Genomic DNA, 72,089 nt, shown 5'->3' on the forward strand with positions numbered 1-72,089 from the left:
TTGTCGGAATAAGAGCTATTAGTCTAAGAGAAAGGCATACGATACGCCATTTCTGGGCTTAGAGAAAAGGGGCATGCCTCCACCTTAGAAGAGGGAAAGTGCTTAGACCGTTAATGCCCCATCTAGTGAGATAAAAGGACTTAGAGCCTTTCTTTATCCCATGGTCTTTCATCAGCTTCACTCGTTGATTGCCACAGATAAGCGCTTGTACTATGCATATGATTGATTGATGATTAACTTCACTAATTCTACTTAGGCGTAATTGGCTTTATTGTGTCAGTCGACATAATAACCGAATACACTACAAGAAATCATTTAATAGAAACTAATTTTTAGTGACAAAAAATAATTAGTTGCTATAGTGACTAAATTAGAGACCATTTTAGAGACTAAAAAAATTTTGGTTTCTAAATTAGTTTCTATTTTTGTTAAATGGTTTCTAAATTGATATCTAATTAGCAACAAATTTAGAAACTAAATAATTAGTAGTTAAAACCTTGGTTGCTAATTAGATATCAATTTAGAAACCATTTACCAATAATAGAAACTAATTTAGAAACCAATTTTTTTTTAGTTTCTAAAATGGTCTCTAATTTAGTTACTATAACAACTAATTATTTTTTTTGTCTCTAAAATTAGTTTCTATTTCATGTTTTTCTTGTAGTAATATCGAGTCATGGTCTGGGTCGTGGGTCGTGCGAACTTTACCCATACAAATTCGTTATAATTGATATTAGTTAAGAATTCAAATATTAACGCATGTTTCTACTAGAAAACAAGATCTTAATGAGAAATTCATTTTTATGCTACGTGGGAAAAGTCTATACAATTTATGGAGTTTTATATGGAAAAAGTAGAAGATACATCGTGTCATGTATGAGGATCATGTTGCTCTTGGTTGCTATGTTACAAGAAAACTGAAATGTAAGGAAGTTCCTTTCTCTGTAAAATCACAAACATGCTTTGGCTACAATCCATGTTCCCACAATGAAAATACATTGGTAGGTTCACATAATTAGGTGACAGAAAGATGTACTCAAAAGAAAACAACTAAAATGTTTTAACATTTTTCTTTGAGTATATTTTTTTATTTGTATTATAGGATCTTTCGTCCTTCAAGATGGGCTGAGAATATTCTAGTGTAAGAAACATCAACATTGAAACAAGAAGTGAAATGAAGTTGAGGTTGCTAAAACAAAATTTAATGAAAGGAGCTAAGGGTGCAAAAACATAATTGAATGAATACACAGCAGAAGTTGAGTTAAGCAATTAGTGGTTCTTTTACTCTGCTGAAGCTACTAATGATCATATATTTGACAAAACTACAACAAGTTTTGGGACAAGTGAGAAATTTGAGCATGCAAGCCGGGTGTAGAAGACGCAAAGTTTGTGTTGTTAGATAATGACTATAACAAATATAATAGTTATGTAGTCATAGTCTTAACTTTTCATTTCTAAAGGAAAATTTACGTTATTTTTATTCTAGTGGTTGAATCAATTTTGTTAAGTTGGTTGAAAGTTGGAAAATTTACATAAATACTGTAATTTTACATCATCATTATCAAGTTCATAAAATATTCGACAAATAAGAAAGTAATACACTGCTGCAGAAACATAAAACAAGTGCGGCTATTTCAAATTTATAAATGCGGCTTTATAGTCGTATTTGATCAACACGCACTTGTAAATCAAGAAATACAAATGCGGCTATATAGTCGCATTTATAAATACCATTTACAAGTGTGCTTATTTGTTTTAGCCGCACTTGTATATGCCAAATCATTTTAAAAAAATTAAAATTTTTAAAACATCGTCAATCTTGTGTGAAGGCAACGTTGATGAAGAGTTACGGAAACACCAACAATGGTGACGGCAGCAGAAGCGGCAGCGAACAGGGAAGCAGCGACGGAGCAAACCAAAAAACCCACAAGAACCCACAAAGACAATGAAAGAGTACTGAGCAATGCAAGAAACAAACAATGTAAGAAAAACGAATGCCAACCGACGAAAAAGTGTTTCGAGACCACCAATGCAAGGAAAAAAACATATATAAAAAAAATGAAAACATCTATGCATATATTTGTGAAGATGAAAAGGAAGAAAGAGAGCTCAAGAAACTTATATTGACACAAATGGAATGCAGATGCAACAGAAGGAGACGAACTCAAAGTGTGAACGCGAAACGAAGGCAAAGACGAGAAAGAAAGTATGAAATTGTGTGTGACGCGCTTCAAAATTTAGGGTAAAAATGGATTTACGAATGTGGCTAAAGGTAAAACCGCATTCGTAAATCAAAATAATTTCAAAAATACCACCACATTTTTTACGAAAGCGGATAGCACAAAAAGCGCACTAAATAAAAAAAAGTATCTATTTCTTTTTTTTTCTCTTTGCACTAGTGATATTTGAGAAACAAAACTTCATTCTTCTGAAGTAGTACTGAGTTAGACAACTTTCCTTCTGAATAAATGTAATTGCATTTAATATATTTTATTAAATGTGCTTGTAGAAGTTTGCCTCTGGGTTTCTGGTGCAGACTGGTGTAATGAGGAGCAGTATCCTCTTGTTTTTAGCTAGCAGATTTTTGTGCTGTTTGCCTAAAGATGGGCTTGGTATGTAGGAGTGCTGATATAGCAATTTTGTTTCTGATGAATTTTAGTTTTGTATAAGGGTTGATAAGTGATCCTTTTTTATTCATTTAATTTTTTGCTGATAAAAAAAATTATGCTTCCAGAAAATATATTAAAAATTTGTAATTGTTGAGGAGTAAAATATTAAAATGTGAAACCAGTTATACCTGTGATGCATGTTCTTAGAAAGTGTAACCTGAATCGAATACATAGGAAATACGTTCCAATGAGTACAGGTATTATTTGAAGCATTAAACGAGGTATGATGATTCGGTAGTGTGATGTGTCCCGTGACCACCATCAATTCTAATATACGTATCAACTGTTTAAGACACAGGCAGCAGATTCACAACAAACTCAGTTACCAAAACCCAATGCTGTCGGCTGCGTTGGCATCAGACATCATCATCATAATAATAAACTAGGTAAAATGGGTTTGTTAATTAAGATTTGTTTTCACTTGCGTATAATAATTTAGTTATATTCTAACTCACCTACAAATTTTAATGTACCTATCCTGTAGTAAGGATCATATTGTGGATGGTTACCTTTTAATAAAATTAGGATATACTCTAATAATAAAAAAATAGATATTAAGTTTAATTAAACTTTATATATATATATATATTCACAAATATAACTATATTCATTACAACAAAAAAATTAAAATTAGTTGCAAAAGAAAGTGAGGGTGATGCAAAAGAAAGTGAAGGTGATGCTAGGAATCTTAAATAGTGTTCACTAAGTCTTCATTATTAAAAAATAAAAAAATAAACCATGGGTAAACGTGAGTTATGTGGCCATAAACTAAAAAAAATTGTGAGTCAAATGGTCACAACTGAAACTATAAATAATAAATAATAATAAAAAATTTAAATTTTGTAGGTTAAGCCCACACAAACATAATATATATATATTTTTTAAATTAAATTTAAATATGTAATAAAATTATGAAGGTTAAGCTCACGCTTGTTTAAAAATTGCGTGGTCAATCCGTTGACTAAGCTCACCATCTTTGAATAAACAATATAAAATATAATTTTGTGTGGGTAAGGTTAAGTCTACGTTTGTTTAAAAATTATATGACCAACATGTAGGCTAAGCTCACGCTTCTTTAAATAAATAATATAAAATATAATTTCGTGTGGGAAGTATGTAGGCTAGGCCTACGCAAAAAAACACACTACTTGTGTTCCACACACCCACCACTATTTTTATGTTGAGCATATTAGCTTCCAAATTTAAATGATAAAAAAGTGTCCATTTATTATATCTAGTGTCTCTTTTTTACCCATGCTAATAAACATATTTTTTTTTAGTGATTTATTTATTTTTCCTTTATGAGGTTTATTATATGGTCTTGGAATTACAACAACTTTTAAATATGATTAGAAGAAAAGGGTAAACTATTGGAAATAAGATGCAATATATTATTTTATAATAAGATACAATTAACTGTGAATATTTAAATGAGCTTCAAGATTAACATGAAATATTAATTTACTCTATTTGCTTCCATTTTCATGCATATCTACATTGGACCTAAGAAAAAAAGAAGGAAGGTTTATTGGCCATGGATCAGCCCCTGGAATCTGCTATGGCTCATGTATTTCCTTCTGAATGGATGGACCCACAAGTTGCTGGCTACACCGTTTTTGACCCTTTCAGAAGACCATGGAATTATTTAATACATATCTGAGCTCTGTGTGTGTGTGTGAAGTGAAGCTCTGTTATGTAGAGTTGATAGGTTTTTGCATTAATTGCCTTGAATCACACAATGAGGAAACAAAAACCTTGTGTGTTGTTGTTTCTTTATTAAATTTAGTAGACAACGTGTGCAGTGTAGGCCATTTGGTCCCCAATGATGAGCATCAAGCTGCGTATCTATCACAGAATACTACTAATCATACATTCATGCATCAAATTTTCAAAACTAATATATTATTTCAAGGATCATTTTCTATCTTATTAAATATATTATATATTACTAAAATATATATATAGTTATAAAATAGAACTTCAGTATTATCTTTAATATTGTATATAAGTTTTAGTCTCATTTTGTAATCTATATTTTTTTCTTAAATTAATGTTTTTAAATATATATATTACCATCTTTTTCTATTTGATTTCTTTTGTTTGAATTAGGACTATTACAATGGACAAAAGTCGTGAATTATTTAAGGTATACTTTGAGATCACAAGTATTAATCAGGTTTGATATATAGTAGAGATAGATTTTAAAAGAGTATAAAGGTTATATTCAATATATAAATTAGAATTTAATTTATTAATTTTTTATTTCATAAACTTTATTTTCTCCCTAAATTTTTTCTTCTCATAATTTTTAAGATTTTGATTCTATTGATTTTTTGTTTACGAGTATCGAATGGTGGTAAAAGGAGTTAATATATTTAATTCATTTCAACCGAAGTGTGGTGCGAGCGTAGTATATTGTTAGTTGTTGAAATAAAAATTTGTATAGTTAATTGATGCATTTGAATTGGTATATAGTTGAGGTATTTTAGTATTGAAATGTTGATGTGTTGGTCTGAAGTGAAGGAATCAATTTTTGAAAGTAAACCATTGAGAAATGAGTCTTTGAATTTTATGGTTGAGGTTGAAAATGAAGTTAAGAAATTTGTAGAGATTAAATATATTGTTTCTTTTTTCCTTTTTGAATTTAAACTTTTAGGAATTATTTGGAGTTAGACATATCCTTTTGAATAAAAATAGTTTTTATGTTTTATCTTTATTAATACTTTATTTTATTGTTTTATTTTGGATATTCTAATTATTTTTTATTTTTTAAGTATTTATTAAATAATTAATTATTTTTATAATTAATTGAGAACTTTTTAAAAAAAAATAAAATCCTATAGTTCTCAATTTCAAATTTTAAATATGAAGTAGATTTGTCAAATGTGAAACGAAAGAATTTATTCAACGTGTAAACAGTTTATTTAGATGTGTAACCGTTCTTGCTACGTGAAGTTATTTTTTTTTCATATTTTCATCTTTTAAAAATTATAGTTTTCTATCACTTCTTATCATTTATTTTAGTTGTTATCCCTTCATATCACTTAAGTTAATCTTAAATTATAATGCTTAGTTAATAAAATATTATAATTAATATAATTATAAGCATGTGCCAAAAGAAAGATAAATAATTTAAAATTTACTTTAATAAAATAAATCTTATAACATATTTATTTAGCTTAAAAAATTAATAATTAATAATTAATAATTTATAATTAATATATATATATATATATATATATATATTGATATATAACTATATTTATAAATATTAAAAATCTTGAAAAACGTACCTTAAATATTATAAATAATTTTAAACTTTCATTAATAACTATATTTATAAATATTAATATTTATATAATACGTTAATATAATTATTTTTACAGAATAAATTTGATTTTAAAATAAATATTTTCTTTTATTTCCTCTCTTTCCATTAAGTTTATCATAAAAATAAACATGTATATTGATGTTTTATATGTCGAAAAGATTAAGAAATAATTTATATTGTTTTCATGGCTTGAATAGCATATATATATATATATATTTATTTCTAATAATTTTCTCAAGTAATACATTTCACCTAATCAAAAGTGAGAACAAGATTATTATTATTTTTTACTTGATTTTTCTCGAATAAAAATGAGAGAAAGGTCAAACTCTTGGCGTTTAGGCAAAAATTCTTCACTCAAATGAAATCATATATGATAATTATAATTAAGGGATTTGTGTTTATATTATTGTGAAAAATGGTGTGAGTTATATTTGTGATGTATATATATAGATATATTCTTGTAAACAAAATGTTGAAATACATGGTTGGATGCATATGGATATGTATTGTATAATATACATAGTAATTTATAATGTTTTCATATATATATATATATAAATATTTAATTTCTTACTAGAAATAAGAAAAGTTTAAAAAGAAGAAGTTAGGGCAAACAGCCTACACCTTTTCGCAAACAAGATAAACCAAAGTCTTGGAATTGCATCCAAGGTCTTTGTATGAAACCTCCTCACTTTCCCTTTATGCATTTTTCCCTTGTGCTATATTTTTTCACTTCATTAGATGCTTTCTTTAAACCCATGTTAAAAGTGTCAAAAAAGTAGGTGAAAACTCACCCATTGAATTGATTTACTACCTCGGTTTGGAATAGGGAAAGGTTGAACAATAATTTTGTTAGAACTTTTTTATAAAAATGAATTATTAATCTATTTAACCACCAAATATTTTTTAAGATTCACCATAAGTAAGTTGAATTAGGTTAACCCATTTAGTAAATAAATACATTGAAGTTCAAGATTGGATTAACTATTTCCACAGCTCAACTTATATATATATAATTAAAAGTTCTTTCTCATTTAATTCCTGGTCTTAAACATCACAATCTAATTAATCATTGTCACAATCCTGAGTGAAATTCAAAGTCACTGTACAGCCACTAGATTACTTCAGAAACTCAATGAAAAGGTTGGTTAAAACATCTACTTGAATAGTGTTACTAAATTCACTTTAGAGGCTTTCTTTTTCAATGACGGTGCAGCCAATTGTGAGACTTAAATGAACATGGTCAAGATGGAATGATCATAATTTACTTTTCTTTTCTCTTTGTTGAAGTAATTCCTTAAAGAATTTGGAGCACATTTTGTGGGGACAATAGGTCATAGATGTTGAATATGGCATTGGCGTGGAGAAAACCCTATGCAACCTAAACCAGAAAAAGAAAGAAAAAGGGGAAATAGAAGACTTTAATCTGAGATTGTTCGTGAAAAATGGAAATAGTAAAGAAATTGAGAGGGAAAGCAGCACTTTTTTGTAGTTGTAATTACTAATTCAACATGATGCGTATGATTAAGTGGTTGCTTTGGTTTTTAAATAGTAATATGCATTATTGCGGATTAAATTCTTATATGTGAGTACTATTTGACAGTGAGAATATTATGATGTATCACGTAGAAAATGATGGAATTATGGCGTATGATATGTTTGTTAACTTCTATAATAACTATCTTTAAAGGTGATACCATGGTGTGTTTAATCTTTTAAAATAAAAATCTCTCCATCTCGTTTTGAAAGGTCGGTTTTAATTTTTTTAAATATTTAAATAGTTCTGAATAAAACATATCCTCATGATTTTAAATATTCTAAGTTGCATCTCTGCGATTCCATATACCACTTTCATTATTCTCCAACAACACCATTTGGGAAAACATACTAATAATTTGAGCGTATGTGAAAGAGTTGACTAAAAAAATTGTTCTATTTAATGTTCTTTTGGGAGAATTTTTTTTTTTTTAGTTTTGTATTCCATTTTTGCACCTGTTTTTTTTTCTGGGTTGTGTGGCTTTAAAAAAAATGAAAATGAAAATAAAATAAATAAACGAAAACACAACCACCTAAAAATACTACAAAATTGATTTCAATCATCAACGTTCACTACCAGCCATCACACACAACCACCATAAGCAACAACCACCACTTGAAAATGAATAAGAAGATACCACACTCTCCACCATGCTCACAATGATATTGTTGGAAACAAAAAAATATGGAGATGTAGAGATAAGATATGGAAGTGCAAGGAGAATTTGCCAACAAATTTTCATAGTTTTACAATTATAAAGTATAATAGGTTTGCAATGTGAATATATCATTATTAAACTTTACTTGTAGTACCATGGGACAAATAAGATAAATAATAAAGAATACTAAATTTAGTTAAAAATATATGTATAAGTTATTATAATATTAAATATTTAATAAAATATAAAAAATAGAAATACTTAAACAATAATTATTATAATAAAATTTGTTCTTACTGGAAATGAGTTAGGAGACTTCCAAGGTGGATAAAAAATGTCTTTTATGTGAACCGAATTCTATTGTGTTGACTGAACATAAAGAGAGAAAGGAGGATTACCTAAGACTTTCTGACGCTTTGTAAGAATATATGATATTTGAGAGCATAAGATATATGAGAGTATGAAGATTTGAGTCACATTGAGTTTAATACTATCCAACAATTATCACTTATTTATATGTCTTCTTGAATTCAGACTATTAAAAATACATTAAATACTAATTATGAGATATAAATAAATTTTATAATAATAACATATAACTACTAGTAATTTATAAACAAATTATCATCTCTCCTCGAACATCAACACCAACTTCTTCATGATGCATCACGTCTTTATCTCGAAGATGAACCATTATTACCACTTCTCCTGCATGATTAATTATCTGAATCGGAACATGACTTAGTCGTTGTCTTTAACATTCTCTATGCCTAAAGACTAAAACTTCTAGGCTTTTGAAATGCTCTTTTTGTTCCATCCAAATGTTGTTTATTCAAATTAATGTCCATTGCAAAGCTCAATCCTATGCAAAAGTTGGTCCTCTCAACACCTTATTTCAAATGCGTCAATTCCCTAATACAACCAAAACAAAATTAACATATACATTCTATAAATGAATGACTACAAAATCATAACAAAAGGATCACCAAATTAAAGTTGTGTATATCGTATCATTCAAATAAAAAAGACAAACAAAAGCACCATCATATCCATATTATGATATGTTCATTAGGCACAATAGAATTTAGGGCCACCATTCACCCTAATCAACTATTCACTCTTATCTTGGAGAACTTCTTCGATTAGCAAAATGTTTAATGCACTTATCCTTTTGTGTTCATCTAATATGACATGTTCTTTCCATACTTCTTCCTTAGTCAATTTTTCAAGTGCAACTTGTTTTGTTCTTGTTTGGGAGTTGGTCGAGAGCTTCCAATGGTTACCATGTAAGTTTATTTACTTCAAATTCCTACCTTCCTTGAAAGGAGACAAATAAAAAGTAATACTTTTCTTCTCTTTATTTATTTTTTCTTCCTTACGTGTTAATCTTGTATTCATTAAACTATCTTGTATTTACCGTGTTTTGTATTATTATTTTACTGATCTCTAATACCAAACATTTATCTTTTTAGAACTTGGACCAATAACTTGTGATACTTTAAGCATTATTATTAGAACTATGGTTTCTAAATCAATCCTAGTGTCTGATCTAGGATTCTTAATAAATTACATTTCTTTGATGTCAATTTGTATTCTTTGTTTGTATCTTATAATGAATTAATTTTTATTTATTCATTTAAATAAAAAAGTTGAAAGTACTATTTGTAATAAGATGCAATTTTTTAGTTTACTCATTATAGTAATAGGATATTTATGAAAGCAGTTACATTTATTTCTTTTATATATGGTGATGATTATTTTTTAAATTCGTTGATTTTAAGGGTTTTTGACCATGATGGTTTTTTTTTTTTACTAAAATGGGGTCTGTAACAACACTTTTTCTTTTTAAAAAAAAAGCAGAAACAGAGACCCCACGCACAGTTTCTTTCTTCTTCTTTTTCTTCCTTATCTCCATTTCTCTCTCTCTCCAATTCTCTTCTCTCCCTCTCTCTTAATTTCGCTCCCAATCTTCATCTATTTTAGAATCTAATCATACCACGCTGTAGCTGAGGAGTTCATGAACATTTCTATCCGATCAGATTTTCAAACAGAGTAAGTTCATTTTTACTCTAAATATCCTTTGTTCTCTGTTTTTCCTTAGGATTTAGTCATCAATCTTGGTGGGGTCAGTTGAGAAGTTTAATCCTCTCAACTTATTCTATTATATACTGAAATTTTGTTCTGTTTGGATAATTTACATTAGGCCCGTAAATCTTGAAGCTTATCCAAACGGTGGGGAATAAAATTCTAAAAGTTGTTTGGAAAGCAAGCAATTGAGGTAAGGGAAGCTAAATTTAATTTTTAATAGCACCCTAGGATAGAAGATCTGAATGCGGAAGGGACGTGGTCCCAATATTCAATTTTTTTCTTGCAGGGATGTTGTGTGTTATATATATTGGGTTGTTTGTTTATATATTATTTAAATTTGTGGAAATATTAGGTTTTGATGATTTAGTATTAAAGTATTATTTTTTTTATGTCAAATAGACTTTTGAATATTGTGGATAACTTTTTGAAATGATATTGTATGACAGAATGGTATGGAATTGAATTCATACATTCGGGATAATGTATGGATTGATGTTTGCTGTGTATTAAGTATTGATGCCTATGTGGTAACAGAGATCTCTGAGCTTCACTGATGATCTAAGTCACATAGACTAAGATATCAGGTGGTGAGAAGCTGATGGGGGAGTTCATGCACACCGTGACATATGAGATGCACGGCTTGGGTTGTATTGAACTTATCCTGATCCTTTCTGTTGGATTCGTTGGGAATATTTGGATCAGGTGTTAGTCTCTGTTAGGACTTACTTAATACGGGTCTTCCGGAAGACGTTGTTTGTTGAATATCTTGGATGCGTAGATCCATGTGAGATCTATGTGAGATGTTGGGATTTTTAGAAGATTGTATAATTTGAGAAATTGATCATGTAACTTGGTTTTCTCTTTTGATTTAACTGCATATATTATAAAATTCTATTTTTACTAGCTTACCCTTGCTTTTCTTGCTGTGTTTGAACTGCGACGACTGTACTACGTACACGAGCAGATGATCTTACAGGTGTCTGAGGATCAGAAGAGTTTTAAGGCGTTGATTTTGAAACTTATATTGTAAATATTTGTATTTCTATATGTCCTAAGCACGTATTAGGAATATTTTGAAAAACTGTAAGCTTGTATACAAATATGTAGAACCGGTATTGTAAAAGTTATATGTAAATTATGGGGTGTTACAGGGTCCGTTTAAAAAATATTACAAATTTAGGCAAGTCGTGCCAATTCGGCACGACTTCATATGCACAAATCGTCCCAATTAGACACAACTCTGCCATGTCATACTGAAGTCGTGCCAAGTTGGATGACTTCTGCCTGGTCATACTGAAGTTGTGCCAACTTGACACGACTTCTGCCCTGTCATACTGATGTTTTGCCAACTTGGCATGACTTCTGCCACGTCATAATTTTTTTTAAAAATTTATTGTTTATATATTGGGTAATAAGTTATGTAATGTTAAAAATTAATTTGATACATAATTTTCTAAGAGTGTTAGTTTTAAGGAACAAAAAATTGGATAATCGTGTATGGATCATGTTTGAATTGAATGAATAAATACATAGATAAAGAAAATGAATGTTCTAAGAGTGTTATGAATGAATAAATACATAGATAAAGAAAATGAGAAAATTAATAATCAAACTTGAATTGAATTTTATAATTAAGTTTGTCTATGCGAACAATTGCTTCTATTGTGACCTTCCGTTCTACAATATGAACATTTTTTTGGCTTATTTGAATTGAATCATCCATTTCGTTACGAATGCGTTGAGTGTTAGGTCTTCTTGATTGATGTCGACGCATGATGGGGTCAGGTAAGAAATTTGGTCACGTGTAAGTAGACCAATAATCCTGATTTCGAACTGGATTAAATTGAACATCATAAGCCTTTAAAATATTGTGCAAACTGTATACTGGGGCCACAAATGTCGTTATAACATTACATAACTTACTACCCAATATATAAACAATAAAATAAAAAATAATAATGACGTGGCAGAAGTCGTGCCAAGTTGGCACGACTTCAGTATGACCGGGCAGAACTCGTGCCAACTTGGCACGACTTCAATATGACATGACAGAGTCGTGTCTAACTGAGACAATTTGTGCATATGAAGCCGTGCCGAATTGGCACGACTTGCCTAAATTTGTAATTTTTTTTTAAACGGACCCCATTTTAGTAAAAAGTAAAAAAAATAACTCCATCATGGTCAAAAACCCTGATTTTTATCTATAACAATATTTTAAGGGATTTTTTTTACACATTTTGTTTTCCAAATCGTTTATAATATTTAAATATAATTAATTTAACAATTATTTATTTTAAAATAAAAATTTGAATTTTAAGGAATTTAGAGAAGTTTGAATTTAAAAAAAAAAACTTCTTACCACTTTACTTTTTAAATAAATATTTTTTAAATTTAAATAATTCTTTAAGCTAATTTTTGTTTTGATCTTTTATTTTTTTATTGTTACAAAATTACAAGTTTATATGTAAATTAGTGTTTTTGTTTATTTATATATATATATATATTAAAATTTATAATAATATTTATAAATTTATAATATATTAATTCAATAAAATTATAATTATTATAAACTTATAATGAAATATAATAATAAAGAGAACACAACAAATTTTAAAAAATACAAATATACATGCAGAAAAACACAGGCTGTCTTTTATAAAAAAAATTGTTTTCCTTTTTGTTTCATGTAAATTCATTTCTTTTTATTTTATCCTACTTAATTTATGTTAATCTTTTCGATGTATATATATATATATATATATATATATATTTTGTAGTTCAATTTATGTGATATTTTAGCCCTTTTGAAAAATATTTAGAATCTGACACTAAATTATTTACATATTAAATGGATAAAGAATGAATATTTTACACTGATTAAAACAATATAAAATTATAACCATAATTTCTTTTATGGAAATCAAAATTCGATGAAAAGAATTAAGGACCAAATATAAAGTACAACTATATTTCAGATTAAAAAATATGTACATTTTAGATATACAAATATATCCAACTAAATTGATCATTAAAAAATAATTGATGAAACTTCACTGGTGTTGCATATAACAAACACAATAAGGAGAAAGTCATGCAATGCACATTACAAAATGTAAACAATGAACAAATGAAGACATTTTAGATGTTGTGAACAACTTCGTGTTTGTTTAAATATATTGACAATACTATATGTAAATACTGTATGTAGTTTATATTATATACAAATTGTTTGATTAATTAATTCCCTTTTGATAAAAGATATCATGTAAACCATATGGGAAACTCATTTAAACAAAATCATTTAAAATAAAAAAAATGAAAGGTAAAATAAAATAGCATGAATTCTTATAGATTGTTTATATATTGGAGTATATAACATCATTAATTCCATAATTCTTTCTCGAAGAAGAAGAGAAAAAGAATAAAACGTTTGTTGTGGCTACATCTACAATATTGTTCGGATGGATTTGCAATAATAATTTCATATTGATATAAATAATAATTTCATATTGATATAATGATTCAAGTATTGTTAAGTATGAAGCTATGACCAATTGGATTAGGCTGACTAGACACCATGTTTTAGTAAGTGTGCCTCCCTCTATAATATCTCTATTTAAGAGACCTTTGTAGATGTATTGTAACAAACAGAATGAAAACCTAATTAGTTGTCTGTGGACGTAGGTCGTAGATTGGCGACCAAATCACATTAAACCTCGTGTTGTTTATATTTTTTGCAGTTGATTCGTGATTGTGTGTTGTTAATTTTCCTATCAAATATCCAGTGAAGACTTTAGAAAAAACAATACTATAAATAAATGATAATAGTTTATCAAATGATAACAATTTATTATCAAATTATTGTCCAACAACAAAGCACTTGAAAATAAAGCCGACAAAATATCAACTCTATCATTTTCAATGTGGGGGAATTTCTAACTAAAGAAAAGCAACCTAATTTACCAAAGAAGCAACAAAACCACAACATTGATAAGCTCCTCAATTTCTGAATCGCGGCCTAGTGCTCTCAACCCTCTTTGAACGAGGTTTGGAAGGAATTTCATAATTGGGTTCATCAAATTTCAACTTCTCACTGTTGTGGACATTTGAATTGCCATAAATTGTGATAACACTTTCATTCGTGACCTCTCCTTTACAAACAGGACATTCCTTTACCTTTAAATAAGCATATGGCAGTTTAAGAAAGCAAGGCCAACAAAACAAGTGACCACAACAAGTCAAAACAGGATCCTTTGCCCTGTTCAAGCAGACATTACAATGAAACAACTTTGCAGCAAAACCCTCTCCTTCATTGGTTTTCACCCCCAATGCTTTAGCAACCAAATAACTAGCCCTTCTTTTTTCCTTTCTCCCATCTTCTATCATCTCTCCTTCAACATCATCAACACCAACCTCTTCATCTTGAAGATGAGCAATTGTTACCACTTCTCCTGCAGGGTTAACTATTTGAATGGGAGCATGAGTCAGTGGTTGCCTCTCATGTTGCCTAGCCCTAAAAGCTACAGCTTCTAGGCTTCTGAAACGCTCTTCTATCCCATCCAAATGATACTGTTGATTCAAATCAACATCCATTGCAAACTTCAATCATATGCTCAGGTTCATCCCCTCAATAATACCTTATTTCAAATGCATCAATTTCCTAACGCAGTCAAAACCACAGACTGCGAAAGCATAAACAAAATCATCACCAAATTATTGTTTCATACATCATACAATTCAATTAATGATAATCAACAACACAAACAAAAACACTCTTAAACCTACATTATGATCCTTTTGTAAGGCACACTATAATCTATGGCCACCATTCACCTTAATCAATCATTTCAAACCTAAAATTCATATATTTTTTTTATCAACAATAAAAAATAATAAATATGAACCAATTCAGGAGTGATCCAACCTTTATACATGAAAGACAACCTTTAACCTCCCATTCTTATCTAAATCTGAAAAAAAAAACCTAAAGTTTTCACTCATACACCTAAAAAGGTACATCATGATATTATTCCATTGCAAATCAAAGGATCAGACACCAATCAGATAAGGAAAAATATGCAAAATGTGACTTAGATGTAATTCAAGATCAAACCTTAAGTTAAACCAAATATTTCAACAATCACTCCCAATTTTCTTTTGTTTCACTATGTTAAATTTTAAAAAGGTATCAATATATATAGATACATCTTCTCTTTTCCATCTCATCCCTTATTTTGTTTCTGATTCACTTTTCCTTCCACTCGTATAATTTTAAAGAGCCACTCATTTTTCTTTTCTCCCTTATAAAACCCTAAAATTCAAACATCAAATAAAAAAACAAAAAAATAATCGATTATTGATTAAGAATCCATTAAAGTAAACAATGCAGGGACAAAATTAATGAAAGAAAAAATTGATTGGAGAAAAAAAGTAGAGAAATTACCTAAATATTGTTGATAAATGTTAGTATGCGATGAACAATTGGGGTGGTTGTGATTGCTCTAAACTTGTGTAATGCTTAAAAAGCAAAAGATGGTGTTGTGATGGGAGAACAATGTATACGAAAGGGTTCGTCGTGAAGTTAAAAACAAAAGGCTTCTAATGTGGATGTACGCAAATAATAGTTTTTATAATTAGTGATGCTAATGAGGGTGGAATTGACTCACACACACGTACTAATCTTTATACTTACCCTAATACAATCGAATACACGTACTAATCTTTGTACTTATTTGTATTTCATTGCAATCTACCTCAATGTGAAAAAACTAACATGAATATTAATATTTTATATTTATATAAATTTCAACATAATCTATAATCTACACATGCTACTGTCATACGAGGAACACAAGTAGTGGTCTTTTATTTATGAGGATCGGTTATTTAGATATTTGAAAACTATATATACATATTATATATATAGAGATAAATGTACCAAAAAATATCATAGATTCATAGATATACTTAATCAAAACATTTAATTTCTTTCAAAAAAAATCACAAAAAACTTAATAAAGAGAACCTACCGTCACATAGAGACAATCAATTTGCCTATAAATAAAGTCAAGAACGACAATAGAAAAGAGAAGAAGAAAAATGAGAAACACGAAAAAGAAGTTCAGTCACCAGAGAAGAGGAGTTCACCGCATAAGGGCCACGAGAAGAAGATCCTTGAAGAAGAAAATTTTATTTTGTAAAGTAACTGCTCAAGCAAATTTTAATATTTGAACCACCCCTAACCTAATCTGAGGCTCAAATTTCTATCTAACACCATTTACACTTTTATTTATAAGGCTGAAACACCTTTTAGAAAAGCGAAACCATCTTTCAAGACAAACTAACCCACCTTTTAAAAATTACTAAACCATTTTTTTATTTTATTATATATTTTTTAAAAAACTGTATTTTAAAATAAAAAATGTTTATGTTATTTTTACTTTTTTATAGATAATTATTTAAGTTTTTTTTATTTTATTTTTTATATAAAATTATTTCAGTACTCTTTTGATTTTATTATATAATATTTTTTAAATAATTATATTTTAAAATAAAATAAAAAATTATGTTATTTTTACTTTTTTATAAATAATTATTTAAGTTTCTGTTTATTTTATTTTATTATATTTTTTAAACTATATTTTAAAATAAAAACTGTTTATGTTTTTTTTTTTACTTTTTTATAAATAATTATTTAAGTTTCTGTTTCTTTTATTTTATTATATTTAATAAAAACTGTATTTTTAAATAAAAACTGTTTATGTTATTTTTACTTTTTTTTATAAATAATTATTTAAGTTTTTTTTCTTTTATTATATTTAAAAAAACTGTATTTTAAAATAAAATCTGTTTATGTTATTTTTACTTTTTTATAAATAATTATTTAAGTTTCTGTTTCTTTTATTTTATTATATTTATAAAAAAAAACTGTATTTTTACTTTTTTATAAATAATTATCTAAGTTTCTATTTTATTATTTTTTATATAAAATTATTTTAGTGCTTATTTAATTTTGTTATATAAGATTTTTTTAAATAAATTCTTATATTTGTTTATTTATGTTACTTGTTTGACTTTGCTGGTAGAGAGAGACGATAAGTCAAACAAAGTTAAAAAATAAAACCGTTCTTACATAGAATCATCGTGAGAGTGTTCTCCCTCATAGACTTCTAGTCAAGTGTAAATATTGTTTACATACTTGTTGGGGTGGTGTTGCGAGAATGCATCATCATGCTGGTACAAGGAAAAATGTCATTGCATCTACATCAGTTCCAGATGATGTCAAAGACATGTTTATGAAGTTATTAGAAGATAAAGAAAAAGTCAAATAAGCAAATCGTTAAAATGGTTTTGAAGAAGTGGATATCCAAGATTAGAAGGGGACATTGGAGTCATTTTCCTGTAAAGGAAAACAAAAAATGATGAATGAAGTGTTTAAAGATAGAAAGTTGGTGATTACGAACATCTGCAAATGCATATATGGTAATGCTTTACCATTTAATTTGGTAAGAAGTTCCTTATTTGTTCAAATGTTAAAATATGTTGTTGAATATGGAAAGGGTATAAAGCCTCCTACTTATCATGAAGTTAGGGTGTCTTATTTGAAAAAGTCAGTTGACAATATCTAAGCTAGTTTGGAGAAATATAAATTTGAATGGGAAAAATGTAGGTGTACTTTGATGTGTGATGGTTGGACAGATGGAAAAGGAATGTCTCTTACCAATTTTTTGGTGAATAGTCCAGGTGGAACAGTTTTCTTAAAATTTAATGATATTAGTAATGTGATCAAGGATGTCAAATAAACGTTTGAACTATTAGATTTTGTAGTAGAAGAAATTGCGAAGGATAATGTTGTGCAAGTTGTGACTGATGGTGCTTCTAATTTTGTGGCAGTGGGAAAAATGTTAGGAGAAAAGAAAACAAAATTATTTTGGTCTCCTTGTGCAGCTCATTGCCTTGATTTAATTCTTGAAGACATTGGTAAGATCCCAGTATTTTATAATACCATTGCAAATGCCAAAAAGATCACATCTTTCATTTATAGGAACACATGGGTCCTAAACTTATATAGAAAGTATTCCAAAGAAAAAGAATTAGCTCGACCAACAGTCACGAGATTCGCAACTGCTTTTCTTACCCTACAATCCATAACACAATAGAAAAATGCTATTTGAGGTATAAGTGTTTCACAAGAATGAACAACAAGTAATCATGCTAGTAAAAATGAAGGTAAACAAGTGGTGAACATTTGTTTAAGTGATGATATGTTCTGGAAATCCATCCAATATTGTTTGAAGTTTGTAACTCCACTTGTGAAACTATTAAGGCATGTAGATGGAGACGCAAAACCTGTTATGCCATATATATATGAAGCTATGGATAGAGTTAAAGTACAAATAGCCTCAAATTTCAAGAATGAAGACTCTCGATACAAAAAGGTGTGGGAAATAATTGATACTCGTTGGAATTTGCAATTACATAAACCTCTCCATGCTACTACTTACTATCGTAATCTTAAGTAAGTAACTATTATTGTTCTCGTCGGTTGACTTCAGAGGCAGGCAGTGGCTACTCCTATTTCTGGTGGTTTGTGTGCTCCCTTAAGGTGATAGAGAGTGGCTTCGTTGAAACAGAGGGGGTCCTACTTGTTGATTGCACTCCGACGATCAAGTCAGTACTAGGCTAAAGAACAATGAATAAGTAAAACAGTTTCAGTCTTAGAAACGGTGTACCTTTACCAAGGATCTCAACTCCCTTTTATAGGCTATTTTTAGGTTAACTTCCCTATCCCACGAGGGCCTTTCCATAAGTGGAATTAAGGTTACTAGGAAGACATCTTATTGCGTGTTGCACAATCTTAGTGCAACCGCTGCACAAGACTTTCCTCTTCTGGAGTGCAAAATCTTAACAGTATGGCCGTCAAGGTACCAACTCATGCACCAGCGCTGCGGGGCCATCTTTTTTATAGGTGTCCTAATTATTCACGTGCCATGCATGCAGCTTTCCATGGAAACCCTAGTGCTCATGGGTCTTGGCGCCTCCAGGGAATACTTACTTGTGTTAGACATGAATTTACTATACACACCACATCCATGAACCCTCCCGTGATTTAGGTCTTTCTGATATCTAGATGTCAGCTTATTACTATCTTTGGGCCCTACTTACGTGGCCCATCGTCGCGACCAGACCACTGACGTCCGATGTCAATATCTGATGCCGATGTTTGTGGTCTGGCTAGTACAATTATTAATTTATTATTACCTTAATCATTATTGCAAATTAATAATAATTTTTGTTTCAATAATTTTTGTTTCTTTTGATCATATTTCATTATGACAAAAATTTCAATGCGGATAGTGAAGTTTATATGGTTTATACGAGACCATTGAAATAATGATCCTAGATAGAAGGATTAGATTTTAACTTGATCAACAACTTGACAAATTCAAAAGAGCACTAGGATTGTTTGGAAGAAGCATGACAATAGATACCATGGATAAGAAGCATCCTGGTAAAGCATTTAATTGATCCTAAATAGTTTCATAAAAAGCATAACAATTTGAATCAAGATTTATTAATGTTAGCTTTTTGTTCGAAATTCCAGTTCTTTGGTGGGAAAGTTATGGTGGAGAGGGTAAAAAACTACAAAATTTAGTAATAAGAGTTTTAAGTTTAACTTGTAGTGCTACTGGGTGCGAAAGAAATTGAAACATATTTGATCAAGTGCATACTAAAAGAAGGAATCACTTAGAATAACAAAGATTAAATGTTCTTGTCTTTGTTAAGTATAATCTTCAACTTGAGATGAGACAAAAGGTTAAAGAGGAAAAATGGATACTTATGATCCTATATGTTTATCTGATATGGAATCAAACGATAGTGGATTACTGAAAAAGGAAGATCTTTGCCTACCAAATGATGTTTCATGGATTGATATACATGAATCTTTTACTCTTGAAGAGGGGGCTCCAAGCAACAAAAGGAAGAAAGGTCCAAGAAATTTAACTACTAAGGTTGATAGAAGGAGAAAATCTACTGTAATTGCAAATGATGATGAGATTGAATATATGATTGAAGATATGGTTGAAGATGTGGAGGAAGAGGATGAAAATGAGCTTCAAGAAAATGTTATATTAAAGAAAGAAAATGATCTAATTAACTTTGATCTCGAAGATGATGAATGAAAGCAGGATTTAAATATAGAAAATATTTTACATTATATTATATTTTCTGATAGTGTGGATTGAACATTTTAACTTCATATTTTGATCTTATAGATTGAACATTTATTCATGTTACTTATTTTTATTTAAAAATATATTATTATTATTTTATTCATAATCAGATTTAATTCACACACTATTCAAAATATTAAAAAAAAAACTATTCACGATTCCAATCTCGATTCTATAACCATGCCTAAAACATCCAACCACACCCGGAAAGCACCAACATCACATATTGAAATGTCAGACCATGAAATGTGTGTCCAGATGATGCCTGGTTTCCTGCTGGGTTTTGATTTCCAGCATGTATTCCTTCAGTTTCATACAGACACCAACCTAGTAAAGGATATATATATATATTGCATAATACATGTAAAAGACAACATTTACTGACTTCAAAGTGTACTAGTGACTTGAGCCCATGCCCACATCATTTCCTTCCAAACAATGAAATTTATCATTAGCATAGTACAATACTACAACAGATGTCCGATAATGTCTTAAAACCTGACAAGAAAAAATAAATAAAAAGGACCATCATTGCAGCCTGAAGTTATATATACCTCGGTTACTACTTGTACCAGTGGGCTCATCAGCACCTCTCAACCTCTTAAATGGTTAAGGATCTGGTTATAAAACAAAGAGATGAGTATCCATCAATATTTTCTTCTGAAACCCCTCAACATTCTCAGTTTTCTTTTCACCTAAGCTGTCAGGTCCATCAATGTCCATGCATGTGATCTGCTTAGCCACATGGGCTTATTCTCTGTAGTGTGTGATCTAGTAACCCTTCATCATCTAATGATGCTTCAGGTAACTGCCATACCATCGAAAAGACAAATTCAACCACAACAACTCCAGCTTCCCACAACTTCTGACTGTATACTTCATCACCTTTTATTTTTATTAGAGTGCAATTTTTTGTCGTGGATGATATATGTAACAAAACCTATGCATGCGAATGTCATTAGCACCAAATGCACACAACTTCTTTGTAATCCACTAATTATCTGTCTTCGATCTTATGTAATGTAATTCTCATACAGCAAATTTTCTTCAATCATTGCAAGCACCCTGAAGTTGATTTCGATCTATCTATTTAAGGATGGAATGCATTGCTGCAAGAAATTCATTTAGAAGTAATTTTTACCTTATAAAGTTTAGTAAAATAAAACAAAAGTTAAATGATAAGAGTAAAATTCTGAAGTGCCTGTCCTTAGTGTCATTAGGATAATATAATACACACTAAAAATTACTGCACTCTTCTACGTAGACACACTTCTTAAATTGTGTATCCATATAGGACATACTTGGACACGCTTCTTAAATTGTCTGTCCGTATCGGACACACTATCGAACACTGACACAAATTGTACAACACATATTAGTGAAGTGTCTAATTCAAAAAAATATTTTTTGGATCTCTGATAAATTAGAGAGCATCTTTGAGACCTAAATTAGTTTTTATTATTGTTAAATAATTTCTAAATTGGTATCTAATTAACTACCAAAATTTTAATTACCAATTATTTAGATTCTAAATTTGGTAGCAAAAACCTTGGTAGTTAATTAGATACCACTTTAAAAACCATTTAACAATAATAGAAACTAATTTAGAAACCAAAAGTTTTTTTAGTTTATAAAATGGTCTTTAATTTAGTCACTAATTATTTTTTGCCTCTAAAATTGTTTTCTATTTCATTATTTTCTTATAGTTCTAGCACGATTCCAACACAAGTTTAAAAAGGACATATACATTAATTTTATAAAAACTTAAACTTATTGGATAAGTTATTATGATTATAAAAATAAAGAACAAATCATTTTGAACACGACATGAGAAACATTTTTTCTACCACAAAAAAAACTCATACATACTTCTGCACATAAATCTTTATTATCAATTTATATAATTCATAATTATACTAGATTCGTGTCTCATGTCCTACACTTTAGAAATTATACATGTCCTACACTTTAGAAATTATACGTGTAAAAGTGTCTAAACACCATTGTTCGTGTCAATATTTGTGCTAGGTGAAGTCAATAGGGAGGGTAATTGTATGCAGCATTTTTCTTGCATATAAAAAAATACTATTTTCAATTAGAGCCTTAAACGACCCTTTTGGATATGAACACTAACAGTTCAAAAACAAATACTCCTTATTAATTTATTTAAAATAAAGACCAGAAGAAATCACTAGAATGAAACTACTATTTACACAGTATTGGAGCATACATTGCCCAGTATGCCTTCTCACCAATATATTATTAATCAACAAACCTATAACTGAATGGAAAACTTTGCAAAGTTTGCAAAGTATTTGTTTTAAATGGTGCGATTACATGCCTCAAACAAAGCGCAGCCGTGAGATTTGATTGTATAAGTAAACAAACCTGCTTCCATCTCAGGGACAATTTCACCACTTGTTGAGAAAAAGTTGTTAATTGGAAGAGTTGTGTCAACTAAGCAGTACCATGACATCCCTTCTGGAGGCAGTGGTAAAAGTGTAGTTTCTTGGTGATCAGCTGCATTGAAAGCAATAAACAGATCCCCAGATATATCAGAAGATGATTCAGTCTTCAAAGTCATGGCCAGGAACTTGCATGATGGATCTTCCCATCTCAGTGGAGCCCCATCACTTCCATACCATTCTATGTTTTCTTCTTTCAAGAACCTCCTTCTTTGAAGAAGATCACTCCTCCTCCTTCTCAGTGAACTCATAAAGAAAATGAATTCTGAGATTTGTTTACCAAACCCTGTTGTCAAAGAACTCCAAGTGATAGGCTTTATATCATAATATGCAGGAAAACCACCAGAGTAGTGGCCACATTCATCTCCCATGTTCACAACAGGTACTCCTAATGACACAAACAAGATGAAGAGGAAATTACGGATTTGTTTGCTTCGTCTTTCAACGACCTTCATGTTGGTGGTGGGTCCTTCTTCTCCACAATTCCAACTTAATTCTTCATCACTATTGAAGCCTACCAAGTCTACAAGAGAAAATCCAGACCTGGCAATGTAATTAAAAGAGAATGCGGGGCCTCGTCCGCCAGAAAACATGTCTCCACTCCCACAAAGTCTTGTTGCAAGGTTGCTAAGAAGATTTTCACCCCTTAAAAAGTTCCTCACATCATTGCAGAATTTTGCATTCATTTCAGCCCATCTCATCCAATGAGGAAAGTGAATTTCCTTCACTATCTTGTCATGAGGATCCCAACCATCTGCAATGATTTTAGTCTTGGAGAGTACTGGGTCAAAAGCAATTGCTTCAACTAATGGAGGTCTAGACAAGTACTCCCCATGAAATCCCCTCAGCAGGTGTGAAGCATTTATGAAAGAGAAGCCATCAATGTGAAACTCAGTCACCCAATGTCGCAGACTATCCAGAATCAAATTTTTCACTATAGGATAGTTACAGTTCAAAGCACTCTGTATCTTCAAATCACCATCTCCATTTGCTAGATAGTAGGATGAGTCATCAATTCCTTGTAGAGCGCCAACCTCAGTAGTGTTTGAGAAAACTACTTCCATTAGAACTTCTATCCCATTGGCATGCATAGTTTTAACCATCTCCTTCATAGAGGCCATAGTAGACACAGGATCACCAGATGGTCCATAAATGTGCATCAGGGAGAAAAAATGGCTAGGAAAATATGGTCCTTTTTTTTCATCAAATGTGAAAACCGGCTCCAGCAGAACAGCATTTACACCTAGATCTTTAAAATGCTGAACCTTCTCAGCCAAACCAGTAAATATCCCAGCTGAACCACTTGGAAGTTGGCTTGACTTATGCTGTGTAAAGCGCTTGACATTCAACCTATAAACCACTAGTTCCTCCATGGGCAAATCAGGGTGGAAATCACCACCCCAGTCAAAAGCAGGTTCCTTTCTCAACCATCCAAGATTCTGCACTAGTCCAAGACCACCAGGATAAGAATGACCAACAATCTTAGCATACGGGTCCAAGACAACATGCTCAGCAGAACTATCACCGTTGTGAACACCCCCTCTGCAGCGATAACCATAGCTCACGTAACTCTTGACACTCTCAAAGGACACATGCCACATGTCACCTGACCTATTCATAAAGGGATCCAAATCAACTTCCAAAGCAGGCTTCTCCACACCTTTCTCATCATACAAGCACAAAACCACACCCTCAGCATGTCTTGAGAAAATAGCGAAATTCACAGATCCATCGGGAGAATAAGAGAGCCCCAAAGGACCCGGGTAACCCGGAAGCATCCCAACCGGCACGCAAAAATTCGTTTCCCTATGGCTTATAATCGCCAACCCTCCATTCAAAGATGACTTCAAGAAAAATGACAAGTACAAAGGAACATATTTGGCCTCAAATTCCAACTCAACTCCAAACTTGCCAACAGAAGTTTGCACCAAGCGACTAACATTCACCCGCTTTGCCAGATTCCCACTCAAACCAGTCGAATCCATATCCACAAAACAAAATGAATAACTTCTATACACACCCCAACACAACACCAATGTTTCACTGTCACCATAATGATTCACATTCAACGAAGAAATCTCAATGTAAACAAAACACCTATCTTTTTTGTTTGTGACATAAGCTTTCACCAATCCTCCACCAGTTTCCGTCCTAAACAAATACGGCACCGCCCCTTTTAGCTCTTCGGGTCGGGTAACGGTCCCGACTTGCTGCTCCGACTCTTCAATGGACAATAGTGAAGTGGCACACAATTTGGAAGGTGGGTTTCGAAAAAAGGGGAAAAAGAGGTTCTGCAATCCAAGTTGGTGGTGCTTCCTTTGGATCAAGGATTTGTGAAAGCCAAAGCATTTGGCTCCGAATCTGTGTTGATTGAAAGAAATGAGTGAGAATGAGAAGCCTGACACAACACTTGCCATAATTGAATCCGAGGAAGGAAATTCAGTAGATGCTAATTAGAGCATTGCATTAGGTTGGAGTGCACAAGTGATGAGTTCATTCGACGGTGTTTATACAGTCTTGCAGATAGACAACATCCCACAAACGAAACAAAACTCTTCAAAGGAAAGAACGAAAGAAGCATTGAAAAGTAAAAATAATTAAGAGATGTCTGTTTCTGATAATAGTTACATGAAATAAAAAAGTAATTTTTGACAAGGAAGGCAACGGTGAGGGGTGCATGAGAGAGTTGAGAGAAAACAGAAAAGATTTGTCCTTTCTTTCTTCAAAAACGAAAACAGCAGGTGCAATGCGGTCCCTTGAAGGATCATGCGACACAACACACAATCTCTTTCTCTTTTATCTCATTATTCCTCTTCATCCTCTTGGGGTGTGTGGAATCTATGAAGTTTTTCTTGAAAAAGACATTGAAACAGGTTGTCTCATATAACAGGACAGTGTGAAACCTATGCATTCTGATGCACCGAAACTGACACTGGTTTTATACTTAGGAATGCTAACACAATGGGACTCACACGATATTATATATATATATATATATATATATATATATATATATATATATATATTAAAAAATAAAGTAATCAAACTTTATAATATAATTTTTTTTTTTAAAATACAATATATTAAATTATATTATTTTTGAATAATTTAGATTTTTGCTTATTTTGTAAATATTTTATAATCAACTATTTAATTAATAGAAACAAAATTAATTAATTTAAAAGATAAAAGATAAAAATATATTTCTCTTTATCATTATACAAAAATTAAATAGATAAATGAATGAATTAACCTGGTCACACTGCATATAAGTAGCAATGATAAGCGACAGTAAGAGAATTTTAACATAGAAGCAGTATACTGGAATGAGAGAAAAAAAGGATTATAAAAAAATTAAGAGATCTATTATTAGTAAAAATGTTAGTTTGTCAACTATAATTAAGGGAAAGAGGCATTCGTTATTTTTATTTATTTATTTATTTTATAATTAATTTAGTAAGATGTTTCTAACTTTACTTTATTTATTGTGAAATATGTCTAATTTTATTTTATTATTTATTTATGAATTTTATATATATTTTGGTTAAGTAAGGGTTTTTTTTTGCTTTTTCATAGGGTATCTTTATTCTATATTTTATCAAACTTCCATTTGCAGCTACTTATTTACATGGGTACTATAAATGGTTTAACATGTTTTAATAATATTTGTAGTGATGTGTATGAATGGTTCGGAATATTGTCAAAATTTTGTATGTTTGGATAGTTGGGGATGAAATTACTTATCTTCCTTTCACAAATAACTACCATACATCATGACACGGGATTATTTGCAGAAAAGACTTAATCAGATTTTAGAGCAAGATTGATAAGTACTACAAATTACAAATTCATTTAGCAAAAAATTTCTTTCTTCCATTTGAACTAATTTTAATAATTTTTTATTGGCTTTAATAGGTGTAATTTTTGTGGTTAGCCAATAAAAAAATTGTAGAAGTAATAATATAAATCACAATTTATTAGATTTTATTATTGAACAGGTTGGAACAAAGAGAACGATTCAAACACTCTTCGGTTAGTCGGTCAGCTCTTCTTTTAGTCAATCGGTCCACTCTTCCTTCCTTCCTCTTAAAGTGAAGTCCTCACTCTCCTTTCGCTGCTCTACCTCTCGTCTACGTAAACTCCAGGTTCGGATGGTACTTGCAAAATGCACTTTGACGATCAAGTGAGAATTCGGTATTCGACATTCGACGTTATTAATATTGTATGATGAGGTACATGATTCTTGGAATTTGTGCCTATTTATACGATTACCATGGGCCCTTTGTTATTGGGATGGATTAGGGAGTTGGGTCATGCTTAAGAATTCATTACCTAGCGCTTGAACGTTGATTAATCTCGTTAATCTTGTTTAGGCGTAACGGTTTTGGTTGTGTCGATCGTATGGGCCGTATCGGTACAATCACATTTCTTTTTTTAAATTTTACATTAATGAAAAAAAATATCTATGTATAAATATGTTCTTCTATTATCATGGATTTCAATTTTTGGAAAGTATCTTGGTCATTCAATAATAAGGATTTTTATTTTAAATGAAAGATTTGAAGACCTATTACTAGTTAAAGAGTGGATCATTTCGATCTTTAATTTTTAGATCATCTCGGATCTATGAATGGGGTAATCCCAAAATTCAAAGAAAAAAAAATAAGCAAGTGAGTTAGACAAAAATAGAGAAGAAACTTTGGGAAAAAAGAAGTAAATTTAATAAAATATTACAAAATCAAAAGTAGCTCTAGTATATGGTTAAATGAATGAATATCCTGAAGTTCATATGAGAGTTGGTTTAACTATCTTAACTATGGTAAAATATTTTCAAGATGGTACTGAGCAAGATGCATTTCTATTTATCAATAGTATATTTTGTCTCGTAAAAGTAAGATCTAAAGTACTTGCTTGATTGGGTCGAATGTCCTCTATTATGGGTTATCAACCCACTCTTAATATTGAAATGGGTTCTTTATAAGAAAGGATAATTTCTATCAAAGAAGGGTCCATAACTTCTACTTAAGTAGTTTATGTACCTGTAGACGATTTAACTAACTTTGCCCCTGCTACAACATTTGCACATTTAGATGTTACAATTGTATTATCAAGAGGAATAGTCGCCAAAGATATATATCCAACAATAGATCCTTTAGATTCAACCTCAACCATGCTCCAACCTCGAATCGTTGGTGAAGAACATTATGAGACTACGCAACAAGTTAAACAAAATTTACAATGTTACAAAAACTCTTAAAACATTAGAACTATTCTTAGCTTGAACGAATTATTCGAAGAAGATCGCTTAACTATGGAAAGAGCATGAAAAATTGAACATCTCTTATAAAAACGTTTTTTCATAGCAGAAGTTTTTATTGCTTTGAATGGAAAATATGTTGGTATAGTAGAAACAATTAGAGACATTAATCTTCGTGAGATATCTTTAACCTCATTTTATTTAGTTAATATTATCATCATTACTTGATAAAGTGCTTCTAACCAATCTTATTTAATCATTTCTTATTATTTAATTATATATTTAGTTATTTCTTAATTTTAATATGCATTATTTTTCTTTGATTGGTTAAATATTTTCTTCTTCTCATTATTTTTCTTAATTTTTATACTTTATCATAATAATTATTACTATTAAATATAAAATTCTTCTAATAATTATTTGTAATAAATGATCAAGATTTGATGAAATTGTATATATAAAATAAAATAAAATAAAATATATTGTTGAAATTGTAAAGGTTATATTATATATATATATATATTTATTTAGTGTTGCTTTTAATATTAAACTATTTTACATTATATTTGTTATCCCTTCCTTATTTTTTTCTTTTATATATAATATATGGGAATATGTTATCAACAATTATTTTAGCATTTTGTTTTACTAATTGGAATATAGATCTAATTACCAACTCAGCCTTGACTTTTTCTTTTGACATTGAATCATCAATTATCTTGGAAGGATCAATAGTGGTCATCTTTTATCTACCATCCACCATCCACACCAGTCATTTAATCAATATGTTTCCACCAACAATATAATGTATTAACAACATAAAGAAAGAAAGGATTATAAATAAATAAAACTCCTCTTATATGATGTAGTAATAATAATATGAATGTTGTAATATATATCTTTTGTGTGTTGGTGTATGAAATGTGATTTTATATCTTGATTTTGTTGATATAATCTATTAAAATATGTTTTTAATCCATTAAAATAACTAAGGAGTGAATTTTAAACGATTTTAACATTAAAGAATAATCTTAATCTATTAAGATTGAGAGTTTTAGACTTAGAAGGTTTAAATGAAATTAACATATTAAAATGTTTTACTTGCAAGCCTAATAAGATTAAGAATTTTCTTCATAGATTAAAAACATTTTTAGTTCATTAAAATTGCAAATAAGGTAAGAGAGACCACTCACAACCCTTTAAACAAGAAATTAACTCAAACACAAGATCAAAACACACAACAAGATCATCATCATCTTCTTACATATTATCATCCTCAAGTTGCATATGTGGTTGGAAACATCAAATTTTTAAACTTAAAAGTGTCAACACTTTTAACTTTAAGTTTCAATATCAACACTCAACTATGGAGTATGATCCGATATGTCAAAAAGTTTCTCTTCGCCGTGTAGTAAAGGCCAATGATAATGATAACTTCTATACATACATTGTTCTTTCTTTTAACCAATAAATGAAAATATAGCTATTTATTCTAAATAAATTACACATATTTGAAGTAGCACGTGTAACATAAATACAAAATAAGTGCTACAACAAATTTTCAATGCATTTATATGCTTATATTATTGGTTGAATTTTTTTAATGATTATAAAATTTTGATTCTTTAAACCAATTAAGTGAACAATAAGATTTTTTAGAATGTATTGCTATACATTAATTTGTATACCAAATATGTAATAAGCAATAAATATTTATGAGTACTCTTATAGGCCACTTATCAATCTTCGCTAATAAGAAAATTATTTTCTTAACTATTTTAAACTCTTGTTTATTTCTTGATTTTACTATATACAAGTGAATGAGATAAAAAGCTTTTTATAAAGTAGAAACATATTTAACTTTTAAAATAAAAATGTATTAATTAAAATTTACAATCTTATTGATGTTTGTATGGAGAATTTTATAATTTTCAAAAAAAATTAAATTGAATTTCGAACACTTTTATTTTTAATTTTTTTAATTTTCAAATATTTTATTTAAATTAATTAATTTAAATTTAATAAATTTAAATTTATTTATTTTAATAGTATTTCAGTTACTACCAAATATAAACATTATGCTAAAATAACATTAGTGAAATCAATAAAAAAAATCTCTACATATATATTTACTAAAATTTAATTCCAATAAATTTTAAATGAAAATATGGTTAACTTCAATTGATATTGATTGAAAAAAATATGAAGAGACATCAACTGAAAATAATTCTAGCATACACTGATAAATTAATAATTCCAACAATATCTCAATAAAAAAATAACTCTTATAAACTTAACTAAAAAATTCTAGCTTACATCACCAACGTACATATATTCTCATTAACATTGATAAAAAGCCCTAAGTAGCATCATCAACTGAAAAATAAATAGTCCAACATACTGATAAAGAAAACTTTAATTAATATTAGTTGGTAACATTAATTCAAAAAATCATTTTGATACTAGACAAAAAAACACCATTGAAGTTGACAACAAAAGTCTTGAGAAACATCATATGAGAAACAATAATAACCTATATATGCAAAAATTAACATTGACGACGATGACTAAAATATAATCACAATCAAATTTAATCTAAAAGATAAAAGAAATCTTTGATGACAATAGTCAAAAAAATTATGTTAAGCTATCAATGTCCCAACATGACATCTCGACAAAAGCGAGTTAACAATACTTCAACCAAGCTCGATTAATTAAAATATAAAAAAATAAATGAATTTGAAAAAGTAAAAAGTATGAAGAATTTCAAACTATGTAAAAATTTAAAATTTTCTAAATAATCAAATTATTCTTACAATTTTTAAAACTTTAATTCTTTTAAATTTTTCTATAAAAGTAACAGACATTTTTCTCTTGTATCTTTTGAATTAAAATATGTCATAAATATCTTATTTCAAATGGTTTCACTCATATTTTTTTTTATCTCACTTCAAAGAGGGTGAAATTCATCATAAATTTGTTTATTACTATACTTAAAAATTGAAAGGAAAATACTTGATTGATCATTGTGTGATGCACATATAGTGCATGCAAACATCACAAATAATTCAGAGTAGATCCCATGCTGCTCTTTCCCTGTTCATGTGGCCAGTGTGCAGACAATTTGTTTTCCATGTTTGAAAATGTCAAATAACAAGAATTAAGCAACATCCTTTTTGCAACAAAAAAAAACACCCCTCTTGCAGAAACAAGCTCCTTCATGTCTCAATAACATCAAAAGCATCAAATCATACTAGGAAATGGATCTGTCTTTGACAAGTGTTTGAGCACAGTGCATGAGAGAGCTCTGAGGTTAAAGTGATTTTGATGAATCCTAAGTAAACTCACAAGGCACAACCGAAGTTTGTACATTCAAGAGTTAGGTTATAAAACATAATTCACATTATCTAAAACTAAACTAAACCAGATCCAACTACTTCTGCATTATATATTTCACATCATTTTATTTATCTACCAAAAAGTAAAAACAAAAAACTTGTTATGTAAGCAAAATAACTAAACTTTGGCATCGGTATCATCATCAACTTCTATTTTTACTGAGAAAACATCTCCGGTGAAAAATTCTCCGCGCCACCCTCACGGTGGCCGTGGGTGGCGGTTCCGTCGGTCTCCAAGAACTGAACCCTCCTCCTCAAATCACCCAATTGCTTTTCCATAAACAAAAGTTTCTCTTTCAGCGTCAAATTCTCTTCTTCGAGGTGCGCGAGATGCGAGTCCTGTTCATCAACCCTTTTGTCCAAGTTCTGTTCCTCGCCGGAATTAGGGTTCACCATCTCGAACCTGCCGGGGCCGGAGCTGTCGCCGGAGTCGAATTTTTCGGGCCGGAGCCGGATCAGGCCCTTCATGGAGCCGTATCCGTTGAAGCCCCACTGCTCCTCCGTCGCCCTCTCGTCGAACTTCGCCGGCGAGAGCGATCCTGCCGGCGAAACCAGCGGCGCGATGCCGCCGCAATTCTTCGCGCGGATTATGAAAGACGTCGTGTTGAGCGGCGCGAACGGCGGCGTGAGTCGGTTTCGGCCACCGCCGCGGCCGAACGTTCGCTTCGGGTTGTGAATCCGACGACCCTTTGCGGCGGAGCGGTTCGCAGTTAGTTGTTTCGACTCGTTCGGGTTACCCAGTTTGAATGTATGACCCAGACCCGACCCGGTTCGATAAAAGTCTCTTCTTTTATTCCAATTGACCCGACCCGGATGGGGTTTGAACGCCGGCGACGGACGAGGGAGCACGGCTGCGTTTTCTGGCGGGTACAGCGGCCGGGGATTCAGCCAAACCGTGTAGTTTTGGTTATCCTGAAAGATCTGAGGGTGATGCATCATCATTTGTTCGTTCATGAAAAAAAATTCCCTGAAAAAATTCACATAAAAATGAGAAGAAAAATATCAAAATAAAGAAAATTAGACAGAAAAAAGCTAACAAAAATAATGATAATAAAATAAAATAACCTGAGTATTTTTAGATCAAATTTCGTTTTTCTGGAGTGAGTGAGAAAATGGTCTGAGAAAACGTCACAGTAAGAGAAAAAACTAATTGCTTTGCCCATTACTTACATCATCTATGCTGTGATGTTGAAGGAAGAAGAGAGAATAAAGATCAACGGTTGGATTCGAGTTTAGTTGAAATTAGCGGTGGAGATTTGACTGTGTTGTTCAGATAAGAAGAATCAGGTTCTAAGAGGAAAGTAGAATCAAAGTAGTGTGCAATTTTTTTTCACATCAAGAATTTTCACTATTTTTGAAACCAAACATTAACATGTTCTTAGATATCGTGACACCATGATCGTTGATTTAAAGATTTTTCACCTATGAGTTGAATCAAACACAGATTTTTCATGGATAATGTGGTTTGTAACTGCAAAATGCTTAGTAATTCTGACTTTTGATTTCTTAAATTTTCCATAACTCTGTATCATGTATATTGGATGGTGCAACTTGTAAATTTGTAAAACACTAGTACCACCATTATTTATTTATTTACATTTTTTTTTGCATATATGTGCGGAAAAGATGAAGTTTATATTCCCATAAGTATAAACTTGTGATTATTTTTTCTTTATTACTTATAAAAATGGCAGCAAAATGTTCCATTTATGTGTAAAAGTGTTGTCATGTTGTACAATGAATTAAAATAGGATGACTCTTTCCTTTTATGTTTTTATATAAAAAGTACACTGATACGTGAAGTTATTATAATGGGTAAGGTTTATAATTTACACATATATAATTTTACGTATTTTTATATTACAAAACATAAGTTAAAAAATGGTATAAATATTTTTTAAAAATAGTAGACATTCATAAAAAAAATATTAAATTTAAAAATTGGATAAAATATAATATACATGACAAATAATCTAATATTTTTTTAGTTTCTAAGAGTTTTCTTCATTTTATATTGCAACGTGTATATTTAACATGTTAAATAAAAATAATAAATATAGACCACTAAGTGGGATTTGTAAAAGTAAGTTGCGATATGGTGTTATTTGTAAAAGTAAGTTGCATACACAAAAGATGTGGTTTCTTAATACATGGATGAGTATTATCTTTAAGAATTTATTTGCAATATGTTACACAAATCCTGTGAGTGGTATGACAATGATTAAAGAACTAGCATACTTTTATGAGTGAGGAACACAAATATGAGAGGAGAAGAGCGACCAAAAGTGTTTTTTCTAAGTGAAGACTTGACTTACACAGTCATAAGGTTTCATGCATTTATATGAACCAAAGACAATAAATAAATAAATCAAGTGGTAATAAAAACTATACCTACTTGTTACATGCAAAAGGGATAATTAACATGATTTTGAACTGAATTGTTCACAAAAAAAACCCAAATGAGACCCATAACTTCTTGTGTGCAAGACCCACCCTTTTTGCTACTCACTTTGAAGGTGTATGGAGTATCTTGGTATATAAACACTTTGAGAGTGTGTAAACTAAATAATGTAAAACTATTTTGTTTTTTTTAGTGCCCACTATTCACAACAATTCCTCACATATTGCAAAAGACAAGAGAAAGAAAGAAGAAAATTGTGTGTCTCATATAAGATGTAATGTATTAGAGTTGGTATAGCAGATTATATGAAATAGTCTTAAATTGAGAAACTTAACACCTAGTGTGGTTGGTATAACAAGCTATATGAACTAAAAACACTTAATGTATGCTAGTGGTTAGCCAATCACAATACACCCCCATAATTCTTGTTGTTATTGTCATGTTACGCTTATTAGGTCATGTGTGTATCTGATATTCATGAGTGCTCAAGAAATCTTGCCAAAATCTCATGCAAGAGACCTCAGTTTTCACTCATATAGGTAATTTCATTAAGTGTGTGTAGTAAATCATACCCACTTGTAAAGGATATGAAAATCATTAAAAAAATTATAAAAATTTAAAATTCCACATATATAGAATTTAAATATCCAAAGTTTATTTTCTCAATGATGCAGTATTTAGCACTTTGACACACCATAGGTATTGACAAAGTTGGTTTTAAATCAATTTTAGTGCTAATAGAATTGACAAATGGTTTGTTTTTATCTATATAAACCTTATTCATGGATCTCCAATCACAAAGATTGGGTTTCCATCACCTATTTCTTTGTAATTGGCTCGAATCTCATTCCCTTTTATGTGTCTAAAATTATGTTTTCTTAGAGGTTTCATCGAAGAATCTGTTGGATTTTGTTATGACCTAATATAATGAATGAAAATTGTTCCACTTTTTAGCAACTATGTTATCAAATTATGTCTCAATTGTCTATGTATTTTTTCCATTGTATATTTTGTTTTTAGCTATAACTATTGTCGATTCACAACCACAAATGCATTGACATAGATGGGTTGGTTTCATTTCTAAATAGAATGTTTGGTAAAAAAAAAATTTAACAACCCAAATTTAGTTCCAGCCATTTCAAGAGCAACAAAATTTGATTTCATTGTTGATCTTGAAATAATTTTTTATCTATCTAATCTCCATCTACTCACAACACACAACCACTTGTAGATTCTGTCTCATTTGAATAAGTAATCTAGTTAGCATCATTGTACCCTCTAGTATAATGAGAAATCCACTATGACATAATCCATTGTGCCTCTTAATTATTTAATAGGTCTTGAAGTGCACCTCAATGATTTTGATTAGGGGACATTGAGCGTACCTACTCAATCTACCTATTATATAAGTGATGTATGGTCTAAAAAAGCCCATTAAACGCAATAAGCTCCCAATTATTTGGGCATATTGAGGTTGTGAAAAAATATTTCCTCTATTTTTCTTAATATATTGACTTAGCATCATAAGAGGTGTTTACTCATTTAAAGTTCTAATAATCAAACTCCCTTACAAGTTTCTTAGTATATGGTTCTTGAGATAGTAAGATATTATCTTCATTCCTTATAATTAGAACTCTTAAAATTACATTTGTTTCACTTATGTCTTTCATTTCAAACTCAAATCTCCAAAATAATTTTGTTTTAGAAACAATATCATTTCTACAAAAAAATTAACATGGCATCAACATATAAACATATAATGACACATTCACTTTTTTCAAATTTAGTGTACACACATTTATCAACACCATTAGTAGAAAAATCATCACAAAATAAAATATTAATCAAGTTTTTCATGTCATTTTCTTGGTGCATATTTTAACATATATAAAGATTTTCAAAGTTTGCATGCTTTGTTCTCTTAACTAAGAAGTACATATCCTTCAGGTTAGTCATACAAATGTCATCTTCTAGTTCATCATTCAAAAAGGTTGTCTTAACATCCATTTGGTGAATAACTAACTTACAGATAGATGTTAAAGATAACAACACTCAAATAGAGGAAATCATGGTAACTATCACAAATGTATCAAAGTATAATATATTGAGTTTTTAAGTAAAACATTTTGTTACTAATTTTTCCTTATATTTTTATATGAATCCATGAAGATGGTACTTTTTCTTAAAGATCTTTTTCCAACCAATACGGTTTGTTCATTTAGGTAAATCTACTAAAGTCCAAGTATTATTTTTCTTAATAAAGCCAATTATATCCCTAATGATTTTTTCCTAATTTATTGTATCTATAACATTAATAACTTCTCAAAAACTTATTATATCATTTTGAACTTGGAAATTGTAAAAGTCATCTCCAAAAGAGGTTTATTTATTTATTCTTTTACTTCTCAAATCCTCACATGTCGTTACTAGAAATCTCAGATTTAGCATTATCCTTTAAAGGAAAAACACATTCAAAGAACTCAACATTTTTCATTTATACTATACAAATTATGATCAATTACATCACTTTTAAGAACAATAAATTTATAAGCGACATTATGTTGTGTATAACCTAAAAATATACAATCAAAAGTTTGAAAACCTATTTCCTTTTCTTAAGATCAAGTAACATCACTTTAGTTAGACACTCCCACACTCTTAGGTATTTAAAATTAAGTTGATAACATTTCCACAACTCATCAGGTGTTTTACCAGTTTTCTTATGTGGTATCATATTTTGTAAAAACATGTTGTAAGAAATGTTTTTCCCCAAACATTATTAGGAGCACTAGAATTAATAAGCATAACATTCATTACTTCTTTAAAAATTATATCTTTTCTCCAAACTACTCCATTAGATTCAAGTGAATATTATGAGTTATACCTTCTTTAACATATTAATCATTAAACAAAACATATTTAACATGAATTATACATTCTTTAACATAGTAATAATTAAACAAAACATATTCATTACCTTCATCTCATCTAATTTTTTCATTTTTTTATTTAATTGATTCTTTAATCTGATTTTGTAAATTAAAAGCATAACAAACGCTTCATCCTTATATTTTGATTAAATACACTTTAATATATTTAGAATAAGAATTAAAAAAATATCACCTCTCTAAACATGGTTTGTTTTAAATCAACAAAAGTATGAATTTTTGAAAAAAAAATAATTTCATATTATTTTGTAAATGTTAAAACTGAGTAATAATATAAACCGTTTACAAGTGTGGAAAGTAAGTAATATGAAAATATTTTATCTTTTGTAATACTTAGGATTCACAACATAATGTGTGGTTTAAATTTAAAGTTTAATATCCAAATATAATACACGTGTTAAAATAATTAAATAAATTTAATAAAACACGCCATTAAAACCCATCAATGCACTTGTGTAATAGTCAAGTGAGTTAAAATTTTATACTAATAATAATTAACTTCTATAAAACTAGAAAGATGCAATAGTTTATTGTATCCAATATCATGTTTTCCTTTGAGACTGAACCTTGTGATATCAATTATTGAAAAATATAAACAATTATGTAGTCATTCTAATAACAATAAGTGAAGAAGAAAGTGTACGATTACTATATACTATATTAGGGAAACCTTCACGCATACGTGCTCATATATATATATATATATATATATATATATATATATATATATATATATATATATATATTAAAATTACTTATTTGTTTTGAGTTAAAAGATTTGGTGGTTATCTTTTAGTGAAGAGATTTTTCTGTTATATTTTTATTAAATAAAAAATAATGTAATGAATTAAAAGGTAGAATAATCTAAAGATATCATTCTTTTTATATAATGGTATAAATAAAAAATGGGATAACAGTCTAAGTTTAAGAAATGAAATTAGGCGAAGTATATTTTCAAAGAGTTAGTATTAAAAATTGTTCTTACAACAGGGACCAAGAACACTCGAACCAGATTGACAAGACGACCTTTTATACAAATCTTCCGGTCTTGGGCTGGACTCTCGGTTTCCTCTTGGGTTGAACTGTTTCTTCTTGGGCTGGACTCTTGGTTGGTACTCTCGGTTGCACCTCTATTCCCAGCTGCTCCTTTCGGCTAGCATTCTCGACTGCTCCTCTCGGCTGGCACTCTTGGCTGATACTCTCGACTAGTACTCTCGGCTAGTATTCTCGGCTGGTATTCCTCACAAGTGGGGGGATGTACCTGCAAGTCGCTCCGATGCCAAAGTCAGAAATAGTTTAATAGTTTTCAGATAAAATCACTCTTACCTTTTTCTTATGCTGACCTCCTATTTATAGGGTTTCGTTAATGGGCCTTCTACATTACTTTTGGACTTTCTTTTTACACCTTTTTATTATTTTTACACCCCCTTATGCAAGTTTCTTATCTAAATTGGGCTTTATTATAATGTCTATTATCCTTTCAGGTTTCAGTTCAGACCTCTCGGTTTTAACTTATCACTTTGGTTATTTAATATGTAGTTCTCGGCTTATACCTCTCGGTTTTAGGCTACCAGTACACTGGCCCCCGAGACAGAAATAGTTTATTTATATTTAAAGAAAAGTATTTGTGTCTTAATATAATATAATAGTTTTGAGATTTGATTTGATTTGGTATTTAATGTCTTGGTTTTCGTAATTTACTTTTCTGAGAATACATGATTTGACGTGAATTGTCTATTTTAACCGTTAGATCATATATATTTTTGAATAGTTTCGTATGATTACAACGTTTCGAATTCTAGGGTTCTTGTGGGTTATAAATAGGTTTCTCATTGAATCTTTTTATGATTGTGAGATTTATTGCTATTGAACAAGAAGTTCATTTTCCATCTTCAGTCGATTCTTGCATAGGTAATGTCTCTTTCAAGCTTTTCTGCTACTGATGATTGTTCGAGCGCGGGTGGTGAATCAACTGGACGAGTGGTTCGAGAAGAGGATCATCCAGACTCAAAGTCTTCATCTGCTACTCCTTCTTGCATGAATGATTCCAATGGAGCCCCTACTGTTGATGTTCCTCAAGAAGTCGAATTTATATTGCCTCGGAAAAACCTTCATCCAGATTATCAGTGGGTTAACCCTAAAGTTCGAGAATTTTTTTCGAAGTATCGTTCTGCTACTGAGCTTCGTAGTTTCCTTTCCCATTCCCAGATTTATTATTCTGACATTGAAAATGATATTATTTCTTTTCGGCATGTTGGAGATGTTGATAATGTTTGCCATGGCCGAGAGGATGATAGTTATGAATTTTTTTATTTTTATGCTTGCTTTTTTAGAGACCTTCATATTCGATTGCCTTTGAACAACTTTCAAATAGGCGTTCTTAATTTCCTTAATGTTGCTCCTACTCAGCTTCACCCTAATGGTTGGGCTGCAATGCAAGCATTTAGTATTTTGTGTAAATTACTGTCGCTTTCTCCTAGTCCTGCTTCTTTCTTGTACTATTATAGCTCTCGGCCTGGTAAACGGCCAGGATGGCTATCTCTTATTAGTAAATCCAACGTTTGCTTCCTTAAACCTTTTACATCATCATATAAGGATTTTAAGGGAGGTTTTTTCAAAATTCTAATAGAGCCGATAGGAAAAGAGTATTTTTTCAATGGAGATTCTCCAAAATTTCCTCTTTATTGGACAAGAGATCCCGTGAAGTTTAACTCAATATCTTTTCACTCAATGGGTGCGGCCAATCGTCATGTTATTGAAGTTTTCAGTCACCTCTCGTACCAAGTTCCCACTCGCGCCTTGCTACAATTGTATACTTCATCCCATCCTCGAGAAGATCTTATTGGTAGGTGGTTGTTCTATATTTTCTTGTTTTATAGGATGAGTTTTTTAACTTTGCTAAGTTTTTTATTGATTTTTAGCTTTGATGGCAAGCACAAATCTGAAAGCTCGGTCTTATTTTTCGAAGTTGCTAAACAAGGTAGGTGATGTAACTCCTCGACGTGAAAATGTGGTGAATCCTGTTGTTGAAATAGAAGGAGCGGAACGTGTTGCGCCTGTTGAAGTGATTGAAGTTACGCACAATGTTGATGTTTCCGGTCCTTCAAAAAAATCAAAGAAACGAGATAGAAGCAGCAAGAGATCACACTCGTCTTCTCGGCGTCATCGCCGCGTTGAGAATGTTTCGTCTGAACCGCTCTCTGAAACAATTTTTTGTGCATCAACGAAATATGCGAAGTTTGTCCAAACTTCTTTTAACGAATTGTCTTATAACATGTTGAAAAATATGGATGCTACTTCATTAGCGGATTCTATTATTGACTTGTCGAGTAGAAGTTTGTTGATTAGGAAAATGATGAAAGAGAAGAATGGAAACTGTGTGTCTTTATCTAAGTTTGAGAAATTGAGGACTGATCTTGCTGAATATAAGGAAAAAACGAGCTCTTTGTCCGAACAACTAGAAGAGATGAAGAAGCAGAAAAGTGAACAAGAAGTTGCAAAGGAAGATTTTAGAAAAGAAATTGTTGAATTGAAGAATGAAAGCTTGAGATCTAGTGAAGAAAATGCTCAACTTCGTAAAGAGAATAAATTGTTGAATGAAAAGGTATCAGCGTTATCTTCTGCGAACGAATCCGACAAAAGCACCATCAAACTTATGGATGAAGAGATAAATCAGCTGAGGACCAATGTTTTTGAAGCCGAAAGCTTTATATTTGAACAGCATCAGCTTGGTTTTGAGAAGGCTCTTCAACAAGCAAAATATTTTTACAAGATTCCAATTGATGAAGGCAACTTTGATGTTAAGAAGGATTTTTATAAGGGTGAATTAGTGCCGGCTAACGAGATTCCAGACACTGATGCTGAAGATATTAATATCAAGAGCTAGGGGGCGTAGGTTTATTTGCCGAAAGCAGATTTGTTTTGAACTGCTAATCCATGTATGGATGTTTTTTGAAATGCGAATCCATGTGGGGACATTCGTATTTGTTAATGTAATGTCTTTTTGAGAACCTTAATACGTATAAAGTTTATTGGTTTGTCAATTGTTATCTTGTGTTATTGATTGGATACTTTGCTTCTGATTCGCCGATTTAATGTAATTGTGACCTGCCGGTTTGTATGGTTGAAGTGTTTTAGCAGACGTTTTGGTGTTTATGTCTAGATGTTTACTTTTTTGGTCTCTTATCATGAAACATGTTTCTAACTACTTATTCTTTTCAATTGTAATATCTTTAATACGATTACGTTTCGTTTGAAACCCCGAGTATCTTTCGGCTGCCAAGACTTCGAAGCACAAGTACCTTTCGGTTTTTATCCGAAAGTTGTTCCAAAATGGTGGATTCTTCGCGAATTTTGTAATCTATTAAAAGAATTTCTTAAAAGACTTCAAGAATGCTTGTGATCGAACGTATGAAATCAAGTTTATGCAGAATATTGTAATGGGTTATTGATTTATAATTTTTATAGTGACCGAGAATATTTCTTATTTTTTTGGCTTTCTTATCCAATTTATTATCAACATAAGTATGGTATGCGAGTGAGTTTTTACTTGGAATGAAATCATCCGAGACCACTAGTTTTATGAATGTACGATTTTTCGGGTGGGTTTTCACTTAGAGTGAAATCATCCAAGACCGAAAGGTTTATGAATACATGATTTTTCGGGTGGGTTTTTCACTTATAGTGAAATCATTCAAGACCGAAAGTTTTATGAATAGATGCTTTTTCGGGTGGGTTTTTCACTTAGAGTGAAATCATCCAAGACTGAAAGTTTTATGAATAGGTGTTTTTTCGGGTGGGTTTTCACTTAGAGTGAAATCATCCAAGGCCGAAAGTTTTATGAATAGATGCTTTTTCGGGTGGGTTTTCACTTAGAGTGAAATCATCCAAGACCGAAAGTTATGTAAGTGAACAAGATAAATTGTTACTGGATAATGCTTCTTCATTGATGGATAGATATATACACGGAGTCCTCTGTTTACATCTTCCAATTCAACTAAAATAAAACTTTAAATGACTTGTATTCCATGTTCTTGGTACTATTTTTTCTTCTAAAGTTTCCAATCTGTATGCTCCATTTTGTAAATTTTTGAGTATCCTGAATGGACCTTCCCAGTTAGATGCCAATTTTCCATGTCGTGGATCTTTTCGTGCATCAGTTCGCATTCTCCATACCAAATCCCCCTCCTTAAAATCTCTGAATTTTACTTTCGCATTGAACCTTTTCATTGCTCTTCTTTTTACTGTTGCCTCTTTTATTTTCGCTCGCTCTCTAAGTTCTTCAATAAGATCAAGGTCGGTTCTCAAGCATTCATTGTTAATGTTCCAGTCTTCTATTTGCCTTCGTAATGTTGGTTCATTCACTTCTACAGGTAACATTGCATCCATCCCATATGTGAGGTTGAATAGTGTTTCACCAGTTGAAGTTTGTGGTGTGCATCTATATGCCCATAAGATTTCTGGTAACTTCTCTGCCCACAAACCTTTGGCACTTCCTAACCTCTTCTTCAATTGTCCCAAGATAACTTTGTTTGCAGCCTCCGCTTGTCCATTCGTCTGTGGATGTTCAACTGAAGTGCTTGCTGACTTGATTCCCAAATCTGCATAAAATTCCATAAGTTTTTTGTCAATGAATTGTCGGCCATTGTCAGTTATTATGGTGTGGGATTCCAAATCGACATATTATATTTTTCCATATAAACGTTTGAACTTGCTGAGTTGTTATTTTAGTCAGTGCTTCTGCTTATATCCATTTTGTAAAGTAATCTATAGCGACTATCATGAATTTAGTTTGTCCCCGGCCAAGTGGAAATGGACCAAGTATATCAATTCCTCATTTTGCAAACGGCCATTGAGAAATAATTCCTTGTAACGCTTGTGCTGGTATATGATTTAAACTTCCAAACTCTTGACACTTCTTGCATGTTTTAACATAAATTTCGCAATCTTCTCGGAGTGTTGGCCAATAATATCCAGCTCTGCAAACTTTTGTTGCCATTGTTCGAGCTCCACAATTTAATCCACACATTCCTTCGTGGAGTTCTTTCACTACATACTGAGCTTTCTCTTTTGAAAGGCATTTTAATAAAGGTATTGAATGTCCGCGTTTGTAGAGTTCATCTCCAATTAACACAAAACTAGCTATTTTTTTTGCCATTTTTGTATCCAGTTGAACACCTTGCTCTTGATTTTTTATGGCTTCCATATATGTTTTTATCCATTCATCCTTTGTTGTGGTAACATTGCAACATTCCTCGAAACCGACTGTCGGATGACTGAGGGTTTGTTGTATAACTGAGTTGTGTTGGAGTTGTCGCTGTTGACTTGCCAATTTGGATAATGAATCTGCTTTCATGTTTAGTTCTCTCGGAATATATTTTATTTCAGCTTGATTGAAACATTGCATGATATTTAATACCTTATGATAATATTGCATCAATAATGGATCTTTTACCTGATAATCTCCTCGTACCTGTCCCACTGAGAGCTAAGAATCACTTTTGCAAATGACATTTTCAACTCCTATGTCTCTCGCCAATAGTAATCCTGCAATAAGAGCTTCGTATTCGGCCTGGTTGTTGGATGTTCTGAACTCGAATCTCAATGCCATCTCTATTTGGAAGTTGTCTGGTCCTTCAAGTACTATCCCTGCTCTGCTTCCTTTTTTGCTTGACGCGCCATCTACATACAATATCCACTGTTCCTGCTGTGTTGTTTTCGGCATATGGATGATGAAATCCGCAAGGGATTGAGCTTTGATTGGTCCTCTTGGTTCATACTTGATTCCATATTCTGAAAGCTCCATTGACCATGTCACCATTCTACCTGCAAGTTCTGGTTTTCTCAAAAAAAATTATATTGGATAATCTGTCCTCACAATTATCTGATGATTCTGAAAGTATGGCCGAAGACGTCTTGCGACGTACACCAGGGTTAAGGCAACTTTTTCTACCTTGGGATATCTGGTTTCGGCATTTTGGAGGGATCTACTTACAAAATATATTGGTTTTTGGTCCGGATTCTCTTGGATTAACGTTGCTCCTATGGCTTCATTTGAAGTTGCCAAGTAGACTATGATGGGTTGGGTCAACTCAGGTTTAACTAGGATTGGTGGTTCAGCTACCATACTTTTGATTTGAGAGAAGGCTTGCTCACATTTTTCATTCCACTCAAAGGTTTCAGATTTTTTTAACAAATTTATTATTGGTTTAGTTTTTTCAGCTAAGATTGGTAAAAACCTTGACAATAAATTTAGTTTTCCCACTAATCTCAGCACCTCTTTCAGATTTTTTGGATTTCCCATCTTCATAATTGCTTCGCATTTATTAAGATTGGCCTCAATCCCTCTGTTGGTTAGCATAAAACCCAGAAATTTCCCACCTTTGACGCCGAACACACATTTTTCCGGATTGAGACGTATATTGTACTTTCTTATGCGTGAAAACACCTCCTCAAGATCTCCCAAATGTTTCTACACTTCCTCCGACTTCACAACCATATCGTCCACATATACTTCCATGTTTTTTCCAATTTGATCTTTGAACACCTTATCCATCAATCTTTGATATGTTGCTCCAGCATTTTTCAAGCCGAAAGGCATGACTTTGTAACAATAATTTGCAGTATCTGTGGTAAAAGCTGTTTTTGGCACATCGGGCTCATACATCTGTATTTGGTTATACCCTGAATAGGCATCGAGAAAACTCATCATTTCTTGTCCAGACGCCCCATCTACCAATCGGTCTATGTTGGGTAATGGATATGTATCTTTCGGACAAGCTTTATTCAAGTCTGTATAATCTGTACACATTCTCCATTTTCCATTCGGTTTTTTGACAAGCACCACATTGGATAACCATGTCGTATATTGAGCTTCCTTAATGAAACCAGCTTGCATTAACTTCTCGGTTTCTTCAATTGCTGCTTTTCGTCTTTCTTCACCCAACTTTCTTCGTTTTTGAGATATCGGTCTCGCTTCTCGACATACCGACAACTTGTGACAAATTACCTTTGGATCGATTCCAGGTATATCAGATGGTGTCCAAGCAAACAAGTCTTTGTTATTGCACAACAATGCGATAAGTTTGTTTAACAATTCTTCGGGCAAACTTCCACTTATATAAGTGCATTGCTTCTCGTCCCGGCCCAGTACTACGGCTGTAGTCTCTTCTTTTGGTTCTAATCTTTCATCATTTAATCTTGGGTCCAAATCTGCCATTGCCACCATTCTTTCGGTATCTTTGTGTGCCTTCAAATTCATCTTCAAACCTGTCGCATAACATTCTCGAGCATCTCTTTGATTAACATAGACTGTTGCTATCTCCCCCTTTTCTGTTGGAAATTTCATTGCTAAATGTGGTGTTGAAACTATTGCTCCCAACTTATTCAAAGAAGATCGTCCTAACAACACATTATATGACGTAGAAGCATCCACCACCAAATATCTGATTTTGATCTTTCTAGTCTTATTTCCTCTTCCAAATGTGGTCATCAAATCAACATATCCTTTTGTGCTAACTCTCTCCCCTGAGAAGCCAATGATTTGTTCTCGGAAAGGCACAATGTCTTCTTCTTTTAGATGCAACCTTTTGAAAGTATCCCAAAATAGAATATCAACTGAACTCCCTTGATCAACCAAGGTTTTCATGATGGCATATTCGGCTATTTCTACTGTTATCACCATAGGATCGTCGTGATCAGGATCAATTTCTTGAAAATCCTCATCTGTAAAAAGCATTGGTGGCAAAGTTCTTCTTTTGAAAATGTGGTTAATGGTCTTGATACTTCTCCAATGTTGTTTCCTTGCTGATGACGATTCCTTTCCAGAGAAACCACCTGAAATAGTATTTATAAACCCCATGACGGGTCTCCCCAAACTTCGTTCCCTACTTCTCCTTACTGATTGTGTGTTTTGGTAAGCTCTATCATTTCTTCCTTCTGATCTCCCACCTCTTCTATCATCTCTCTTTTCTATTCTTTTTTCTCTTTCAAATCTTTCCGCCCTTCTCTCTCCTGTCTCAACCCCTCTCAATCTTCTCTCCGGACTTAACCTCAGTCTAGCATTTCCTCCTTGAACAAAACGTTTCAACTGCCCAGCCTGAATCAATTCCTCTATTCTATCTTTTAACCCGACACACTCCTCTGTATGATGGCCATGATTTTTATGATATTCACAATGTTTAGTGTGGTTTGCCCTTTCCGGTGTTCGTGCTTTTCTAGGTGGTGGTATTATCTCTGTCGCCATGGCTTCTTGTAGGACTCTTGTTCTATTTGTATTCAAGGGTGTGTATTGCTGGAACTTTCGGCTTCTGAATTCTTCTCTGGCTCTTCTAGCCATAGGTCCACTTTCTTTTTCTATCACCTTTCTTTCACCTCCATATATCCTTGCCTGATTCCGAAACTCTCTCAGTTCTTCCATTTGCATGAACTTCGACGCTCGTTGTCTTAGTTCATCTAAATTGGTCGCAGGTTTCTTGCAAAGACTATCAGCAAATGGTTCTGGCTTTAGTGTTGTTATCATATGATGCATGGTAACCTCTAGGCTGAGATTTCGAATTCCCAAGGCAACCCTCCCAAAGCGTTCCATGAACATTCTTAACGACTCTCCCTTCTCTTGTCTTATATTCACTAAAGCAATCGAGGTTAGATGATGGGGACGACTGGTTGCGAACTGAGCTCCAAACTTTTCCACCAATGTATCAAAACAATCTATGCTTAAGGGCGGAAGACGTGTGAACCAACTTAATGCTGCCCCTTTTAACGTTGTAGGGAACACTCTGCACATAACAGCGTCGTTCCATGTATATAGACTGATTTGTGTGGTATATACCGCAACATGTTCATCAGGATCCGTGCTTCCGTCATTTTTGTCAACAGTTAAATTTCTCCAATTGTCAGGCAATGGAGTATCAACTATAACATCATAGAAGGGATGTTTTCTTGGAGATGCTCCTGCAAAAACTTCAGAATCTCCAAGCAATCTTCTTTTCGTTTGGGAACTCTCATTATGATAAATCCTCTCATTGACTTGTGCTCTTGGCTGAACGGTTTCAAAAGATGAGTTCAAAATTGTCTCCTCTTGTAACTTTCTCCTCATGCGTGTGTTTTCGGCCCTTAGCACACTCAATTCTTCTTCATTACTCTTTTTTAACGTCTCAAACTCCTTCTGTAGTTGTATCAACATTGTCATTGGCATGCTAACATCATCTGCCTGCTCTCCTCCTTGTTCTTCTCTTTGATCCATCTTGTCTTCTAACTTTTTTCAACTAGTTCTCGGCCCCACGGTGGGCGCCAAAATGTTCTTACAACAGGGACCAAGAACACTCGAACCAGATTGACAAGACGACCTTTTATACAAATCTTCGGGTCTTGGGCTGGACTCTTGGCTGGTACTCTCGGTTGCACCTCTTGGCTAGTATTCTCGGCTGCTCCTTTCGGCTAGCATTCTCGATTGCTCCTCTCAGCTGGCACTCTTGGCTGATACTCTCAGCTGGTACTCTCGGCTGGTATTCTCAGCTGGTATTCTCGGCTGGTATTCCTCACAAGTGGGGGGATGTACCTGCAAGTCGCTCCGATGCCAAAGTCAGAAATAGTTTAATAGTTTTCAGATAAAATCACTCTTACCTTTTTCTTATGCTGACCTCCTATTTATAGGGTTTCGTTAATGGGCCTTCTACATTACTCATGGACTTTCTTTTTACACCTTTTTATTATTTTTACACCCCCTTATGCAAGTTTCTTATCTAAATTGGGCTTTATTATAATGTCTATTATCCTTTCAGGTTTCGGTCCAGACCTCTCGGTTTTAACTTATCACTTTGGTTATTTAATATGTAGTTCTCGGCTTATACCTCTCGGTTTTAGGCTACCAATACAAAAATGTTTTTTGTTTTGTTTTTTCTTCTTTAAATAATTTGTTGTTTTTGTATGTATACATTATGTTATTGATGCGGCACATCAATTTTTCTTGTAAAATTGGATTTTACATGGCATGAATTGTAATGTGATTTCTCTAAAAATGCTTCTTGTACTTGTGATTACATGGCAGTTGATTTGTTATTGTAATTTAAGAAAAATTAAATACCTTTGCATGCACACCAATTAGGAGTGTAGCTTGAATCAATGATGCTCCTTGTGTTCAAAAATGGTGAAATATTTTTAGTTGTGTTGATTGCTTGTGCATATTGAAGTTTAGAGATGTTTGATGATGTTTGTTTTGTTTTGAAATAATTTGTTTTTCTTGTAAAGTTAGTGTTTCCTTAAACCTTTTTTTGGAACTGAAATGTTGAATGTTCTTTTTCAAACAAAAGTTATATGTTAAAGCATAGACGATTAGATAAGTTTTCACATTTTTATGATAAAACAATACCAAGTTTTGACACATCTCACTTGTTTTTAAAGTGTGAATCAATCTAAATTTGCTTATAGTATAAACAAACGGAACCTATCTTTCACTGAACATCTTATCAAAAATCAACAACAAAAAATGACAAACAAAAATAAACATAAATAGTCTCACTAGTCTCTGTCAAACATTCCAAGTTTAGATGGGAGGATTGAAGCGAGGAAGCTGACCATCCAACCATCTTTACTTAGCCAGAATATGGCTCTTAAATTATGCATACACACCTACAACACTTTATGAAGTGTCCAAATATAATAATTTTCTTAAAACTTAAATTATTATATAAAAATATTATATATATATATATTATTTTTGAATATTTTTATTTAATCTCCTCTTATATATTTGTAAAAATGTGAAATTTGTTAAAGTTACTGATTTTTCTTTAAAAAAAATTTAACTATAGTGTCTTTTTTAATAATGAAGATGATAATTTCTTATCATATAATTCATAATATTGTAGTACATAAAATTGTATCCCTCTGTTTTATATTTTGAGTGTGTTCCTATATTTTGAAGATTACACATGTGGAAGTCTATTTCGTGTCCCGTGTCACTAACCGTACTACATAGCAAAATACTATTCGCGAAGTTTACAGGCAGAATCCGTCCTGCTAAACATTTTTTCTTCTTTTCGGTTTCATTTGGCAGAGATGTATAAGAAAAACGTGTGATAATAAAAGACAGAAAAACATGTGATAATAAAAGACAGTTATACAACAGTTGAAGTTGACAAAAAATATTGAAGAGATCAATGGCTTAAACCATGATAAGTTGCTACATACAAAAATGACGAACTGTGGTTTTCAAAATCTACATATTTTTCCTCCAATATAATCATCCAATCTCCAATTCTTATTGGAGAGGATGAAGGTAAAGTTAAATTCAATAAAGCAGTAACGAGGATTTTCATTCCAGGATTCAAGTAATTCCCTGAAACACCTGTAGTACACAACTCTTGAGCGAACCAGCAAAGCATTTTATCATAGGCATGCTTCAACAGTGAGCTTAAATGAAAAAGAATGCTCTTCACAGCACCTACTGTAAGTAACTACTTACTAATAAGCAGCAGCAGCAGATCTAAAGCTTGATTTTCGGAGACTCCACGTCAAAAACTTCATTGTATGCATGCATGAATACAACCATGACACGATAAATAGTCCAAAAGCAAACCAGTTAGAGATGAAAATGGTTGTTTTCTATTCAAAATGTAAGTCAATGGTTCATGTTTCCTAGTTAGAAGGCTGTTGGTTGGGTATTACATATACTTTCAAATACTTGGGTCACTACGGTAAGCAAACAATTATGAACAAAACTCTGTTTGATACTACAAGAAAAATGCCTACTGCTTTTTCTTGATGATGAAGTTCTCCTCAGGCTGCTTTTCCCAAAAATAATTTGCAGCCTCTATCCATCGGGGATGAACCAAAAACTTTTTTTCCTTCAGTGCCCACCGGGACTTTTCAGTTCCAGCATCAGTAGCAACTATGTGTGTCACAGAAGGGTCAACTTCTGCCAAACAAGTAGCTCCCATCTGCTCTGCCATCTTTTGTAGAGATGGCAATGCACCATGAAAAATACGGCTGAAAACAATCACACATCCGCTCAAGACTTCACTTCGAACTGATGACAGAACCTTGAAATCATGAATTGATGGTAAGGATTTGATAAAGGGAATCTCACATTTAAGATACTAAAACTAACTAAAAACATTATTAACATAACTACCTGCCTCACATCTCGGTTAACAAGATCATCATCTTCTTGATGTTTCTACAAAGGGTTCCAACCACACAATTTTAGTATTATATCAGAAATAACAAACATTTAATCAGGATGGCATATATGCAACATACATCAAAGAATGTGCAATGGACTTGCTTGAGCACTTTGAGGATTTTTGCAAGCGCTCCATCAGTTTCATCTTCATCATTCCTCAGTTCAGCAGGGGATTTGCAATTGAAACCAAACTGTCGACAACTCGAAGCAAAAAAATGGTATCTTTCCATCAGTATAAGATTATCTTTATGCTTCATCCATGCCTGCAAAATTTAGTAGCAACATTTTCATTCATCCCCATTAAAAGGAAACAATTTTAGTTCATAAATTCAAAATGACAAACGGGAAAAACATGGTACCCACTAAAGGTAGGTAAACAGTCAACTTCTTCACCAGAGATTAGTTATCTATAGCTGGTAGATACTTTGTACCAATGATACGGTATAAAAAAATGCACTCACTAGTCAACTATATAAAATGATTTCTGAAAGACCTTTGACACAGAGAAAGGCTATCTTGTTCTTTTTTATGACAAACTCAGACTAAGCCATTCTAGCACCACCAAATGCAAATGCCAGTAAAGCTAATTTCTTATGCTCCTATATATCAACCATGTACAGGGTATAAACTTTTCATTATCTTAGATCATTTATTTCATTCAAATTGAAACATTTTTATTCAGAAGTAGTCTGACCAAAGTTGAGTCCTAGAAGGCTACTTATAACGGATGAATGGAAGACATGCCTTGCAATGCTATTTAGCAATTGAAAGAAAAGATTTTCTTCCATTATGAATGAACTAATTATAAACAAAAAGAAATTGACCAGTATATGCAAATATGTTATTCATATAGACTAAAAGGAAAACATTCTAGGAATATCACCCACATAAAATAACTATTATCAAACAAACATTTCAATTAAGTAACTCAGCAGTACAAGTCAGAAACTAGCAATGCACTCACGTGTTCTGTATCATCAAGAATTAGGACTGCACTTTCTTGCCCTAACACAACATCAAGACCCTTCTGATGCTTCTGAGTCCCATCATCTCGAGAAATAACCCTAGCATTGAAGTACTCTCCTTGAGGATCAAGTAGCTTAGCCATCTCCAGTGCATATGGCCGATCACCCATGGTATATATGTACATCTCAAACATTTCAGTAGCTTCTTTCAGAAATGAGCGGACAAAGGGCCTTAACTTGGTCATCATATGCATGTGCTCCAATTTGAAGAGGCTACCTTTGGAGACATCTGATATTTCATTACATAAAAGTTAGTAAAGGCAACATCCATAATAAGCAATAAGAACCCAGAACATCAAAGGAACACAGTGCAAACATTTCAGTAACAGATTATGTAATCACAACCAAGGTTGTCAAACTCGCGAGTCTACGTAGACTCATGGGAGCTCCGTAAACTCGTAAGAGTCTACTTTCATATTAAAAAAAAAATTAATAGTTTCCTAGAGCATTTTTACTTCTATTAGAAGATGCAGTTCTATTAACCTCACTTGAATTTGATCCACTCCCTCCCACACATTCCTTAAAAAATATACTGCTCCTCCAAATTCAATTTCTGCCCAAAAAAACAAGTGTGCAGCAAGCCCAATTAAAAAAACAGACTTCATTCTGCAGCAGCCCAATAAAAAAAACAGAACCCTAATCCCTTCCCTACCCTAATTTCACACCACCCATCTCTAACCTTAAATGATAAGCAGCAACCTGCTACCACCGCGACGCCACCACCTGCAACCCGCGACCACCGCACGCTCCGCTCGATCTACCCCCGCACTCCACAGAAGAACACGAAGAAGCCACAGTCCATACGCAAACACAAACGACACCGTTTTGGGGTTTAAAAGAAACCCAGTTGGACTCGCCAACTCGGACCAGAGTCGCGAGTCCACTGCGATTTCACCGAGTCTGCGCCGAGTCCACCGAGTTTACCCAAAAAACGAGTTTACTACCGAGTTAACTCGGTAAGGCAAAGTGGGCACGTAAACTCGGACGAGTCAACAAGTTGACTCGCGAGTTTGATAACCATGATCACAACATAGTACAATTATAGCAGATATCAAGCATTGATGTGACAGTCAGTTATCTAATATGATAACATGGCAGCAGCAAAATAGATTAATTGATATCAATGATTTTATTAAAACAAAAAACACTGTTAAGCAAAACTGCTGATTTAGAATACTGATAACAATTACCAGAAGGGAAAACACCTTTGTTTACAATACCTTGTAGAGAATCTGTCTGATTAAGCAAATGTGACTCTTCTGAACTCAAATGAGCAAGGAGAGTGGAATTTAGCAGTGTATGATCTAGGTCAAGAACCAAGTAGAGCTTTTTACGACATAACAAACTCTTCATGTCTGTATTGCGCAATCTAGAAATTTCCTCATCATGAAGTCTCAGTCCCTGAAAATAGACATTTTCAATCATGTTTAATAAACTATTATTCAGCTAAATTAAGTAACTAGCTTGGTTACATCTATTATTTGGCTAGCCGACCATCATGCTAACCAAATCATGAAAAAGAAAATAGGATTTTTATGTTAAAGATTAGAGGATATTTGTAATGTTTATAGAACCAACACCATCTGGTGGCACATAATTCTTACATTCAACCGTATACTTTTGGATGAATGCCCCAGGACAACATACTTATAGGAATTTTAATAATAAAATAATATACCATAAATGAGTGGTGCAACAGGTTCACCACTACACATTTTATTCAAAATAGATAACCATTAAACAAGGAAATCGCTATTTAACATTCTAGAACTTATTTCAGGTTAATCCAAATTACCAAAATTGCAAAAACTGTGCCATGATGCAGTAACCACTATCCAAAACTAAAATTTTAATTCCACTAGATAACAATCTGAAACAGTGGATACCTTATGTATATATCCAAACGTGACACCAGATTTCCCATCTAACTTTTGCCCACAACGTATACACATACTTCCAAATGAGCCAGGATGCGTACATACATCTACCTCGACCGATGTCTCTGCAACAACAAAAAAATTTATGTAACTTTCCAAAACAAAATGGTAGTTTTATAAGAACCATACTAATAGTATAGTTGCACAAACATGTGCAGAATTCCAGTCATTATTACAACTGAGTTAAAAATCTAGTTATTGTTATACATGGGCCAACAGAAAAGCTAGTGTGTGGACTGTACAAGGAACCTGTGAACTGTGTATCATTGCTCTAAAACATGACAAGGTCAGTAAAAAACAATTACTAATATTTCTTAGTGAAGAGGGTAAAAAATCATTTGAGTGAAGCAAGTTACAGATGGCAATGCTAGTTAGACAAGCTTAGGTTCAACCGGTGAACTAGTTTAAAAGATATTTATACATATAGATCAAACCGAGAAACATATTGAAACTTAATAAATTGATTTTTTTTGCTCTAAAAGGGCAACAGTGGATTAATAAAAAAATTAATCATGCTCAGCTTCACATGTGGTGGGAAGGATTCTGTTTCCCTTCAAAGATAACAAAAGAAATAACTAAAGCAATCAAAATTACCTAAATTCTGTTTGAGGATTCCTTCTGAAGTAGACCCCTCCGTTTCTTCAGTGCTTTCAATTTTACGTCTTTTAATTCTGTTTTAATTCATAAGTTAAAGTATAACTTAATGAAATTTAACCAAAAAATGAAGCAAAAAAATAAAATTGTAGCATCGTATTCTCAGAATGATATCTGCAACATAAATGCACCAAAAGCGAGAACTCTGAAATATCAGTCTCGCCCTCTTGGGTTAATGCAAATTGGTTCACATTCCACAGGCAACAAGTAAAAATAAGAGTTCATACAATGCAGAAGATATTCAAAGAAAAACTCAGATAAAGCACACTTACTGTCAGTTATTAAAAAGGCCTAACAAGTAGTGATATGTTTTTATTGTAGGAATTGAACATATTACAACAACTCACGCACCCAGCTCAATCAACTCAGCTACCCCCTTGACACGTAGTAATATAAATTCAATAACATAGTTGATGAGGAATGAGGAAAGAAGGATGCAGTAAAGATCCTAAACTCTTATTTCAATGGGACTCTAACTATTAAAACCATTCATTATGATCTTTTATCATTTTTCAGAAACAAACAATTAATGCTAGAAAGTCATGAAATAGTGAAAGACCTGTTAGAGAGAATGCTTACTGCAACAGAATGAAAAGGCATAATAATAATAATAATGTCTGAGAGGAAAAGGGATTAAGGAACTTTGAGGGAGAGGTGCGCTCACTTCCCCTTATTTCACCATTAGGCTGCTGGTGACTTATTGTATAAGACATTATATAAGTTCCTGTTTATTTATCCAAAAATAAGGGAAAGCCTCAGTAACTTTCCCTCCTCAATGTCACAGTTCTGGATCCATCTGAACAATAGCAGGGTACAGTGACACAGTGAACTGAACAGAAACGCTGAAACAACAGACCAGAACGTAGGAGATAGAAAGTGCCAGAGAACAGAGCAAAGCTAAAAACAACTTGAAGGTAATATTGCAGAAATGGACAGAGACGGCACAAGAAACATGAAACATGTTTCAGAGACACAAGGGCACACAATTGTTTCAAATAGGGTTGCAATTTGAACCCTGAACAAGGGAGTGAAATCACAAATTGTCCACTAAAATAAACCTAATAGAACACAGTACTGTGGGTTCTGCAAAAATTATATAATAACCACACCATGAAAATGACACACGATCTGTAAATGGGTAGCAAGCAGCCCACCACTGCAACACAATGTACAATTAACAACTATGACTAATAATTTGTTCGAACTCTGAAGTCTGAACCACCACATAGTACAGTTAAAAACAAAATGAACAAAGCCTTGTTCAACTAGACAAGGTCAGCATGGATCAACTGCATGCCATTTCACTCTATCAAAAACCTAATTTTCCTTAAAATTATATTTAGGCACCTCAGTAATCTATCTAAAGAATGTTCAGTCCTCTCTAACAGATCAGAACCTGATATACAAATATGTCACACTCGCATCTAATCTAACAAACTCTACATATTCGAAATTTGAGAAACCAAAGTTTGACGACAGTTGTTTAACTCATACCAGAGCAGATACAATAACATGAAAAAAAACAGGTTATGAAGAGCACCTGACACTCTCAAGCTCATCTTGGTTTTCAGCTTCTTTATCTGGCGATGATTCGGGTGAACTTGCACCAAGTTCAGCATCAAGAAATGCAATGAAGTCATCACTGTTGGACGAATGCACAGGAGAATCGGTAACAACACTCATCTGCGTTATACCCAGGCAACAAAACCAAGATCCAGAAACAAAGGGATCACAACTCAAACCACAACAAATTGGAAAATAAAACAATGGATATTCTATAGAAAGCCAAGCAAAAAACAATGTCGCGAACAAAAAGGAGTATTATATAGGAAACCAACCCACGTAGTTGGTCGCTATCTAGTGGAACTCTCGTTCACTCAAAAAATAGCATGAAGATACGTAATAACATAAAACAAAGAACATGAACGAATGAATCCCAAGGAATTGAAGTTTGAAAGTACCTGTGTGTGTCGATTGAAACGAAATGGATGAAGGGGGGGCTCAAACAAGTTGAAGTTCTAGGTTTAGTACGGAATTGCAAAACAAGTTGAAGACGATGCTAACCTGCACTGGTGTTAATGCAAGACTTGATGTCAAACCAGATGTAGCCTCACAGCTATACCATAACTCTTTTCCTTGAATCTAACAAATGAAAAGAAGTCTATCAGAATTGTCACTGTGATCAGTTACATAAATAAAATCCTAATTTCTAAAATAACAATTTCAATGACACTATTCACTAGCAGCTCATGAATCTTCTAAAGTATGGCACCTGGACCTACACTGAAAAGGTACATACCCTGATTTCCAATCATATTTTTTATTACCTTGCCTCAAAGAAACCTTTGAAACTGGTCAATAAAAGCTAACTAAGCATTGCAGCAGAGAAAAAGGATATCATGCGGAGTAATTGAAAATGATTTCAGAGTCTCTCAGACCCTGCCGCTTTGGGGTTTCACCAACGGTTGCCTAACGCTGAAACTCCTTTCTCAATATCAAATTTCAAATCTCAAAACTCAAAAATAATAGTCAAATCACAGTATGTGGAATCCGTTCAACCTATAACGCGTGGTAACGCACAAGGATATTGTCCAAAGAGAGCATTCAAATCATTCACCAACTTAAACTCACCAAATCCCCCGAACACGTCTTCGGCGGCAAGACGGTTAGTGGTTTCGAAGTGATGTTTGGTGGCGGAGGGGGCGGTGGCGGTGGCGGTTTCGAACCCTAGCTCAGAAGCGGACGAAGGGTGATGCAAAGGGGGTGGTTATCAGAAATCTATGTAAGAAAAAAGAAACTGTGAGGTAGTTTGATCTACGGTAACAAATACTATATTTCTAACTTTTGCTAAATAATTTTTTTAATTTTATTTTAATGAAACAAACCACATCATGTGACACTAGCGGGAAAAAAACGTTCATGCGAGTGTGTATGTGTATTTTTTTTATTTTATCATTAAAATTTCTAAAATCATAATATTACTATAATAATAAAAAGAAAAAAAATATTCAATATTTTATATTTATTAATAATTCTCAATTTAAATGAAATGAATAAATAAAAAGAAATGAAAGAATTATCAATTTGATAAAGAGGAATAAAAAGTAAACTTGTCTAAAAAAGAGTGTGAGCACTGCTTCCAAACTATGACTTTAAAGGTCTGGTTACGAAAGGTAAGAAAATAACTAGTTATCATTGCAAATTCAAGTTACGAAGGCCTAATCTTTTGTAATAGTCATTTTTCATAATGCAGTGAACCTCTTCCATGCCTCGTGCGAGAAAAATTGCGTCAGAAATCATAGACTTAAAGTTCTATTGGCGAATTTGGAGAAGCTTCGATGCCACATTTATGATGAGAAGAATAGGTGATCCGTGAAGAAGGATGTAATTGGAGTGAAGAATAATAAGTTGTTTTGCTCATCTGTGAAGAATAATAGGTAGTCATTTGATTAAATTGACTAAGTTTGTTGTGATAACTTTTTCTATTTGGATGATATGGCATATGAGGAATTATGCTTGTTTTAGGGATAAGATTGAGGTTTCTAGGGCTATTTCGATTATTAAAAATTTAACTCATCTAGTGGGTGATTTTTCTAAAGCTTCAATGAAGAATAATATGTTGGATTTCAATGTGATCAAGTTTTTTGGTATTAATACTCGTACTGGTAAAGTTCTTCGTCATCTTCCTGTTAGATGTCAGTTTCCTAAACCATGTTGGGTTAAAATTAAGACTGGTGGGGCTGTTAGGGGATATCTTAGTCTTGTTACTTGTGGAGGTGTTTTCCGTGGGAGCATGAGGGGATTTATTGAGCTTTCTCTGCGTTTCTTGAAGTTCAGACTTCTCTGATTGTTGAGTTTTATGGGGTTATACATGCTATGGAGGAAGCTCAAAAGATGGGGTTTACTAATGTTTGGCTGAAATGTGATTCTGCTTTGATTTGTGTTGTGTTTACTGCTAGGACCAATGTTCCTTGGATGTTTCATAATCAATGGAATACTTGTCTTAATTATTGTGGGAAAATCAGATTTAGGGTTACTCATATTTTTCGTGAAGAGAATATGTGTGCTGATAAGTTAGTTAATTTAGGATTTATTCATTGAGAATCTTTTCATTGGTATAATAGGCTACCATCTAGTCTGTTCTTAGAATTCTTTATGAATAAGTATAGTCTACATATGTATCGTTTTTGTTAACATATGGGTTTTGGTCTAGTCCCCCCATATTTTTGTATTTTCTTTCTTTTTTCTTTTTTAATAATACTTTTTTCATGTGATGGCAAATGATTATTGTTACTTGAGGTGTCAGCATAACTGAGATGTCAAGTTGCACAGTGATGCTTAACATGAAAGCTTTTATTTAAAAAAAATACATGAAGGAGAAGAGAGGATATACAAGATATTTTATATTGGTTCATCTGTCACAACATACTACGTTTAGTTCTCAATCAATAGATTGAGTTTCACTATGCAGACTAATGTTACAAAGTACATTTTGAGTATTCTTTAGGCTTGTGGTCACTCTTAACTAATCTTTTGAGTATTCTTGCTAGAAGTAAGTATTCGTTCGTATTGAAACCACTCATGTTTGACCCCGTTAAGGAGTATTCTTTCTCAAGTCACTCTAGCTCGTCCAAGTAGTCTTTACCAAGTTACTCCTAGCTAAACAAATATTATTTACTAAGTCATTCCTAGCAAACTAAGTATTCTTTTATTGCACCTAGTCACTCTTACCTATTCCCTTTAGTATTTTTTTACCAAACCACTATTTCCTTAACAAGTATTGTTTGTCAAACAACCACTCCTAGCTAAGGTAGGAAGATTGAAGGTTTTAATGATCAATAGATCATTGGGTCTAACTACTAGGGAGGATAATGTCTTTCGACAAGTTCAAGGTTCATTTTCTTTTCTTTACTCTCTAGAAAGGGGTTGCGTCTTTCGATATATACAATGGATAAACACTCTCTCTCCTAGGTAGTTGGATGAACACTCTCAATGTTCTTCTAGAGACTTATTTATATCTAAATACATGCCAGATTCTCTACTCTTAATATTGGGATCTCTTTTTGAAGCTTTGTAAAGGCATGAAAAATACAATAACATTTCAGCACAATGCTACCTTTTCTTTCTTGATTTTATTCTTGATGAAGGGCTTTATATAGGCACAAGAAAAAAAAAATATTCATTGAGAAGTCATTTACGGTTGTTGAGTAACTTCAACTTTTGTGCATGTCAATTTTATGTCCAAGCTTGATTGCATTTCATGTAGCTTTAAATGTGTTCATTCTTTTTATGATTTCCTTGTTCGATGACCCTAAGTAGCATAACCTCTTACACCAATTTACGGTAAAAGTCTACATCGTACAAGGCATACAATTGGATCAGAGTAAAAATGATTAGTGTCAATAGGTTGATGAAGAAAGCAACTTTAGCTCTTTTCCTAAAAGACCATTTGATGTTGACTTTAGCATGCACCTTTAACATATCTTTTTGGCTGATGAAAGTAGTGGACATTTCTTACATCTAGAAGAATAAGTGTGTATGTGCAAGTGTGTCTCTGTGTGTTCAAGTAGTACAATGTAAGTTGTGTGTATCATCTGATATAATGCACGTTTCGTCATATCTTATAAGCATATTATATAATCATAAGATTGTTTTATTATGCGTAAGAAAAGACTGTAAAGTGTTGTATCGTCATTTGATCATACATAAAAAAAGACTGCAAAGTGTTGTCTTCTTTGATAGACGAAACACTTGTGTCTTACATATTTTGTTGTTTGAAACCATTTGTTTTACAGATGATGCATGATTCATGTTTTATTCTTTGTGGTTTTTTCATCGCTTAATCAAAATTACAGGATATTGAATTTTTTTCTTAACATATATTTTTTCGAGTGATATATTAGTATAATATGTATGAATCAAGTCACATTTACATAAATTTCATAAAATTTAATACCAGAAAGTTAAAAGATAATAACAAAAAAGTTTGAAACCGAATAAAAAAAATTATAAATCTAATTCAATTTTGGAGAAAAAAATATTTAAATTATATATATATATATATATATATTGATAGAATATTTATAAATCCAATAAATTGTTAGGGTTAATAGGTTTTTTTTTTAAGTGAGAATTGGATGAAAAGGTTGGGAAGAAGGTGAAGATGGACTTAAGGTAAGGAAATTTAAGGGTACTATATTGGAATGAGTGCAAACCTCTGTATGTGTGGGTAGACAATGGAGTTGTTAGAATATTGGTTGGTTGGAACATCACAAGACTTACAACAATGGTTTGTTGAAGTTCTTTTTTCGTTGAGCTTCCAAGCAAGTAGACGTTGTTGCCTTTGTTTTCTTTTTCGAGACTCATTTATCCATTTTGGGTGTTGGGGTTGTATCAATGCTAGTGGCCATCATTAAGTCAACAACTTCTCTAAGGGATACACTAGAGTGATCCCTAAATCTCAACACTCGTAAGGCACCAGGGTGAATGTGAAAAGGTTTGGGAGAGGTACAAGGTTAAGGTAGTAAGTGTAAGACCATGTGACAAAAAGTTCAATTATGGTTTTGGTAGTTAGGTTTAGGTAGGCTTTGGAAGGTTGAAAGGAGATCTTTCTGGTTTAGTAGGAGGTGGCAAGGAGTGACTATAAATATTAGTTTAGGTTAAATAGCTTTGAGCTTAATCCATGTTATTTCTAATTGGGATTAGTCTAAGTGAAGGTAGAGAGGTGGGAGAGAGTAATTGAAGCTTGGGATGGAGAAGAAGCTTCAACTATTGGTGGTGATGATTGTCTCACCCGAACACTTGAAGACCTTTTTAGTCCCTTCATAATTAGGGGCCTAATATTAGCATTGTCTAATCTCTCTTTTGTTGGAAAGTTAGGTTGATGAGGCTTGTATTGAAGTCTAATATGACTTAGCCTTTTATAACACTCTTATTGTTGTTATTTTTTAGTGGTGGTGGAGACAAAATGCCAGTCTGCTAATGGAGGTGGCCTAATAAGATAGAGTCATCTATATTAATCGATTAACTAAACTCATAATCAAATATCCTATTCTAAAACATCTCAAGAGCATTTTAATTGATTACATAAAAACTTAATCTTTTAACATAGTCATAAAACCTTTTTCTCATATTTTTAACTATCCAAAAATAATTTTTTAATTGATTTTAATATAGGTTGTGTGTTGAACTAAAAAACTTGTGTGAAAAACTCTCAACCACATACAATGAAAGTTAAAACACTCAAAACATCTTCAAACATCATCATTAAAACAACTTATATTGATGTTTGATATGACTCTTCAAGTCCAACATACTTTGATCAAGAACAACCAACGACAATCAAAGAAAATGAAGTTGAAACTCTATCACTTGAAAAAATTACGAACGTGATTTTTCTGCTAGTGTAGTAAAAATTGATTCAAAAGACTAAGGAACAAGGCTTTGATCTTGATCTCTCAAAAATTTGTAAGGAAATGCTCAAGAAATGTTTTTCAGTAATCGAAGCTCTTTTGTTTGTATTTTAAGAATTTAAGTGTTCTAAACAACTTTTGTCTAAATTATAGTTTTAAAAGAGAAAACATAGTTATGCTATAATGACAATTTTGGTCAATTAAACTTGAGTTTTGATGAAATAAAACAACATGAAATGGAGTTTCACGACTTTTAATCGGTTAAAAACTCATTTTAATCGATTAAATTTACTCAAAAAAAAAGTCCTTTAGTAATTTTAATCGATTAAATAATGTTTAATCTATTAAAGAAATGAGAATTTCATTTATGACAAAAGATTAAGTGTTTATTTAAGATATTTTATCTAACTAAAAATATTTTGGCTTCTATTAAAATAATTAAAACACTTTGAAAACAAGTTTAAAACAAAAAGCATAAATATCAAAGTTGGTAAACTCACTTAGAACCTATCTAAAACACAAAATTACAACTGAACATGACTCTAAACATTAAGATCAACCAGGTAACACAATCTTCATCAAATTCATGTAGTTGGAGACTTAAAATCTTCATCTTCAATTTTAACAAACTCTCCTTCTTTGATTATGTCAACCAATTTTGGCTCTCATTTGATCTTTAGCAAGAGTTGTAACATCATTGATCTTAATTAGCAAATGAAACACATTGAGTTTATGAGAAGATCAATAATAATTTAATTAAGCTTCTTTCCATTTCTTCCCCTCTACAAACATGTGTTCAAAGTCTTATTTTTCAATTTGAAAATAATAAATATATATTTTCAAGGACAATTGATAAACTATATTAATTTTCGTTTTATTGTCATGCGCTTAATTAGCGGTTTTCTTTTTAGCTTAACGTGTTTTGAATTATTTTTAGTTTTTTTTTTCTCTGCTTGTATATATACCTTTTCTTTTATTTTTATATACAATATAGAGTAATATGTTATGTTTTCTTATATACCCTTTTGTTTTTTTAAACCTTTTCTCTTTTACTTCTTATTTATGCATTTCGTTTTTCTTCTCAATAGAAAAATATGAAAAACACTCAACTTTTTCACAAACAACTTCAAGACAAGGAGATGATATACCATCTTGTTATGTTTCTTTGATAGAAAGTTTAAGCAAAGGGAGAAATTGTAAAAATCATGGAAGAGTGAGATTAAACTATAGGCGATTATAACTTAGTACATATTTTTTTATCAAACATTATTTCTTCTATGTTGTACAATGTTAACATAACTCTTGCAATATTTTATTTTTATTTTGGCTTAAATTCGACTTTTGTTTCTATAAAAATTAGTTCGTATTGATCTTATACTTTATAAACAAAGTTGTTTTATTTTTAGCTCTAAAATATTTGGATTTTTTTCCTACTATAATGTGACATTTTTCATCTTACACTTACCAATTTCTATAATACAATATCCATGTTTGATACCTTTATAAAAATTTCTAGATCATTAAATTAAATATTATCTATCTAACTTAAAATGAAATTTAAAGATTAAAATATTAATTGTAGATTTTAGAGAGGTTAGATTCAAAAAAAAATATTCTAAAGGATTAAAATTAAATTTCAACTGCAATTTGTATCTTTTAATGAAATGGTATAAGATTCAAATGAACTGACAATATTAATCATTGTTTTCAATAATAATTCACACTAATATCATAGTTAAAAAAAAATCATAGTTAAACATTTTTTTATTATATAGTGAAAAAAATGAATATATCTCGTTATTCTTTCATTTCTTGCTGATCTAATATCCATACATAGTCAATCAAGCAATCATATTTGAAACAATGGCACCATAATTTTGAAAGAAGAGATTTAACGAATTCTAATTCCAAATCATATAGTTATTTCTTTTTCCTTTTTAAACATGCTGGTTTATTAAGAAAAACACTAAAATGGCCTTTATAATCATAACAATTTTTTTACAAATGATGAAAATACTCTGTAGAACTAAAACTAAAATCTTGACACTCTTTAGAATCCTTTCTTTACCTTTGGTCTTTCAAATAAATTTGGTGCACTTTGCTGTCTCTGCATTCTAACTTTAACCCTAACAGGTTCTTGCCATGTTTCACCACATCCTGCTTCATCTTCCACCCATTCATCTCTTACCAAATAATGTTGTTGATAATATCTAAAGGCCACAAATAGCACAAACACTGCAATTATACAACTCATTAGTTCCTAGTTGTTTAGGTGAGTGTAAGCCACAAAACTATGTATCTTATACTAAAAACTCAATACCGAAATTATGATTTCCACTAATTTGGTGCAAGTTTATTTCTTAATTATTGAAATGGATAAATTTTTTAAAGATTACTAAGATAAATAAGTCGGATTACTTTAAACCCGACTTTAAAGTTAAAATTTGATTACACTGAAGTTATATCGTGATATTACAAAAGAGGAAAAATTTCACGAGATTGGTAAAATATCCCAAAACAGGTTGGTGCTAAATCAATGACTAGTTTATTTCTATATCTTAGATGTGATCATAAGAAACTAATAATTGTAGTTTTTACAACCAAACGTGATCTTAGTTACCTGACCAAACGCGAGCAACAAATGATGACAAATTCCAAACTAGGCCAAAAATGGCAAGAGCCACAAGCTTTTTGTGAGAACAAGAATCCCAAGCATCACGGAATCGACCAATCCAAAAGTTTGCTTCATATAAAATCAAAAGAAAATAAGCCATCATTCACCACATTAAGATAAGAACAATATATTGAATTAAGAGTTATAAGATCTTGCTTGTGAAAGTGAAAAAGTTCATCACACCAATGTAGAATTAACTTTGGGCACCTTCTTCCATACCCCCATGTCTTACCCTTGCATGCCCATTTTTTAAAAGGGTCTATTTTGTTACTGTTTGATAATCTATTCAACCTCCAAAACATTCATATTTGTTGTCCTTTATTGATGTTCTTATATGTGAGTTGACATATGCAGTTGTTGCAGGATTAAAACATTGGTACATGAAGAAGGGGTTTAACTTTGGCCCTAGTAATTATCATCTCCCTAAGGCTATTTCTTCCTTCATCCCCATATCTTCTCTTGTCATCCCCATAAGTCAGATAAGAAGATAATTTTGTCTTTAAAATAAAAAGTATTTTTGGTATTTTAAGAGATATGAGAGTGTCAAGAAGCAATGGAGGTGCAGGAAGAAACAGCCTCCTCATCTTCCTAAAGCCTGCTGAAGGCCCATATTTGGACCAAGTAAAGACGTTGAAAGTAAAGTCCTTTGGCAGACTTTAGGGTGGAGGACCACTAGGGGATGTATGTATTATTATATAAGTGATGTGATGAGCATTATTATCTCATAATTGTGTTCCCAACTCTCAACCCTCTGATGATAAGTCCAATACTTGCAAGGAGTGGACCCAAAACTTTGAGGAATAAAAGCAAAGATGCTCATCCATGTGATGCATTAAAAGTTTCAATTCCCACATTCACGTTATTAAATATGCAAAATGCCTAAATCCTAAACCAGGTTTAGTGTTCAATCATTTCACTGGTGGAGGTATTCATATACTTAAACCCTATTCTACATATGCTAATATTTTTTTCTTTATAGGGCCCACTAAATCCATTACAGTGAATCAGTGGGAAAAATCAAGAACCTACTTGGCACCTTTGCAGTAGCCACCTACTACAATTATATATCCTAAGTATTAAAAATGATGAACCCAAAGATCAAAGTTGCATTTAATTTAGAATTTTACCAAATGTAGTTAACTGTGCAGAATACGTGGAGCAGACTCTTGGCACGGTAAAAAATCCAAAGAAGCCTGAGATAATGTGAGAACAAGATTATTAATTTAAAAAAGAGAAAAAAATTGAGGGAATTTTCATTGCATATTGAATGGTGCAAAGATTAAGAAGCTTTTTATTGGCATGAAAATTGGTTGTGCTCATTTTTGTGTAGGAATGGAATAGACCTAGGCATTAGCAACTCACAGAATTTGGCCATATTCCAAATGGTTATGGAGCTGCCACATCTAGCAAGAACAAATAACGATATTGCCAACTGCGATTCATAAAAACCTTGCCAAATTTATTATCAGGTTATAATGTTACGAAGTGGGAAGAAAGAAGGGAAACAAATCACAGTGACCAAAGAAAATACCTTTATTGTGGTACCAGGATCCCCAGAAAACATGGTTCTTAGTTGTGACAGAAATTCATTCAAGTAAGGAAGGATCAGCTTTAGCACCCAGATTGCTTCTTCTTCTCCTAGTACATAGTTTGTGCTCTCTACATCTATGACCCCCCTGATTAGTAAGGAAAAATCATAGACAGTTTAGTATCCAGTAATAAATTCTGTCATTTGTTTTTCAAAAAAACTATGCTGGGATTATTAATTGTGGTTACCTGCATATTAATGTTCTGTGGAGGAAGATAACAGCTAGATAGATAAGGCCAAGATAGGACATTACAGAAATGAGACTGCACAACCAAGGATCAAGAAGTGTCAATTAGGGGTTATCTTTTCAGTAGCTAAAGTGTATCTTCACAAAGAATTGAACTGTGAGGTGAGGATTCCTTACCTCAGATTGATGTCCCTTGCATAAGAAGATGAAACTATAGTGAATGTTCCAATCCCAAAGATAAATGCTGATCTTGAGATATCTTTCCACATGATTAAATCCACTGAAGAGTGACATATATAAAATTATTAAACAATGAGTGGTAGAAATTATATAAATTTTGTCGACTATTTTGACTCTTGCATAGTTCTGAAATGTAGATAAATCACCTAGACTCTGCAGTTTGTTCTGTGATTGTGGAAAGCTATAGTACTCTTCTGCCTTTGGAACTGAATGGTAAAGATCAATTAGAGTTGTAAAATGCCCAAAACCCAAAATTCATATTGAAAGGAGAATGTTCAACGAAATTCAAAAGACCTTACTTGAATCAGCCTTGGAGAATTTTTGGTTGATTGTGGAGAGATTTCTAATTGGAGGAGATGGCTTCACAGTTAGAGGGACAGATGGTAACCTTTCATGTTTCTGATGAAATTGTCTGTCGGTACTAAGAGCCTTTTCAGTCTTCTGTTTTTCTGGTACATTCACAACCTTAGGTTCTGCTGCATTTATTTCCTTGACATCAAAGCTCTGTATCTCCATCTCAATATCAATCTCCTCATCATCCACCTCTACCTCCTCCTCCTCCTCATCTTCTTCTTCATCATCATCATCATCATCATCATCATCATCATGAGAATCAGCAACAACATGCACTGGTTGACACTTGACCATGCTAGCATCATCTGAACTGCTAGAAATTACCTTCTCTAGACACACATCAAAATCCTTGCAATTTTCATCTTTGTCATTCTTTCCATTGTCAATTATTACAGTTCTTCCAGAGCCACCAGCCAATTTATCATTCCCTGATTCATGCAAAGCATGATCAAACTCCGATTTCTCCTTCCTAACCTGCATTGCATTACCCCCATCTTCATCACCAACATTCTTAGTTGTATCTGGTTTGTTCTTTCTGACCTTCCCAATGTTCTTTTCACCACATTCACCCACCTCAGATCTTTTCCTTCTGGTACAAACAGAAGCACCAATTCCTTCATTCCTCTCCTTCCTAACTTGATTCGGACTCTTTTTTATCGAATCAGACGATATATTAAGGTTCTTAAATTGTTCTAATTTTCCTCTGCCGGTTTGAATTTGTTTATTTTCCAACCCCTCAGACCTTTCCAATTTCCAAGACTTTCTCTTTCCAGTAGCACCAACACCCCCGGTTTGGCTTCTCTTCAATCTTGTGCCACCATTGCCTCCTTCTTCAGAACCTTGTTCTCCACTGAAGACCTTAACTCCACCACCAACTTCATCACTCCTCATTCTGCTCTCCCACACTGACCCTGCAACCACACTACATCTAGCCCCAACTATTCTCCTACTCACATCCATCTCAATTATACCCTTTGTTTTTCTCTTCCTTCCCTCTCTCCCCAACAAACTGTACTGTAACGGGACAAGAGTGCTTGATGGATACCAAGCTTTCAGCTGAAGAAATGGCGGTTGGTGGGGTGCCACATTGGGATCTCCTTGTAAAGCAACAAAGAGAGAGAGAGAATCAGGGGATTGTGTGTGGAGTAAGAGACAGTGGTTGGTCTCTCTTCTTTTTCTCTTTATTGTATTATGTTATGAGGAAAGAAAACAAAAGTGTAGTGGGGTTGAATCATTAGGGTGTTAAGAGATGCTTATGTTACTTAATTCTTTCAATAAATAATTCTCCTCAATTTTAAAAATTAATATTTCTGAAACTCACATTAAAATATTAATTAATTCTGTCATTTTTATCGAGAAGCAAAAACAAAAACTTACAGTTATTCAGTTCAGTACTGGGACAAATTGTTGTATCATAGTATAATGTATTCGGGATCTCAGTTAATTTTTGCATAAGGTACAGTTTCTAAAGTTGAAGGATGAGAATAGTGAGGTAATATATGCAAACATATATGTTTGGTTAATGAAGATGTTTGTTTGGTCATTTGTGGTATGGTTTAGGTTTTGACAAATTTCTTTGCAAGCCTGGAATGAATGACGTGGGTACCACTTGGACAAAAACTGATAATGATTTTAAGGTTTTTGTTTTGTATAATTCAATTAATATTTTCGTAAAATAAATAAATATTATTTAAAATAGTTTTCTTTTGAATGTAAACGTTATAAACTAATTTTATTTAACTATAAATTTATTTGTTTTTTTTTAAATAAAAGTTTTCATGTTACACATCATAACTTGACATCTTAATTATACTGACACATCAAGTAACAACAATCATTTGTTATCGCATGAAAAAAATATTATTAAAAAAAGAAAAAAAAATATAAGAAACTAGACCAAAATTCATATATTAACAAAAAAAGATACATAAGTAGACTATTGATGGAAAAAACACACGCGGAAGCAACACACAATCACGAATCAAATGTAGAAAAATAAACGACACAAGATTTAACGTGGTTCGGTCGCCAACTGCAACCTACATCCACACAGACAACTATTAGGTTTTCATTCTGTCATGTGGCTTTATACCCAACAATCTCTCACTTGAAGTCACGGAACAATGTTAACCTACACTTCAATTGTGTACAATAATTAAGCTCACTCACTAAACATGGTATCTAGTCAGCCCAACCCAATTGGTCTTGACTTCATACTCAACAACTATACCTATTCATAACTATTACGTTGATAGGATAGTAAATTCTTTTACTAAATATTTGAATGATGAGTTTTGTTGGGTAGTATTCTATCATAAAAAAGTGTTTTGATCTCTACTTGTTAGATTTATACTTTGTTACATCATTCAAAAACAACTTATATTTAATAAAATAAACTCAGTAAAATTTCCAAAAAATATAAATATACTAATTTCTAAATTTTTTATTTATTTCATTGAGTGTTTAAAATATTTTTGTTTAAATCTAAGTATCTTATGTTTAATTTTGTAAGGATAACTTGATTATTAAAATGGTTTGGAACAAGAATTACTTACCCTAACTTTTATTTTAAAATAAACTTTGAAGTTGCAGATAATGTGAATCCCATAACACTTACCAAAACAAGAACTGATCCATATAATTTAGTTTCATTGACTTCTCTGCTGTTTATCTGTTCATATCTTTTACTTCATTTAATTATTAGGGCACTCCTTGGGTGATGAAATGGAACAGACTAATGAGGAATACATTAATGGAAGGTGGATACTGTTTATAAATTTAGTGTGCCAGATGAAGAATCTTAGCTTCATAAGTCAAAAAATATATAAAATCTCTATAGTTTGGGAAATTAATGTGTTAAATATTGTGTATAGATAAATATGAAGAGAGCTAACTTATATTTACACTGCCAATAAGTATTCTTGGAGATTTTTTTTAATAATAGAAACAAATTTGACATTTTATCTTTATACATAATTAATTAAAAGTTATAAATAGTAAAATAAAAAATTGTTTGTCACTAATTTATTAATTTACTCGGATTCCTTCCTTAATAAAACATGATAAATGTTCATATAGATTTTTTCTTGAACAGGTACAAACACGATATTTAATATTAATTAAATACATACAGAAATATCATTTAATATATTAAATACGTAGAAGTGTAATATTAATTAATTATACATTATATTTAATAAATAATATTAATAACGTGTGCGGTATTAATTATATATTATATTTAATAACATAATATTAATATTCTTTAATATGTGGCCAAATTCTTCGTTTACCTTTATCCTATCACCTTTTAAATTTTTCATAATTATTTTTTGTTCTGAATTTGAAAATTTGAAATTCAAAAAATACAATTTAAAAATAAATCATTTTACAAAGACATTATCATCATTTCACAAGAATAAATCATTTATTTACAAATCGAATGCAAATTTAAATTGATATAGTGCTGGACCAATTTGTTTTATAAATTCCTTTTTCTATCTTCAAAGTTCAAAAAGCCACTTTGTTATTAAATTATTATTTTTTCATACTCTGATTTATTTTATTTTTATATGTTAATTAATTAAATAATTTTATGGTATATTTAATGAATATGTTAAGTCTATAATTCAATAGTACCCAACTAAAATAAATAAGTTATAACTTTGATTGGAATATTGGTCCTAATATTTAGAATAATCGCATATGAGCATAATACTCAACCTCTTAAAACATGTTTTCTTCGTATTTGACTTTGTTTTAAAATTATTAAATACTTTTAATTTTTTATATTTTGTTTTTAAAATTGATATAAATATAATTTATTCATTAAAGTTTGACATTGAAGATAGAAAAAAACATATCTCCTTCTAATATTAAATTTATGATAATATCAATTTTTTTTCTTTTTAATTTTATTAAAGAAATTATTTAATAAATATTTAAAATGTATTACCAACAAAAACGGATGTAAAATACAAATTCTCATACCTACAAAATATTAGATCTTTTAAGCATTATAGTGCACTACTCTAATTTCTCATATTTCAAATTGTATTAACACAGTTAGGCCTCAATAAAATAAAATTGTACATTTTCAATACCTACTAGATAAATTTAAACAATTAGAACAAGAGAAACTAAAATTGTACTACAATTTAGGCGAAAAAAGTACTATTAAGTCTAAAATATATACAAAATTAGGATTAAATCAAAATTAAATTATGGAACAAAAATTGTAAAAAAAAGCTAAAATTGTGGAATAGGAATTAAATAAAAAACAAAACAAAAATGTTAACCTGATATTTATGTAAAATCTACTTTAATGAAGTGTGCGTTAGTAATTATAAATTATATTTAATAGATATAAAAAATAATATTATTTAATAATTAAATACGTATGCGTGATTCTGTAATAATTATACATGTGTATGGATGTATAAAGTTTATATGAAAAGGGGTATATTTAATAAATTTTTAAAAAATATATTTGATTAGTATTATACTTAATTAAATTGAGATTAGTTTGTAGTTGAGCGGGCCAGATAGGACACATAAATTATAATATTTAATTAATGTTATACTTATTAGTAATATAAGATATAGTTTATTTTAATGAATATAGTAAATAATATTCAACGTTGGTATACATTAAACACTTTTATTTTATAGATTAAATTATCTGACATGGGCAAGAAGAAAAAACGACTACAACCCAAGATTCAATTTGAAAAAAAAAAAAAACAGAATCGATTGAACCACTTTTATTATACAAGAGGCAATCGATTCTCGTTCTATCTTTAAAAGTCAAATCTTCATTCAAAAATCGATTTTGCAGCTTTTGAAAAAATTGAAAATCAAAGATATGAAAATTGATTCTCTACATTTAAAAAGTTTGAAAATTTGATTCTGCTTCTTTAAAACAACCCTGATGGTTTTGAGCACACTTGGTGGTTTTGGGCACAAACAAAACTATCAAAAATATTTAGATTAGACAGTATAAACTCTTTTGAAATATTTAGAATTAATTAATGAAAGGGTAGGGAAGTAAAATTTGATTTATCCTCTTCTCCTAAATCTAATCGGCGTAAATCTTCTCAATTTTGTGAAGATAAAAAAAATCTTTTACTCCTTTATCCGTGCCCACAACGTCGAATATACTGATCCAAACATAAATTCTTGTTGCTTGTCCTTCCCTCCTCCTTTATCATATCCAGACAGAGAAAAAGAAAACTATTCTATCATTGTAACTTGTACTGGTAGGCTAAAACCGAGAGGTTTAGGCCAAGAACTAAATACTAAATGCAACCGAGAGTTAACCGAGAGGTTTAGGCCGAAAGCTGAAAGGTTATATATAAAAGAATAAAACAAAATATAAATATTATTATAATAAGGCCCAATTAAGGTTAAAACCTGCATTAGGGGGTGTGTAAATAATAAAAAAGGTGTAGAAAGAAAGTCCAGAGGCAAAGCGGAAAGCCCATTAAGGAAACCCTATAAATAGGAGGTCAACATAAGAAAAAGGTAAGAGTGAACATTGTCTGATGATATTTGAAATTATTTCTGACTTTGGCATCGGAGCGCCTTGCAGGTACCCCCCCAACCTGTGTGAGGGAGAAGCCGAGAGCACCTTGCTGAGGGAGAAGCCGAGAGCACCTAGCTGAGGGAGAAGCCGAAAGCATTTGACAAAGAGGAGTCCAGAACATGAGCCCAAGAAGAAACTAAGAGAATCCGGCCCAAGAGTAGAGTATTTGTGTAAAGCCGAGTCTTGTCAACCTAGTTTCAGTATTCTCGGTCTTTGTTGTAAGAACATTTTGGCGCCCACCGTGGGGCCGAGAGGTAGCTG

General features: G+C 31.7%; 5 protein-coding genes and 1 long non-coding RNA gene across 10 annotated transcripts; all 6 read right to left on the minus strand.

The window, feature by feature from the left end:
- Nucleotides 1–14,079: 14,079 nt before the first annotated feature.
- On the minus strand, nucleotides 14,080–15,892 carry LOC137836219 (uncharacterized). Its single transcript, XR_011085212.1, has 2 exons — nucleotides 15,730–15,892; nucleotides 14,080–14,968 (listed from the first exon to the last, which is right to left on the minus strand). It is a non-coding gene; the product is annotated as an uncharacterized lncRNA (long non-coding RNA).
- Nucleotides 15,893–22,657: 6,765 nt separating this feature from the next.
- Nucleotides 22,658–25,669, minus strand: LOC137834906 (isoamylase 2, chloroplastic-like). The gene has a single exon (XM_068643138.1). It carries the CDS (start codon nucleotides 25,401–25,403, stop codon nucleotides 22,842–22,844), a length of 2,562 nt encoding a protein of 853 aa, XP_068499239.1. The 5' UTR covers nucleotides 25,404–25,669; the 3' UTR covers nucleotides 22,658–22,841.
- A 5,882-nt stretch (nucleotides 25,670–31,551) lies between these two features.
- On the minus strand, nucleotides 31,552–32,851 carry LOC137834907 (uncharacterized). Its single transcript, XM_068643139.1, has 2 exons — nucleotides 32,707–32,851; nucleotides 31,552–32,608 (listed from the first exon to the last, which is right to left on the minus strand). The coding sequence occupies exons 1-2, from the start codon at nucleotides 32,802–32,804 to the stop codon at nucleotides 31,798–31,800; spliced, it is 909 nt and encodes a 302-aa protein (XP_068499240.1). The 5' UTR covers nucleotides 32,805–32,851; the 3' UTR covers nucleotides 31,552–31,797.
- Nucleotides 32,852–44,461: 11,610 nt separating this feature from the next.
- LOC137836150 (uncharacterized) lies at nucleotides 44,462–47,233 on the minus strand. Its single transcript, XM_068645006.1, has one exon. It carries the CDS (start codon nucleotides 47,231–47,233, stop codon nucleotides 44,462–44,464), a length of 2,772 nt encoding a protein of 923 aa, XP_068501107.1.
- A 2,337-nt stretch (nucleotides 47,234–49,570) lies between these two features.
- On the minus strand, nucleotides 49,571–56,635 carry LOC137834908 (RNA polymerase II C-terminal domain phosphatase-like 4). Of its 4 annotated transcripts, none has more exons than XM_068643140.1 (10): nucleotides 56,421–56,635; nucleotides 55,751–55,931; nucleotides 55,330–55,472; nucleotides 53,730–53,806; nucleotides 53,085–53,200; nucleotides 52,419–52,599; nucleotides 51,138–51,427; nucleotides 50,251–50,436; nucleotides 50,123–50,167; nucleotides 49,571–50,030 (listed from the first exon to the last, which is right to left on the minus strand). In XM_068643140.1, exons 3-10 carry the CDS (start codon nucleotides 55,470–55,472, stop codon nucleotides 49,737–49,739), a joined length of 1,332 nt encoding a protein of 443 aa, XP_068499241.1. In that variant the 5' UTR covers nucleotides 55,751–55,931; nucleotides 56,421–56,635; the 3' UTR covers nucleotides 49,571–49,736. The 4 variants fall into 4 exon arrangements, with proteins under 4 accessions (XP_068499241.1, XP_068499242.1, XP_068499244.1 ...); XM_068643141.1 differs by having other exon boundaries at nucleotides 55,854–55,931; nucleotides 56,421–56,610; XM_068643143.1 differs by lacking the exon at nucleotides 53,730–53,806 and having other exon boundaries at nucleotides 55,854–55,931; nucleotides 56,421–56,610.
- Nucleotides 56,636–63,076: 6,441 nt separating this feature from the next.
- LOC137834909 (reticulon-like protein B21) lies at nucleotides 63,077–67,419 on the minus strand. 2 transcript variants are annotated; one of them, XM_068643145.1, is made up of 9 exons: nucleotides 66,190–67,419; nucleotides 66,037–66,096; nucleotides 65,828–65,930; nucleotides 65,652–65,726; nucleotides 65,407–65,551; nucleotides 65,238–65,307; nucleotides 65,003–65,068; nucleotides 63,822–63,944; nucleotides 63,077–63,436 (listed from the first exon to the last, which is right to left on the minus strand). In XM_068643145.1, the coding sequence occupies exons 1-9, from the start codon at nucleotides 67,202–67,204 to the stop codon at nucleotides 63,252–63,254; spliced, it is 1,842 nt and encodes a 613-aa protein (XP_068499246.1). In that variant the 5' UTR covers nucleotides 67,205–67,419; the 3' UTR covers nucleotides 63,077–63,251. The 2 variants fall into 2 exon arrangements, with proteins under 2 accessions (XP_068499246.1, XP_068499245.1); XM_068643144.1 differs by having other exon boundaries at nucleotides 63,077–63,411; nucleotides 66,190–67,395.
- Between the last annotated feature and the right edge of the window lie 4,670 nt (nucleotides 67,420–72,089).

The sequence above is a fragment of the Phaseolus vulgaris genome, chromosome 5 (genome assembly GCF_000499845.2).
Source record: "Phaseolus vulgaris cultivar G19833 chromosome 5, P. vulgaris v2.0, whole genome shotgun sequence".
NCBI lineage: Eukaryota > Viridiplantae > Streptophyta > Magnoliopsida > Fabales > Fabaceae > Phaseolus > Phaseolus vulgaris.

Excerpts from the sequence above, each read along its gene's own strand:
- LOC137834908 (XM_068643140.1), bottom strand. The coding sequence starts at position 55,472 with ATGAGTGTTGTTACCGATTCTCCTGTGCATTCGTCCAACAGTGATGAC. Across the intron at positions 53,201-53,729 it reads AATCCTCAAACAGAATTTAG|AGACATCGGTCGAGGTAGAT; the intron begins GTAATTTTGATT and ends TTGTTGTTGCAG. Across the intron at positions 50,168-50,250 it reads TCCATTGCACATTCTTTGAT|AAACATCAAGAAGATGATGA; the intron begins GTATGTTGCATA and ends AACCCTTTGTAG.
- LOC137834909 (XM_068643145.1), bottom strand. The coding sequence starts at position 67,204 with ATGGATGTGAGTAGGAGAATAGTTGGGGCTAGATGTAGTGTGGTTGCA. Across the intron at positions 65,552-65,651 it reads CACAGAACATTAATATGCAG|GGGGGTCATAGATGTAGAGA; the intron begins GTAACCACAATT and ends CTTACTAATCAG. Across the intron at positions 63,945-65,002 it reads TGCACAGTTAACTACATTTG|CAAACTTTTGGATTGGTCGA; the intron begins GTAAAATTCTAA and ends TTTTATATGAAG.
- LOC137834906 (XM_068643138.1), bottom strand. The coding sequence starts at position 25,403 with ATGGCAAGTGTTGTGTCAGGCTTCTCATTCTCACTCATTTCTTTCAAT.
- LOC137834907 (XM_068643139.1), bottom strand. The coding sequence starts at position 32,804 with ATGGGCAAAGCAATTAGTTTTTTCTCTTACTGTGACGTTTTCTCAGAC. Across the intron at positions 32,609-32,706 it reads TTTGATCTAAAAATACTCAG|GGAATTTTTTTTCATGAACG; the intron begins GTTATTTTATTT and ends GAATTTTTTCAG.
- LOC137836150 (XM_068645006.1), bottom strand. The coding sequence starts at position 47,233 with ATGGATCAAAGAGAAGAACAAGGAGGAGAGCAGGCAGATGATGTTAGC.